The following is a 60,948-nucleotide window of genomic DNA, read 5'->3' on the forward strand; positions in this document are numbered from 1 at the left end:
TTGCTGGTGATGTGTGTAGATTGCTACTTGTTTGAAGTGGGTCTCCTTTAAAAGTCCTGGGAATGTGAATGCAGACCCTTGGGAGAAGATTAATTGGCTTATGTAACTGGGTTCCTGACACCTACTTGGGAGATTTGAATTGAGTCCCAGGCCCCTCGGTTTTCGAAGGACAATCAGCACCAGCACCATAGTCAGGATTTGGTTGTTAAACTAGTGAACGGGTGTACACTGTCTACCTACGTCTTTGTTTCTCCGTCCATGAAACACACACTAAGATTGAAATCTCTGAGTAGAACATGGAAAGTGAACTGGAGGCCCTGTGAAGGAATCTGCTGAATGTGAGGAAGGAAGGACTGAGCGTAGGGAGAGAGTGAAATATCTAAATCTAGCTCAGCCCCAAACACTCTTTGATGATCTTTGGAACTGCCATTGTCCTAAGTGGGTTCCAAATGGACAGTACTGTCCTAGGTCTTTATATATGCATATCTAACATGCAGTCATCCTAGGATATCTCTTTGCTGTGTGTATTTTCTCTGAAAGTCAACAATCATACATTGGCCCTAGATGTGGATCTGGGCTGAGGCTCTCACCTTCCACTGCTCTTTCCCTTTCTCACAATCCAAGGAATTCCCCAAAGTCTGTTTCAACTAATACTTGATTATGTCACTTGGCTTCCACAGGACCTTGCCTTAGATGTCACAGGTCTGGTGGGAGATGGAAGCATTTCTCACAAGAATTCACAACCCGTTTACCTGTGGGGTTTTGTATAGCTCCAACATTGTCCCAATTTCAGCCGAAAATGCTGATGTGGTTCCAGCAATTATGGCAACCGTCTTGCCTTGTGTCTGGCAGGTGTAGTTAGGGATGTAGCCAGTGCAGAGTGCTCCTCAGGGTGAACTGGCCACTGGTAACAGAATTGTAGAGTTGGAAACCCAGGGTCAGGTTGGGGAGGAGCTGGGGGTCCTTATTGATCTCCTGGATAGCAAAGCGGAAGGCCAGCACGTATTGGTAGTTCTTCCACAGCCACCTAAAGAGAGGAGCAACATCAGGGAGATGGGTGAGACCAAGGAATTCAGAACAACACCACAGCCATGCCGTGAAGCAGCAATGGTCACACTGAGTGGTGTCTCAGCTCTGGCAACTGGAGGAGATGTGAGTGAGGTTCCAAGGGCTCTAGGAAATTGTGGGATTCCCCTTTGGACTCCTCTGCAGAAAATTTTGTAATGATCACATTCACCTACTCGATCCCTTAAAAAAAAGCCTTGATGTGTCCCAACATGGGATTTCACTTCTACTTAGGGGTGGAACCCAAGAGGCAAACATCTCTATTTTCAGTACCTTCTGAAATAGTTGAATACCATCTGACTTATCAGTCATTTTATCATTTGGGAACATCTCTAATCTATTCACCAAAGCCATTTTCATGAGCCCTTTCTGTAATTTTCCTGTATCATCATTCACAGAAGCAATTTTGTTCAAATATATTTGCCTTGAAAAAGAGCATTTTTTTCAGAATGTGAAATTTCAGAATATTTACAATGTTCACCTTACTTTTATACACTGTTTTCCACATCACTGAATTCTATTTTATCATTTCATTTTTTTATTCTTTAACATTTTCTGCATGACTTATGCAGAATTATAATTTGTTGGTATTAGTAATGGCTCACAAATGTTACCTGAACAAGAGTGTAGATGTTTTGTTTTCACACAGTGGATAGCTTTTTGCCTCTTCTTTGAAATTTTTCCTTACTTCTATATTTCAAATGTAATTTGAGTGTCAATAAAATACATATTTGTCAATAGATTATGTGGGATTAAATAAATTTATGTGATTATCTGCTGTTTAGGTGCATTGATTCATGTGTTTGAATGTTGTAGTTGTTAGATTGTCATTTCAAGATGATTTACATTCATGCACTATGTCTACATATTTTGCAAATGGCAGTGTTTGATTTTAGGGCAAGTGCGTTTTTCTCAAGGTTCACACAATTTTGTATTATTCTTACAGAATTTGAAACTTTGCTTTTTTACCTAAAAATAGTCAAATTTTGCTCCAATGAGTAAACGGTTGATTTCAAAAGCTTTTTATATCAGAAACAGTGTTTACTTATAATACACTAAGTATAACCATCAAAAAATATGCTGCTGAAAACTGTTCCATACTTACTTTAACTTATCTGAATGAAAAATAAGAGCATTACATTTTGAAACATTTTGAAGTGTTTCTTACTTTTATCATTTTGCTTAATTGCAATTAATTCCCCTATAAGGTGATTTTTATTCACTCATAGCACTTGCTGTCAGCTGCAAGCTGATGAGTTTACTTCTTCTTTCCCCATATAGAAGGCTGCCGGGTCTTAAGTCCCTGCACATTAATTTCAAGACTCTTGGAGGCTGATCAGGAGGTGAGATCAATAGAGTGAATACAAAATGTCTGTTTCTCACTCTCTGCAGTAGTGGAGAGCAAGCAGAAAATGGAAAGGGAAGGTTGCAAAAAGCAAAAGAAGGGAAGGAACTCAGCTTTCATTGATTCATTGATTTGCATTCCTGCCGCTTCTGTATATGATTTTTTTTTAAATTCTTAAGTGCAATCAACCACTCACAGATAGAAGGAAACACTCTCTCACAGTCTGAACCACAGTTGACACATAAATCAATGTTGGACTTACCTGTTTGTCTCCATTTTATCCATTGGCCTGGATAAAAAAGATAACCGGACCATGTCTGATTCTGGTTCCAGGAAGTAAAGGGGTAAAAACCCACCCAGTACCAGGACTCCATCTCTGTAGACACTTGGTCTCATGGAATTATAACAGTTCCTGGGAGGTATGTCCTGTGAACTGTATGAGGAATTCAGGAGTATGTTGAGAAAAATCACAGAAAACTACATGTAAAGTGAACCAAACATAAAGTTAAAGGCTGGAGTCTTTGCTGATATTAAGAGAAAATTTTGTTTTGATTATGTCTGTTGCCTCAACCCCTGTAGGGAGACCAGATTTTTATGTAGGGCACAACTGATGCAAGTATTTCTGTATGCCCTCAAGCTGTAGACAATATGTGCTAACTACTGAGTCACACAGGGACACAACCAGAATCACAAGGAAGAAATATCAAAAGAGTCTCAGGGCTGAGGCCTTGCCATAATGTCCCTTTGATAAGAAGAACTCTGGCTTTTATATATTTTATTGCTTCATTTCTGTCCCATCCAGGAACTCATGGCATCACCCTGCCCTGAGGCTATGCACCTGCCACTCTCCATTATGGGGAAAAACAGCTTTGGAAAATATGCTTTGGACTCTCATTGCTCCCTAGGGCATTGCTGGGACAGAGCTCTGTAAACCTGTGTGCACAGGGGCCAAGAGTTGTTAGGCCAGTCAACTGTTTTGAGGCATTTGACAACTGTAGAAAGAATTAACATTGGAATTAAAAAAACACACTCAGTTTCATCATTCCACATGACCATTCATCAAGAAGGTGAAAGGTCACATTTGCCACTGATGACCATATGTACACCCCAAAAGCCTATTCATGGCTCTGCCTAATATCTCTCAGCCCATAGTACTTTAACAGAGAAACGGGCTTCATGAATTGCTAATAAGTCAACACACCCAGAGAAGGGCAGTAGGTCATCCCTGAACTTACCATTATACATCATCTTGTGTAAACTAATTGTGTTCATAGTGCATCAAAATACAGTAAAGGTTCATACTTCATCTCTTCTCACCCCCCTCTGTTTCTGGTTCTTCTTACGGAACGACACCCCCTTAAATGCAGTAGGCCATTTTATCATCTCTGCACTGATGAACAAGCTTTGGTCATGTGCACTCTTGCAGAGAAACTCCAGTTTTAGCCAACTACCCAAGACCCAGAGGAAAATCCACACACTCTGGATATCATGGTTTGCCACAAGGTGTCTTGATCATGGAAGGATATATGATCCCAAACACTATTTGTAAATTGGATTTTCCTTGGAAGTGCTGAAGCTGTAGGACAGTCATAACTGGAAAGAGAGAGAGCACTCAATGAGATGTGGGGGATGCAAGTGTACTCAGCAGTCCTTATTTTCCCTCAATCTCCCTATCGTCAAGGTTTCTTTTTGGTAGAAGCTGAGTTTTTGTGTTTGTAGTATGGTAGCCACTGTGACATGAGCTCAAATGATGAAAAACATTTGTCCATGCACCCTTACAACAAATTGGTGATTGATTTAACTCGATCAATAAATGTAGTTGCAAGAGTGGCAATGGTTGGATGCATCTTTATGGAAGCTAATTGTAGTTCTTCAATAACATAAGCAAAACATGGATGGATAGGTTACTGTGATTTTTGTGTAGGTTTTTTAAAAATTGTTTTTAAGTTGAATAAATGAAATTCAAGGTCAATTTTTGATTCAACAAATACAAATTGATCCACAGATCATCAGAGTTCACAATTTCTGTTTAAAGACACCTTGTGTTATCTGGTAGGTCAAAATTACAAAAATGTATACAGTTTATAAATGCAATTGTATGTATATTTACTTATATTATTTTACATTTCTACCCTTGGACTATTTAATGAGAGTGTGATTTTCTTTGATATTATGAGAATCTGGGTATGACCAAAAATAAAACTTCCAAATCTTCTGACTATATTTAAATTATTTATAGTTTGATCTAACTCTTGCTTTCTGGGTCATATGATTTCTAATTTAGGATATATGAGGAATATATCTTTGGAATCCTTTGAAAAATTCACTTGTTTTCTAAGGACTGTCTATAAGTAGGGACACAGATATTTTCAAGTCCTATTACTATAAATAAAACTAGAAATTAGAGGGTGAAATAAATTTCTGAGGTTAATTTTTACATATGGTCATTTGCCTTTTCCTAGACTTTAATTTTTCCAACTAGCTTAATTAATGAGTTTGTGCTATGTACATGCATATACAAGTCCTAAATATATTGTACATGTTAGTGATGTATTCAGATAATAAAGGGATAAAATCCAGACAAATACATCTATAATGTGTGAAGAAAAGGCTTCCCCAGTAACTAGTGTTATTGTTTTCAAGAGGAGCATCAGTTTCCTCTGCAAATGTGCGCTTATTACATGATGATGTAGAGTCTTGTCAATGTACAGATTGTGGAAAAATGCTTCTTCACAGGGGTACGGTGTGGATCATGGCAACAACATGGAACATTGTTGTGGATGAGGCCATCCCCATGCTGCATTCCATTGTTCTGAGTACAGATAAGATCACATTTCACATGCCCCTTGCTTTAAGGAGAGTTACTCCTTGCTAAGAGCATGGAAGAAAACATGCAAGATTCCCACAGGCTGTATAAGTTTTGCGATTCCAACTGAGAAGGCATGAACTTTGCACATAGCATCATCAGGACAGTGGTCTTTCCCTCATCTTTTCTCCATGTCTCTGGGAGCACAACCCCCCCTATTTTTTTTGACAGGAAGAGTGGACAGTAAAGGAGAGAGAGAGAGACAGAGAGAAAGGTCTTCCTTTGCCATTGGTTCACCCTCCAATGGCTGCCACAGCCGGTGCATCGTGCTGATCTGAAGCCAGGAGCCAGGTGCTTCTCCTGGTCTCCCATGCAGGTGCAGGGCCCAAGGACTTGGGCCATCCTCCACTGCACTCCCTGGCCACAGCAGAGAGCTGGCCTGGAAAAGGGCCAACCAGGACAGAATCCGTCACCCCAATCAGGACTAGAACCCAGTGTGCCAGTGACACAGGCAGAGGATTAGCCCATTGAGCCACGGCGCTGGACACAACCCCCTCTCTTAAGAAACCACTGTTATATGTTCACTCTGAAACTAATGTAAATCTTTACTGCTTTGATCTCTCACAATTTTGGGGTTCATATTTTACCATAGCATAACCTGAGTTACCTTGGAAATACAATCAATTTCCAGCCCAGAATCCTCCAAAGCTACTGTGTTCTATGTTTGGCAGTGATATGTGTGAAAGAATCTGGGATGGGTGTACTCATTAGCAAAGCCCTTAGAACACTTGAGTACTTTATCATCATTCAGTATTATTAAAGAACATAATTACCTATTCTTAAAAATATTTCTTTTTTAAAAATTAATATAAAATAAATGAATTATGAAATGGATATTTAAGAAAATATTCATTAAAAAGCAAACCATTAAGAAATGTCGTCATGAAGTCATATCACGTGAAATACTACTATACTGGCTTTACCTGTATAAGTTATATTTGCCTAGAATTTCAACACTGAACATATTTATATCTAAGCATTTTGTATATTTGAGTAGTAGATGATGCATTGCAGATGGAAGGCTCCAAATGGTGAATAGGGAAGGAGCTCACAGACAGTTTGGGAAAAGATAGTTTAATCAAAGTGGAGATACTGTAGTCTCAGGGAAGAGTTAGGGAATAAACTGAGAGGAAACTCTTCTGGAATTAGTGGGACATGGTGGACCTACATGGAGGGCACAGGTGCCCAGGGCTTGGGACCCCAGCCACCTCATCTATGCACCAGCACTGGAAAGGGAGGTGAGGCGAAACCACAATAGCCTGAGACACTGGTGGAAAAGTGGCAGGGAGAGCCTAGAGGGACTGAGGCTTGAAGCCCCATGGAAGAAAGTGCACTGCCTAACTAGAGGAGAGAAAAAAATAAAAGGGACTGGTACAGACACTATTCTTTCTCTCCACTCACCTTACAGAGCCGTGTGAGAGAATAGAGCAGGTGCCATTTTGGACATACGTAACAGCTGTGACAGCTCAGGGCCACGCCCCTCTCAGCCAAATAGAAAAACTTGACTCTGGTTGGGAGTAATAACAGGAGACTAAGACCTAGTGACTATATGGAGCTTATTAATTGCAACTGTGAAAGAAATAAACTGAGTGTTTGTGGGAGAAATCATGGTGTGGCTGAGACTTGAGTAGTCTCATTGGGAGATGCCACAAACTTGGGCAACTTTGGCTATGTGGTGAGAGACATTGCAGGGGAATCTGAGCTTACACTGAGGACTGCACAGATCCTGTGTGTGGTCCTTGGGACAGAGCAGACAAATATTATACCCACTGGGGCTAGCGCCCAGGCACTGATTGCCATCAAGGAGAAGAACTCAGCTGAGTGGAATTATTTCCCTTTTGAGTAAAAAAAGGGAGAGAAGATTTACCACGCCAAACCTGGGTGTGTCACCTTTGATACACCCTTAACCCTGCAGAACTGAACAGAGCTCTCTGGCCACACCCAACACAAGCCTCTAGAGACTCACCAAAAACAGACAGTACACTTAATCGAGTCATTGTATGACCACAAAAGCCACAAGAGTGAGGAAAAAAAGAAGAAGAAACCAAAGATATCTCCACAATGCCAAAAAACAAATTCTGAAATCAAGGAAACAAGAACAAGGAAAACATCATGACATTCCTAAATGAACAAGATTATGAAGACGATGAGATAGAAGAAATGCAAGATATGAATTTTAAAAAATTTATAATAGAACATCTTGAAGTTATCAAAAACAAATGCATGAACTACAGAAGTCCATACTGTAAGTACAGTATTTCACTAAAATGGCCTTCTAATAGTTTCTCTCTCCATGCTTCAGGAACTCCTAGAATCCGAATGTTGGGTTTTTTAATAGTATCCTGTAGATTCCCAACAATATTTTTTAGATTTCTAATTACTCTTCTTGTCTTTGGTTTGGCTGTATACTTTCCTGTGCTCTGTCTTCTAAGTCTGATATTCTGTCTTCTATCTCACTGATTCTGTTTTTAATGCTCTCCAATGTGTTTGTCATTTGTTCTATTGAATTCTTCATTTCATTTTGATGTCTCTTCAATATCTCAATTTCATGTTCTATTAAATTCCTCATTTCATTTTGATTCCTCCTTAAGATTTCATTTTCAGGAGAGAGATTTTTCTGTACTTCCAGTATGGATTTCTGTAGTTCATGTATTTGTTTTTGATAACTTCTATATGTTCTTATCATAAATTTTTTGAAATTCGTATCTTGCATTTCTTCTATCTCATCGTCTTCATAATCTTGTATTGGAGTTTCATGTCCATTTGGGAGCATCATAATGTCTTCCTTGTTCTTGTTTCCTCTGTTTCTGCATTTGTTTTTTGGCATTGTATAAAGATTCTTTGGTTTCTTCTTTTTTTCCCTCACCGTGATGGCTTTTCTGGTTATACTATGACTCTAGATTAAGTGGACTGTCTGCTTTTGGTGAATCTCTAGAGGCTTGTGGTAGGTGTGGCCAGAGAGCTCTGTTCAGTTTTTCAGGGTTAAAGGTGTGCCAAATGTGACACACCCATGTTTGGCATGGTAAAACCTCTCTCTCTCTCTCTCTCTCTCTCTCTCTCTCTCTCTCTCTCTTTATTTTCAGAAGGGAAATAATTCTGCTCAGCTTAGCTCTTCTCCTTGATGACAATCAATACTTGAGCACTAGCTCCAGCGGGTATAATATTCATCTGCTCTGTCCCAAAAACCTCACAAAGGATCTGTGCAGTCCTCTGTGTAATCAGATTCCCCTGCAATGTCTCCCACCGGGTTGCCGAGGTTACTGAGTTTTTGGCTTCTCCCACTGAGAGTACTCACATCTCAGGCACACTGTGAATTCTCCCACACACCCTCAGTTTTTTTTTTCACAGTCCCAGTTCATAAGCTCCACATAGTCACTGGATCTTAGTCTCCTGTCATTTCTCCCCACCAGAGTCAGGTTTTTCTGCTTGGCTGAGGGTGGGCACAGCCCTGAGCTGGCACAGCTTTTATGTATGTCCAAAATGGTGCCAGCTGTATTTTTCCCTGCCTTTTTAAGGTAAGTGGAGAGAATCGTGTCTGTACTTGTCCCTTTTATTTACTTATTTTCTCTCCTCTAGTTAGGCTGGTGAACTTTCCCCCATGGTGCTTCAAGCCTCCTCCCCTCTAGGCACTTCCTGCTGCTTTTCTGCCAGTGTCTCAGGCTACTGTGGTTTCGCCTCATCTCCCTTTCCAGTGCTGGTGCATAGATGAGGTGGCTGGGGTCCCAAGCCCTGGGTGCCTGTGCCCTCCATGTAGGTCCACCGTGTCCCACTAGTTCTGGAAGAGTTTTCTCTCAGTTTTTTCCCCTAACTGAGTTTTCTCTCAGTTTTTTTCCCTGAGACTATAGTATCTCCACTTTAATTAAACTATCTTTTCCGGGACTATCAGTGTGCTTCCTCCCTATTCCACCATCTTAGAGTTTTCTGAAAAGCTTTCCTCGTAATACTCCTTTTGCTGTATCCCATAAATTTTGATAGGTTGTATTGTCATTTTCATTTGTTTTTAGAGATTTTTTGATTTCTTCTACGGCACACTGTTCATTCAGAATCATGTTGTTCATTCTCCATGTTTGCATATGATACAGAGGTTCTTGAGTTGTTGATTTTGGGCTTCATTGCATTGTGGTCTGAGAAGATGCATGGTATAATTTCACTTTTTTGAATATGCTGAGGCTACCTTTATGACTTAGCAGATGGTCTATCATAGAGAGAGTTCTGTGCACCAGGCAGAAATATGCACACTCTGTATCTGTGGGGTAGAAGGCTCTGTAGATATCTACTAGGTCTGTTTAGTGTATAGTGTCAATTATCTCTGTTGTTTTCTTGTTGGTTTTCTGTCTGGTTGATCTGTCCATTGCTAAAAGTGGGGTATTGAAGTCCCCTGTTATTATTGTATTTGAGTCTATATCTCCCTTTGAATCCCTTAATAATTCTTTCAAATAGCCAGACACCCTGCTCAGAGTGTGCACCTAACTCAATAAATGGAGGAGAGGTTCGCAACCAGATGCCACATAGAGCCAGTTGGATCAAGGAGCAGATGGGAATGATGAAGTTAAAAGCTGATACCAGCAATCACCTCATTGTTCTTCCAGGTTTTCAGAAGGCCAGAATCACAGAGATGGTGTTGGCCAGCATGGTGGAAATGGTCACTGTTTTGAGAAGCACAGAGCCATGCAGGCCAGAGACATCCGCAGGTATTCCTCAAAGGCTAAGAAGATCACCAGCCTGGGGAGGCAGTGACTTCTCGCCTGGTTTGAGTACTCGTGATCTGCACATGGATGCACTGTTCTGCATCTGTAGGGGCAAAAGACTCCATGTTTCCTTGTTTGAAATTCTTCGTATTTCCCTGTTGAGCAAAATTGTGGCCATCTGGGGTGTGAAACAACAGATGGATTCTTTCTCCTCCTCTCTCTGTCTCTCCATCTCTCTCTGTAACTCTGCCTTTCAAATAAAGAAATCTTAAAATTTAGAGGGAAACACAAGAGACTCAAATAGCTAAAGAAATACTGAACAATAGAAATTAAGCTGAAGAGCCCACAATACCACATTTCAAGATATACTACAGAGAAACTAAAATCAAAACAGCCTAATATTGTCATATTAATATGTATGTAGATCAATGGAACAGAACGGAAACCCCAGAAATTAATCTGTATAAACACAATGAACTAATCTTTGACAAACAAGCTAAAAATCAATCTCTGGAGAAAGGACATTGGTGTTTAGAAAATTCTCTCTCTCTCTCTCTCTCTCTCTCTCTCTTCCCTTCCTCTCTCCCTCTCTCACTCAATGGGGGTTAGATGTTCTGGAGTTCTATGGCACAGTCAGGTAGCTACAGGTAATGTCAACGCTGTGTACATTTCACTATAAAAAGAAAAACATATCCATTAGCTGCATTTATTTTATTCACTCAACTGCTACAGGAGCAAATATGCTCAATCTAAGAGTATGATGACTTCTACAAACTTTCATTTTCTATAGACATCAACGTAGAATATGTGTAAGTAAGACTACATTATGTATAGTCAAGAAGTGAAATTAAAGTTTGATATTTATTTCAGAGGTTCACAATTTCGTCTCAGAAGGATATCAGGTCCATCTGTGTGTAACCCTATTGAAATGTAAGCACACCTCCTTGAAGTCGGTAGGCCATTATATCATTTCTTCATTGAGGACCAAGCATTGGTCAGTGCACTCTTCTAGGAAAACTCTGCAATTTTAACCATCAACCCAAGACCCACAGGAAAATTCACAATGTTATGGATATCATAGCGCACCGTATGGTGTCTTGATTCATGGAAGGATATATCATGTGCAGAACTATTGGTAAACTGTATTTTCTGGGCTGGTGCTGTGGCACAGCAGGTTAACACCTTGGCCTGAAGTACCGGCATTCCATATGGCTGCCAGTTTGAGACCTGGCTGCTCCACTTACTATCCAGCTCTCTGCTTTGGCTTGAGAAAGCAGTGGAAGATGGCCCAATTCCTTGGGCCCCTGCACCCACACAGGAGACCCAAAATAAGCTCCTGGATCTTTGATTTGGATTGGCATAGCTCTGGCTGTTGTGGCCAATTGGGGAGTGAATTATCAAATGGAAGACATATCTCTCTCTCTCTCTCTCTCTGCCTCTCCTCTCTCTGTGTAACTCTGACTTTCAAATAAACAAATAAATCTTTAAAACAACCTGGATGTTCTTCAGGAATTTATGAAGCTGGAGGAAAGTTAATTATTATTTTCTATATCTGCATATTTACCTTTTCCTAGATATTAGGTTTATTTAATTTATTCAACAAATTAGATTAATTTATTTATCCAAGGAACATTCAAACAAGGGCACATAAACATGTGCACTCTTGGAGGAAAACTCTGCAATTTTAATCATCAACCCAAGAACCACAGGAAAATTCACAATGTTGTGGATATCATAGTGTGCCATATGGTGTCTTGATTCATGGAGATACATCATCCCCAGCACTATTGATAAACTCGATTTTCTTCCAGATTGGATGAAGCTGGAGGAAAGCTATAATTATTAACTTCTAAATATACATATTTAGCTTTCCTAGATATTAGGTTTATTTAATTTATTCAACAAATTTGATTAATTCATTTATGCCTGGTACATTCAAACAAGGGCTAATAAACGTATTCTGTATACAGGGAATGGCTCCAGAGAAGCTAGGATGAAAAATCTATCTGTACCTCAGGAGGCATATCTTATGCTTAGGTGTATCGGGAGTGGTCTCATATTCAACAATGGACCCACAGTTCCTGCTGCCTGATAGTTGCAGATTTTGTAATAGTGGTTATGCTAATGCAAGTTCATTTATCAGAGTCATTTTAAAATATAACTTAGAACCCATTTCACTTTTCACCAAAACTGTCTCAAGGAGGATTGCTCTACAACATTCTAGATTAAATAGCAGCTGTCAGATGTAGTCATTCTGTCCATATATTCTGTTTTTGAGAAAATTCCAAAAACAGATATAAGATGTGATTTTTAAAATATTACCATGTTTTCTCATGATTTGAGTTAGAATATATCATAGTTTTCATGCTACATTATGATTTATCTTTTCCAAAATAATACCTAATTTAAGGGAACAAATTTGAGATTTTCAACAGAATTATCCCCAACAAGAAGGCAATTACAGGCTTTCCAATAGCCCATGTCAAGGAGCTCATCTTCCATTCTGACAGATCTTACTGATCAAGTAAAGAAAACAGCATCATATGTTGACCGTAATAAAGCACCTATGTATATCATCAGGTGTTCAAAGCCATGCTTTTTGAAGAGACTTACCTGCCTAGGAAGGAGCAGGGTCTGGTTGGCAGCCTGTAAAGATGTCTTTTTCATTTTCTCCAGAAGGATTTCATGGAGGGCATGTGCTAATGAATGCACAGCATTGTAGATGAGGTAGCTGGTGTCAGATATGGTCATCATATCAACATTTCCTGGCAGAAACTCTACGAAAGTATTGAGAGGGCAGACTCCAATTTTTCCACAAAAGGACCCAACAGGTAAACAGCCAAAAATGTGAAACCACAGTTTATTGAAGTAAAAGTCTTCTTGGTACCTGAAGGGGGTCACTGTCTTGAGAAAGTGTTTGAGGCCAGGGATTTCCCTTCTGTGGTGTGAAAATGAGAAGTCTCTATGGAAAGAGTGCAGCATGTGGTTCGTCTCATACACAACAATATCTGTCTTTGCTACCATAATCCACACCTTCCCCAGGGGTAGAAAGAAATCTGTCATTATGTCCACAGCCATGAGATTCTTGACATCACCATAGAGCATGTGTATCTTTGCAGATGAAAAGGTAATCCTAGTCATAATATTATATCAGTGGTACATACATACTCTCTTTTTTTGACAGGCAGAGTGGACAGTGAGAGAGAGAGACAGAGAGAAAGGTTTTCCTTTGCCATTGGTTCACCCTCCAATGGCCATCGCGGCCGGCATGCTGCAGCTGGCTCACCACGCTGATCCAATGGCAGAAGCCAGGTACTTATCCTGGTCTCCCATGGGGTGCAGGGCCCAAGGACTTGGGCCATCCTCCACTGCACTCCTGGGCCACAGCAGAGAGCTGGCCTGGAAGAGGGGCAACCGGGACAGAATCCGGTGTCCCGACCGGAACTAGAACCGGGTGTGCAGGCGCCGCAAGGCGGAGGATTAGCCTAGTGAGCCACGGCGCCGGCCACATACATACTCTTAGTAGCAGTGAGACCTGTGTGATTTCTGGAGCAGAGTTCCAACCTCCAGTAAATCCCACCCTCCATGAAACTTAATATTTGAGAGAGAAATCAATCTTTACTGCATGGATCTCTTGATAATTTGGAACTTATTTATTACCCCGGCATAACTTAGGTTGTTTTAAAGAAGACAATCCTTTACCATCTCTGATTTTCTTCAAAATGAATTTTCAAGCACAAAATTCATATCAGCTAATGTACTTGACAGTAATGACATCATTGCTGCTAGTGTGAAGGGCAGCCCTCTGTGAATAATAATCCTTGACATGAGAAGCCAAAATTTAGGATACTAGATCATATGCTAATGTCCCACAGGGAGGTTTCTAGGTCTGGTTCTGGGCTCTGGTTCCTGATTCTACCTTCCTGCTAATGCACACCTGGGAGACAGCAGGTGATGGCTCCAGTAGTTAGGTACCTGCCACCCATTTTTATCTGAATTGAGTTCCTGGCTCCCATCTTTTGGGCTGATTCAAATTTGAAGAGATGCTCTCTCCATCCCCCTTTCCCTCCTTCTGTCCCTCCCTCTCCTTCTTATCCCATACAAATATTATATTTTAATTTTTAATCTAGAAGACACAGAGTTGTAAGCATGAACATTCACTGGGAGATCTGTGATACGATCCACTATGGTTGTTGAGAATAAGGCATAGAGCACAGGTGAACCACAACACAACTGTGACTTAGACTTATTGCTCCTTGGAGGTCTTCAGAACTGGCCCTCAGTTTTGTCTCAGATGGAACTCAATGCTCAGCAGATTGATAACTGCATCCATCTGACAACCATTGGCCTCTGGATACCTCCTAAGAGAGTGGAAAGGGAAAGTTTTCTGTGCTGTGGGTATTTCCAGTAAGGCACAAGGCTGTGAGTAGTCAGCTGTCACTACTCCCAGTCGGTGGCAAGATGGCTGCCTAGCTCTACACAGGAATCTGGTGGAGGCTCTAAGCTTCCACTTCTCCTTCCCTTTCTTCCTTCTCCTTCCCCTGTTTATAGTCTCACAACACGGGAAAACCCCTGGGATCTGTTCTGTATCACTTTGCGACTGTGAGGTCAATATCCACGTTCCACTAGCACCAGAAGTGGGAAAGGCTCCAACATTTCTTTCCAGAATTCATGGCCTATTCATCTGGGGGATCTTGTAGAGCTCCAAAAGGGTTCTTTGCTCTCATTGAAAAATGTAGACTTGGTCCCTGCAATGATGGCAACTGAATAGTTCTGTGTCTGGCAGGTGTAGTAAGGGATGAAATGATGCTCTCTGGTCAGCCAGTGTAGAGTGCTCCACAGGGTAGACTGATCACTGTCAAAGGAATTGTAGAGATAGAAACCCAAGGACAGATTGGGGACTAGCTGAGATTCCTTTTTGATCTCCTGCATGGCAAAATGGAAGGCCAGCACATATTGGTAGTTCTTCCACAGCCACCTAAAGAGAGGGGCAGCATCAGGGAGAAGGGTCAGACCATGGAATTCAGAACAACTCCTCAGTCAGACTCAGGCTGCCACTTAGTGATGTGCCAGCCCTGGCAGAGGGAACCAGGGTAGGTAACATTAACAGGGACATGGAAGATCTGGGGATGTCTCTTTGACTCCTGTGAAGCAAAGTGTTTCCAAACCACTGTGAGGGATGTTCAGGCTTTGTAACTGGGGTGAAGTAGAATACCCCTGTTTCCTGGACAGATATTTGAAGGTCCTACAAATAGTAGGGTGCATCTCTATGTATGGACCAGACAGCAAGATGTTGCCCTCTAGTGGTGTGAAAAAGTTATGCACACACATAGCCTCATGGACTTTTCTGGAAAGGACTTGGTGCATCCAGTGTGCAATCCAGTTTCTGCTCAGAGGCAGACACAAACATTCAGGCATTTCTGTTTCCCATAAGGTTTTGAATATTTTAAATAACCACCCGACCTGCCAGTTTTTCCAGCTTTGGGATGCATTTGTCTCCTTATCCATATTCACCTGAGGAAATTTTTGGGCCCTTTGTATATTTTCCACTTTAATATGTCAACCCTTATGAAAGCAGCTTTGTTAAAATATATTTTCTTTGAAAGATGAGCATTCCCTTCAGGACTTATGTCTTATTGTGATAGAATCCAAGCTAGTCCCTCAAGTGTCTTTATTTTCAGTGTTGGTAATGAATTATCCGCTCTTCATTTACATTTTGCACCTGAATATTTTCTGCTGTTTATAAGTAGCTTAGCCATCTAAATTAGTTCTTGGAATTTAGAAATAACTCCCACTGGCAGCACCGTGGCTCACTACGCTAATCCTCTGCCTGTGGTGCCGGCACATTGGGTTCTAGTCCCGGTTGGGGCACCAGATTCTGTCCCAGTTGCTCCTCTTCCAGTGTAGCTCTCTGTTGTGGCCCAGGAAGGCAGTGGATGATGGCCCAAGTGCTTGGGCCCTGAACCTGCATGGGAGACCGGAAGAAAGCACCTGGCTCTTGGCTTCAGATCAGCACAGTACGGCTGCCATAGCGGCCATTTGGGGGTTGAACCCAAAGGAAGACCTTTCTCTCTGTATCTCTCTCTCTCGCTGTCTAACTCTGCCTGTCCAAAAAAAGAAAATAACTCCCACATATCATTTTTATATGGGAATTAGTGTCATTTTCTCATTTTTTCTTCTTCCATTGGCATTATTCTCTTCTTTTCTGACTACTCAAGTTTCCTCCATAATTTGAACATAAAAATGCTTCCTTGTTAATAAATAACAATCTTAGTGCATTAAATCACTTAGTTTTTTCCCATGATTCTTTTGTTCTAATTAATTACATAAAATTTTATTTTGTGTTAAATCTTTAAATAATTTTGAAATATTCTAAATGAGCTATCAAGACAGAACTGAAAACTGCTGCCCATTTTAGATTACCCAGGTCTAGGCATTGAAGATTCTAGGATGTGACAAGCACATGATGGCTGGCCCCTTATGCACAGAATGAGGATGGAGAGATACTTCCCTAGCTGCAGGACAGAAGGCAGAGTGCACCTCCAGCTTTGGTACCTGGAATAAAGGCTCTCACTCTGACAGTAGGGATTCCTTCATCTTCAGATCACATTCCACCTCCACATCTGTCACTCAATGAACAGTCATAACTGTCACTTAACCAAGAAATTCACACACATGAACGACCTCCCAAAAAAATGTCTCATTCAAGTTTTGGCTAGAAATGGAGTCACTAAAAGAGATTAGGACACCAAAATGAAACAGTGAGAGGGATAGGTTATGTGAAGGCATAGGTTAGGCAAATTGCAAGGCTGCAATTCTGCCCCCAAAGTGAGGAGACCCACCATGAGCTCCCTCTTATGCAAGGCGACCTGCTGTGGGGACAGGTGTTAAATTCCAAAAGAAACTCACAAGGACAGACTGACTCCAATTAAACAACTTGCGTGTTCCTCACCCTGTTCTGAACACATGAGCATGTGGATCAATTAAATGTCTGAGAAGCTTGCACCACTGTTGTGACCAACAAGGTGTTAAACCCCTTTGTTAAGCAGCAAAGTAGCAACCCAGTTACTAGAAGCACGCACAAACCAGGTGTGCAAATCCCAGAATTCATGCAGTTTCTGTATTGTTCCTGGAAAAGAACCATCAGCATCCTAGTGAAAAAAAACATTGACTCCTTAGGAAACATGATTTCTTTTCCTTTTTATTTTGATGATCAGGAACACCAACGCTTCCTCTCTGGTAGAACTGAATTATTGATTGATGGTGGGACAGAGTCCATTTAGAGTGGTGGTTCTCAGGGTCTCTGGGTTTCTAGTTCTGGCACATCTCAACTATGCCCTTGTTGACTGTGATATCCAGGTTGAGCCTCTTGGGATCTAACCATGACCTTATGCCTGGTTATCAGTGTCTCATGACAACTTGAACCATCTCCATGGACTCCAGCAGGACTCAACTGTGGGTCCCAACAGTCTCACCCATTCCAATACCCCAAAGATTGGATCAGAGGGACGTGTCCAAACTGGTAGGTTTAATACGTTGACACCTCTCTTGTGTTCTGAGGGACCGGGGGGGGGGGAAGAAAAAGGAAATGACTGCTGTAGAAGGGAAAAGAATTGAAGAGAACTCAACTTTCATTGGATTGCATTTCTGCCACTTCTCTGTATACTTCTCAAAATTGCCAATAAGAATAGGACACACACAGGCAAAAGCATGTACTCACTCAGTCACAACCTTGAACTTACCGAGATGCTGACACTATACACCGTGGCTTGACCATAAAAGATAATTGGATCATCTCACATTCTAGTTTCATGTAATAAAGTGGGAGGAACCCACCCAGCTCCAAGTCTTCATCTCTCTGGACATCTATCTTCAGATAAACTTGGTAGCTGCTGACCGACATGTTCAACCAAGTGTGTAAAGGGTGTGGGAGTAGGAAGAGAAAAATCAGAAATGGTGATATCCAGTATCTCCCCAGCATAAAGTCAGAGACCAGAGTCTCAGCTGAAATGGGAAGAACATGGGCAGATACTGCCTGCAGGGTCAGCCCTCTGCAGGCGGAACTTGTCTCTGTGTAGGGCACAGCCAAGTCTTGGGATTGCTGTGTCCTCAGCCTATATAATGTGCATGACAGTCTGATGATCCAGACGAGGACATGGCTAGAAGCCAAAGGGAGATATTTCTAAGTCAGTCACAGTACAGAGACCTAGATTTTGTGTCACTGTGGTCAGAGCAGATCAGACCTCTGAGTCTTTTTATTCTTTTATTTGTGTCCATTCTGGAAACACAAGGAAGCATTCTGCAAGGAAGCTCTGCACCTATCACCCTCCATTCCGTGGAAAAATCACTTTGGAAAACAACACGATTATTCTTAGTCATTTAAATTTAACTTAAAAGTGATCCCTGTTAAATATAAGAATGGGAATAAGGGAGTGTGAAGATGTATAGTTCAGCACATTCTCATTTGGACTTACACCTCATAGTAGAGCTAGAAACGTGCCAGGGGATTCCAATTCAATCCCATTAAGGTGGCAAGTACCAATGCCATCTTACTTGTTAAAGTGATCAGTTTAAGTTCATAATTGATCAAAAAGATGGGATTAAGTGTCAAAGGGACCAAATAAATAAGGCCAGTGTCTGCAAATAATAAATTGATAGAATTAAAAAGGAGGGAACAATGCAACATGGGAAGTGGGAAACAGAGCAAACTCTTAGAATGGCAGATGTCTTTAAACAGCACTCTGGCCTCAGAATCGGCCCTTAGGGCATTCAGATCTGACTAAAAAGCCCATGAGAGTATTTGAGGCATGGAAAGCCAAGACACTCTGTCAAAAAATGACCTAAATGAAAGATCTCTGTGAGTGAGATCCCAGTGGAAAGAACAGGTCATCACAGAATGCAGTACCTTTTTCTGAAGGGAGGAGAGAACTTCTACTTTGATTATGGCCTTGTGTAAACAAGATCGGAGTTGGTGAACTCAAGAGGCTTCCATAGCCTTGGCAGTTCATAACAAGAACTTTGGGTGATTACTGATATCATAAATAAGAGTGTCAATTGTTAAATCAACAATGGGGGTCACTGTGCACCTGCTCCCCATGTAGGACCTCTGTCCTTAACGTGTTGTACTATGTGAATTAATGGTAAAACTACTACCCAAACTGTACTCTATACTTTGTGTGTCTTTGTGAGTGCAGTCTGTTGAAATCTTCACTTAGTATATACTAAGCTAATCTTCTGTATATAAAGATAATTAAAAATGAATCATGATGAAAAATGGGATGGGAGAGGGTGTGGGAGATGGGAGGGCTGCAGGCGGGAGGAAGGTTATGGGGGGGGGAAGCAGCTATAATTCAAAAGTTGCACTTTGGAAATTTATATTTATTAAATAAAAGTTAAAAAAAAGAAAACACGTCTTTGTCCCTGCAACCTGTCCTCTATGATTTCATCATGGTCGATCAGGGCTTTGGAGACCACCCCAGTTTTACACAGCAGACCTGTAAACCTGTGTGTACAAGGGACCAAGAGTGGTTATTTCGATAGTTTGCTTGGGAGGATTTGGCATCTTTAGAAAGAGTTGGTGTTCAGATAAACAAAACAGCAAGTTGCATCAATCCATGTGTTTCTCTAGAAAGAAGTGAAGGGCTGGTGTCACTCATTGATGGCTCTGTGTACACCCCAGCCATTGTCTTCATTACTGCATCTTAATATCACTCTCAGACCTACAGTACTCTGCTAGGAACATGAGATTCTAATTGCTAAATAAATAGGTACATCCAGAGAACTGTAGGAGCTCATCTCCCTGCATCTACCACTCCAAACAATTAATCCACTTCCCCAACATACTTCTCAAATTCAGTATTCTGCACCAGCAACCTTGAATCAACATCCCATGGCAAATGGCAAGTCACAGGAACTGTGATAAGTGACATATCCTGTGACAAGTGACAGGAACTGTATTCTTTATTAAACATTGATTTCCTGATCATATCTATGTTTCCTCACATTTCATATAAAACATCTCAGTAGAATTTTCTTAAATACTTTTAATTGTTTTTTTTTTTTTAATTTATTAGACAGGTAGAGTTACAGACCCTCAGAGAGAGAGACAGAAAGGTCCTCCTTCTGTTGGTTCACTCCCCAAATGGCCACCATGGATGGCACTGCACCAATCCAAAGCCAGAAGCCAGGTGCTTCTTCGTGATCTCCCATGTGGGTGTAGGGGCCCAAGCACTTGGACCATCCTCCACTGCCCTCCCGGGCCACAGCAGAGAGCTAGACTGGAAGAGGAGCAACCAGGACTAGAACCCGGTACCCATATGGGATGCTGGTGCTGCAGGCGGAGGAGTAGCCACGTGAGCCACGGCGCCGGCCCCCTTAAATACTTTTATATGATTATTTAAAATGTAACAATTTATGGTTCCATGAGAATGACTTGCAACTGCATACATTGAGGATTGGCTCCATCCAACTATTTATCTTGTCCATTACCTCACATCCTTTTCATTTTTATGTGTGACCACGCTTAAAGGGTGGTGTCCAAGCACTTTGCGATAGATAATATGGTCTCAGAATGTTTCCTATGGTATATCAAATATATGTAAACCTATAGAAAGTGAAGGAAAGGGGCCGGCCCTGTGGTGTACAGGGTAAAGCCAACACTTACAGTGCTGGCATCCCACATGGGGGATGGTCGGCATCCTATCTGCTCCACTTCTGATCCAGCTCTCTGCTATGGCCTGGGAAAGCAGTAGAAGATGTACCAAGTGCTTGGGCCCCTGCACCCACGTGGAAGACCTGGAAGAAGCTCCTGACTCCTGGCTTGGGATCGGCCAGTTTCAGCCATGGCAGCCATTTGGGGAGTGAACCAACAGAGGGAAGACCTCTATCTCTTTCTCTGCCTCTGCCTCTCTGTCAGGCTGCCTTTCAAATAAATAAATACAAATTTAAAAAATTTTAAAAAGGAAACTGAAGGATATGGATGGTTGCCTGCCCTGTGGTCTGGGGACTTGCTGTTGACTGCTTAGTGAAGAGACTGACTATGGGATAGGGAAGTGGTTTTGGATCTACATAGAAATGTTGTTTTCACAAATCTGTAAACACACTGTGTACAATGTGAGTGTACAGTATGAGTATGGATGTGCTTCAGTTCCACTGAGATTTTCAGTTTAAAGTGATTCACATTGGCTATGCGAATTATATGTCAATAGAAACAGCATTCTCTCCAAATGGAATTATAGAAAAAACTCTAAGCAAGGTCAAAAATAAACAGCAGTCAATGGATAGATTTAGCCCTATGTATTTAATTACAGAATCATTTGTATGTATTCATGAAAACTACATATAAGTGTGATAATGATACCATCTTATTTTTATTTTTGGGGGATGATTATAGATAAGTTTGTTAGTTAAATACTGATTCTACAGCTATTTCACCTGAAGATTGTGTTAGCAGCTTTGTGGGTTCAGGAAATCCTAGGAAGGTGACCTTCAGGAAGAAAGCATTGTAAATTATGATTAAAACAGATTCTTGACATAAGCATATTCTCTGTTACAGTATGTAGGAATTTGGGGTAGGGGCTGGGTGTTAGAGTAGAACATAGCAACCCACAGTCATCTACTGTGCTGTTCATAAGAACAAGGACCAAGAAGTCTTTGAAGTACCATCATGCATAATTGGAAAATGATTATTATTCAAGAGATTGTGTACAATACAGTATCCATTTCAGGATAATAGCTTCATAAATTGACTCTGGTACTGGGAAGGAAACCCCACTTAAATTATGAAATAGCAAACTTAAATGACCCAGAGAAAACTGAACACAAAGCATATGTAGTTTAGATATCATATCAAGTATGAGTGATTGTAGTGTAGGTAAATTGATTAAGAAAATAGATATTAATTCAATATTCCAAAATTCAGGGATAGTTGCTCAATATAAAATGACATTATTGTTTGTATCCTTGCTAGGCAGCTGAAGATAGCTTCACACAATTACTCTTCTTTTATTTCAAACATTCCCTAGTCATGTTTATTTCCTAATAAGTCTATGAAGAGAGAGAAAAATCTCAGAGCCAGCATCATGGCTCACTTGGTTAATCCTCCGCCTGTGACACCGGCATCCCATATGGATGCTGGGTTCTAGTCCTGGTTGCTCCTCTTCCAGTATAGCTCTCTGTTGTGGCCCAGGAGGGCATTGGAGGATGGCCCAAGTGTTTGGGATCCTCCACCATCATGGGAGATCAGGAAGAAGCACCTGGCTCCTGGCATCAGTTTGGCGCAGTGCTGGCCGTAGCAACCATTTAGGGGAGTGAGCCAACAGAAGGAAGATCTTTCTCTAAGTCTCTTTCTCTCACTGTCTGTGACTCTACCAGTCAAATAAAATAAATAAATAAAATAAAAAAAGAAATTACCTATTAAAAGAAAGTGAGAGAAAAATCTCCCACTTAGCTGGGGCTGGGCTTGGGACAGAACCAGGTGCCATGAAATAAATCCAAGTCTTGCACATAGATGACAGGAAACCAATGCTTGATCTGTCACCACTGCCTCCCAGTGTCTGAATCTGAGAAGTTGGGGTCAGGAGCTGGAGCCAGGGATTGAACTCAGAAACTCCATTTAGGACATGGTCATAATCACTAGGCTAAAATGCCTGCTATCCATTTTGTTATAAAACAGAGAAATCAGTTGGGGTGCTAGGTTTCCATAGCATTTGCTACTTACAGAACCAGAGTTCTGAGATGAGTAGCTCTGAGAGATCATGTGACAGCAGAAACTTCTGTGTGGGATATCACTAAAGATGTAAGCACAGTCTCAGTGAGCATGGCTATAGCCAGAACAAGTGAATCCCTTGCTCTCTCCCAGAGATAAGGAAGGATATGTACCTTGATCTAATCTATTCCTCTTCTTCACCATACAGTCATCAAGTACTGATTTTAAAATGATGTCAGGGGGTGCCTCTGTGGCGCAGTGGTTTAATGCCCTGGCCTGAAGCACTGGCATCCCATATGGGTGCCAGTTTGAGACCCAGCTGCTCCACTTCTGATCCAGCTCTCTGCCATGGTTTGAGAAATAAGTAGAAGATGGCCTAAATCCTTGGGCCCCTGCACCCATTTGGGAGACCCAGAAGAAGCCCCTGGTTTCTGGCTTCAGATCATCACAGCTCCGTCCATTGCAGCTATCTGGGGAGTGAGCCATTGGATGAAAGACCTCTCTCTCTCTCTCTCTCTCTCTCTCTCTCTCTCTCTTTCTCTCTGACTCAGACTTTCAAATAAATAAATAAGTCTTAAAAATGATATCAGTCATTGTCATAGACAAAGATTTCTTGTAAAAGGCCCTAGAGGCATAGGCAATAAAAGCCAAAATCGACAAATGGGATTACATCAGATCGAGAAGCTTCTGCACTGTGAAAGAAGCAATCAGCAAAATGAAAAGACAACTGACAGAATGGGAGAAATTATTTGCAAACTATGCAACTGATAAAGGATTAATAACCAGAATGCATAAAGAGCTCAAGAAATTTAACAACAACAAAACAAACAACCCAGTTTAGAAGTGGCAAAGGACTCGAGACATTTTTCAAAAGATGAAATCAAATTACCAACGGACACATGAAAAAAAATGCTCAGGATCACTAGCCATCAGGGAAATGAAAACCAAAACCGCAGTGAGGGTTCATCTCACCCCAGTTAGGATGACTTTCATACAGAAATCAACAAAAAACAGATGCTGGTGAGATGTATGAGATGTATGAGACCTTTCTCACTGTTTGTGGGAATGTGAGCTGGTAAAGCTGCTATATAAGAGAGTGTGGAGCACCAGTTTATATCAGTAACATTGTGGAAAAAAATGAATGTCCTGCTGTGGACTATTAGATAAAATGAATATGGTAGACAGAAAGACAAATACCACAAATTCTCCCTTAAATGTGGGAGCTAATTTTAAAATAATCACAATATGAAAATTTAATAAAGCACTTGGAGATGTGATGCCATTGAACAGCCCTTTTCTCAATTGTTGAGGAACGGTTTGTTTTTTCATACTACTTGTTGAACTCTTACTTAGTATAGAATTAATCTTATGTGTATAAAGTTAATTGAAAATATATCTTAGTAAAAATAAGAATGGGAATTGGGTAGGAGGGAGGAAGAAGTGTAGGAGTGTGGGTGGAAGGGCAGGTAGGGTGGGAAAAATCACAATGTTCCTAACGTTATATTTCTGCAATGCATGAAGTTTTGACACCTTAATTAAAAAGGTTCTGGGGAAATAAAAGAAAATTCATTTTGGCTGTGAAAAAAATAAAAATTTTAGGAGAGAAATATGTCTGTGTGTACCATTTGGGCTGCAAATACAGTGTTTTTGCAATACTTTGTTTTAAATCTTTGTTGAACGAATTATTAAGAACTATACACTACTCTAGTATTAATATTCTATGGCAATTTTAAAATTTTCAGTATATGAGGGAAGTTGAACATCTTTTCATTGGATTATTGTTTATAGCCCCTGCCTATTTTCCTACAGTACTATGGTCTTTTTGCTTGGTGCTTGTTGAACCCTTTATTTAGTGGAGCATTAAGCCTTTGAGTCAAATGCACACTAAAACTATGTTATCTAAAAAATAACAATAAAATGTTAGGTTGAACAAAAACAATGAAAGAGAATAAAATTGTAAAACAAAATGATAAAAATCATCAGTAAGATGGAGTTTGAAAAAGGAATTAATAAAGCCTGCTGCAATGTGGATGGGTTTGAAGCCAGACTCTTATGCCACATATTGACTGCTGCCACTTGTCAGAATTATTCAAAAAGGTAAACTCTTAGAAACTGAAGGAGATGATTGCTCCCATGATATGAGTTTGAAAGTGATTTCTTACTGCATAATACAATTTTTACGGTGATGAAAATCACTTCAATCCACATAGAGAAGACTATTGCACGAATGTGTGAACATACTGTGCACAATCTGCATGTTCAATATGAATGTGCATGCACTTAAATGCTTTTGACTTGTCCAGTTTAAAATTCGTTTATCTTTGCTATGAGAATTTCACATTAATCCAGCCTTGTGTCCCATGTGCAACTGGAAAAAGAAACTTAAAACATAGACAAAACAAAAGCCAATACATTGACAGAAGAACGTACAGTTACTAAGTCAGTGCCATGTGTAAATGAATATCCCATATATGTGTGATAAAAGCACCATTTCAAAAATCTCAGCAATGAGCATTTATTAAGATATTTTTGGGCAACACAATATCTCAACCACAGCCACAAAACACGTGTCCTCACATGGGGAAAACGCCAGTGCTGCCACCGCCACTGGTCATGGGCAGACCCCAACCCCACAAAACCCTTGTGGGAACATGGCAGCGGAACTTTTAAAGGGGACCCCCAGGAGGGTGAGCAGCCCGCAGTGGCAGAGAGCGGGGATGGGGGCCGTACTGGGGCCATGGGAACGAGGCACAATATCTCTACAGAAGAACACTGTATGACCAAGTGCCTCCTGTGTCTGGAAAATAAATCTCATTTAAATGACAATGTCAACAAAGAAATGATAAGCACTCAACAGCCAGAGAAAACAGAATGTAAAGCATGTATAATTAGATGTCTTAGCAAATATGAATGCTTACATTGTCTGTATATTGATAAATAAATAGAAAGTAATTCAGTCTTTACCATTTCAGGGCTAGCCTTTTAAAATAAAGTAGCATTGTTGTTGGAGCCCTGATGGGCATTTACACCATAATTTATTTTCACTCAGTATAAAATTTTTCTCTAAATTCCATAACAAACTCTGAGATGGAGAGAAACAGAAGGTTAGTGACAGATAGAGACCTCCCATTCAATGCCTCACACCTCTACACCCCCAATGCCTGTGCCTGGGCTGAGGCTACACCAATAACAGGGAGTCAAACCCTAAATTTTCACAAGGGTGGCCAGGATCAAGTTAATGTGAAGATTCACCACTTCCTTCCAGGGTCCCAAGAGTCAGAAGTCCAGGTCAGGAGCCAAAGCCAGAGCCAAAAATAGATGCCATGCATGCATTCAGATTGCTAGGCTAAATGTCCAATCCACAAGTAGATTTTAAAGGAAATAGCAATTTTAGTCCTTCATATTTCTGGAATGATATTTCAGAGTAGATTGTTGGGTCTAAACTCCAAATATTTGATAGCAAAACAAGTGGAAAACTTTAGAATCCTTTACAACTTGCTTTTTTTCTTTAAGTCTTTCAAATTGTTCTCAGGTCTTAAAAGAATAACATAGCATTTGGGGACAAATATGCAGCCTAGGAGCCCTGCACTGGATGCCAAGATGGAGAAGACCTCCACGGCCACTATGACCTTCTGCTTCGTGCTGTGGTAGACAGGCAGGAAAGTCACCCAAACACTGCAGAACACCAGCATGCTGAATTTCAGGAACTTGGCTTCATTGAATGTGTCAGGCAGATTCCTGGCTAGGAAAGCCACAGTGAAGCTGGTCAGGGCCAGCTCCCATGAATTACCACAGACTAGACCACTCTAGACCCATAGATACTGATGACATTGGTTATAGCTGAAGAGATCACTTAGAGGTTTCAATTCTGGGATCACTGAGAAGCAAAACCCAAGTAACCACACAACTGACCTCCTACATTGCATCTAAACAAAAAAGTTTTCGAACTGAAGTTACTCCACAAAGAAAGAGGAACTGTTCCACCACATTTACAGATGTCAGTGTAGGAACACAGTAAAGATGCCTTGAAGCATGACAGCTCCAAAAGGATGAAACAGTTCTCCATTAATAGATACTGAACTGAAGGAGATAAATGAACAAATAAAAATAAATCCAAAATAATGATCCTTAGGAATCTCAATGAGATATCAGGGAACACAGATGGTCAATTCAAAATAATTAAGGAAACAATATATGATATTAAACATGTCATAAGCAAACAGAAGAAATCATTAGAAAGAATTAAACAGAAATTTTGGAGTTGAGAAATTACACCAATGAAATAAAAATACAATGAACAAAAATAAAATTGGACAAGTAGGAAAAAAAATTGCTGAGCTTGAGATCAAGATTTTTGCCATCATCCTATCAGGCAAAAATAAAGAGAGAGAAGTTAAAAAAAAAAAAGATAGCCTAGGGAATGTATGGGATATCATTAAGTAAACAAATGTTTGTGTTACAGGAATAATCATTGAATAGCCATTGAGAACTTCTTAAATGAAATAATTGAGATATTATTTGAAATACACACACACACACACACACACACATATATATATATATAAGAAATAATTATTGAAAATTTCCCCAGTCTTGTATTTTATATGAGCAACCACATACAGGACGTTCAAAGGACCTCAACAAGTTTCAACGAATGAGGACTTTCTACAAGGAATGTTGTAGCCAAATTGTCAAAAGTTAAATGACAGAGGCCGGCACCACGGCTCAACAGGCTAATCCTCCACATAGCAGGGCCGGCACACCAGGTTCAAGTCCCAGTCAGGGTGCCAGATTCTGTCCCGGTTGCCCCTCTTCCAGGCAAGCTCTCTGCTATGGCCCGGGAGGGCAGTGGAGGATGGCCCAAGTGCTTGGGCCATGCACCTGCATGGGAGACCAGGAGAAGCACCTGGCTCCTGCCTTTGGATCAGTGTGGTGCGCCGGCCACAGTGCGCCGGCCACGGCGGCCATTGGAGGGTGAACCAATGGCAAAGGAAGACCTTTCTCTCTGTCTCTTTCTTTCACTGTCCACTCTGCCTGTCGAAAAAAAAAAGTTAAATGACAAAATCCCAAAGACAGTGAAACACAGACATCAAGTTTCACTTAGATTAGTAGCAGACTTCTCAGCAAAAACCTCTTGACCAGAAGAGAATAGGATGATATGTTCAGGTCTTGAGAAACAAAATTTCAACCAAAAATGCTTTATCCAGTGAGCTACCTTTTAAAAGTGAATCAGAAATAAAATCATTCCCAAACAAGCTAAACTGAGAACATTCATCATTACCAGACAAAGAATCCTGAAGGGAGACCTACATTAGAATTAAAGGATCAGGGCCGATGCTGTGGCCCAGTGGGTTATTGCCCTGGGTTGAAGAGCCGGCATGCCATATGGGCACTGGTTCTGGAGTAGGCTGCTGCTCTTCTGATCCAGCTCTCTGCTATGGCCTGGAATAGCAATGGAGAATGGCCAAAGTCCTTGGGCCTATGCACCCATGTGGGAGACCTGGAGGAATCTCCTGGCTTCTGGCTTTGGATAGGTGCAGCTCCAGACATTGCAGCCATCGGGGAGTGAACCAGCAGATGGAGGACCTCTCTCTATGTCTCTGCTTCTCTCTGTAACTCTGTGTTTCAAATAAGTAAAATAAATCTTTAAAAAAGACTCAAGAATCTAATCACTAGATGCTTACAAAAAGAATTAAAAGATCATAACAATCATCATGAAAACACAATGACAATACAAAATTCAGTAACATTGCAAATTCATAAAAGAGAAAGATAAGAAAATCCACCATTATGACAGAAAGCTACCAAAACACAAAGATGAATGAAAAGAAAGGCAGAATGAAACATAGATTATGTAAGACAAGAAGTAAGCCATCAACAAAATTGCAGTAGTGAGTTCTCATCTCTCACATTAGCCTTGAAGGTAAATGGAATATATTACCCAGTCAAAAGATATAGCCTAACTGAATGAATAAGAAACTATACTGAACTCTACATTGCCCATAATAAATTCACCTCACAAGTAAAGATACACATAAACTGAAAGTAAAGGGATGCGAAAGATACAATGTTTCACTCTTTCAAAGACCACCAGGGCTTAATCAGAGAGACCTTGTCCATCAAGCAGGCACAAAAATGTTGGTGTCTCTCCTAGGTCTCTGAAGGAGTAGGGAAGCAAGTAGAAGCAGAAAGATAGTGGAAGAAAAAACAACCATTCTGTGCAGAATTCTCAGAAATCTCATTAGTGATTGGACACAGGGAGGCACAAGCATACACTCACATGTAGTCATAACAACACATAAGACTTACACACAGCCTTAAGCTTACCAAGATGCCACCACATTATACCCAGGCTTGAGTAAAAAGGATAACCGGATCATGTCTCTTTCTGGTTCCATGTACAGGGAAAAAACATTCCCAGCACTAGGTCTCCATTTCAGGACACTTGGCTTCAGATACTCATGGCAGTTCTCAACAATCCTGTCCTGTGAATTAGATAAAGCCATGTCACTGTCTCCCCAAACTATAGTGAGAGCCCTGAGTCTCAGCTGAGAGGAGGAGGCACAGGGCTGGATCAGGTCTGAGGGCTCATCAATCAGCAGTGACAGTGGAGCTCTGTGTAGAGCACAGCTGACTCCAGGTATTGACGTGTGCCCTCTGCCTGTAGGAACCTGTATGCCAGTCTGGTGAGCTAGACCAGAGCACAGCTAAAAGCAGAATGCAGAGTTCAAAGCAAGTCACAGTGCTGAGACCTGGCTGTGAGTGTCCTGTAATCAGAGCTGCTCTGGGTTCCCTGTATTTTCAATGCTTCCCATTTGTCTCATCCAGAAACTCAGGGGATCCACCTGCTGGAGGCTCTGCACCTGTTGCCCTCCATTATGGGGGAAAACCATTTGGAAAAACATGTTTTGCACTTATCTACCTCCTTTGCCTCTAGGGTTGCATCATAGTCCAACAAGGCTTTGGCAATCATAGCATCCTGGTACAGCAGCTCTGTTCAATAGTATGCACAGTGGCCAAGGGTTTTGTGAATAGATATCTGTGAGGAATTTGGCAGGGTTAGAAAAAGTTGGTGTTGGAATAACCAAAACACCCAGCTGCATCTTCCCACATGATGCTGTAGACATTAGGTGAAGGGCTGACATCAGTCACAGATGACTTCTGACACCACAGGAATGCTCATCATTATCGTGCCTAATGTCACTCCCAGGGCCACGGTATCCTGCTGCCAAAAAAGGGCTTCCTTATTAATAAATGAATAAGCCACATTCCAGAGAGAGGAAGTAGTTCATCTCCCAATCTTACTCCTCTCCCACAGCTGAGCTCCTACCCATCAGCCTGATTCCCTCCACAAAGAGAACACTAGAATCACCAAGCTCTCAACATGTTGTTTCAATGTGACAACTGAAAGAAACTGTGTTGGTTTTCAACCACTTATTTTCTGTGTTCCATATTTATTTTCTCCCACTTTTCAGAGAAAATTTTACATGTGTATTTTCATTTTGAAATTCATAATTTTAAATTATGTAGATGTATGTCTACCAGAGAATGATTTGATACCTGTACACAATGTTGAGTGGTATAATACAACTGTTTTGTGTCTCAGCTTTATTTCATTGCCTTATTTTCTCTTGTGCTGACCACACTTCAAGGTCTATTGTGTCAACACTTTCAAGTATACAACATGTTGTTCACTGTGTTATCTCATGATATGTGACAGTTCACTTGAAATGCTTGGTCTTGCCTAATTTTGACTGCTGTGATCAACGTGTTCATAGTTTCCCACCTCCTAGTGTTTCAATCACAAAGCTCTATTTAATTTTTTGAACTTTTATTTAGTAAATATAATTGTCCAAAGTACAGTTTATGGATTACAATGGCTTTTCCCCCCATAACTTCCCTCCCACCTGCAACCCTCCCATCTCCTGCTCCCTCTCCCATTCCATTCACAACAAGATTCATTTTCAATTATCTTTATATATAGAAGATCAATTTAGCATATATTAAGTAAAGATTTCATCAGTTTGCACCCACACAGAACATAAAGTGTAAAATACTGTTTCAGTACTAGTTATAGCATTAATTCACATTGTACAATACATTAAGGACAGAAATCCCATATGAGGAGTAAGTACACGGTGATTCTTGTTGACTTAACAATTTGACACACTTGTTTATGGCGTCAGAAATTTTCCTAGGCTCTAGTCATGAGTTTCCAAGGCTATGGAAGCCTCTTGAGTTCTCTGACTTCGATCTTATTCCAACAGGGTCATAGTCAAAGTGGAAGTTCTCTCCTCCCTTCAGAGAAAGGTACCTCCTTCTTTGATGACCTGTTCTTTCCACTGGGATCTCACTCACAGAGATCTTTCATTTAGGTCCTTTTTTTTTGCCAGAGTGTTTGGGCTTTCCATGCCTAAAATGGTCTCATGGGCTCTTCAGCCAGCTCCAAATGCCTTAAGGGCTGATTCTGAGGCCAGAGTGCTGTTTAGGCCATCTGCCATTCTATGAGTCTGCTGTGTATCCCACTTCGCATGTTGGATAATTCTCTCCCTTTTTTATTCTATCAGTTAGTATTCGCAGACACTAGTCTTGTTTATGTGATCCCTTTGACTCTTAGACCTATCAGTATGATCAGTTGTGACCTGGAATTGATCATTTCGACTAGTGAGATGGCATTGGTACATGAAACCTTGATGGTATTGTATTGGAATCCCCTGGCACATTTCTAACTCCACCATTTGGGGCAAGTCCAATTGAGCATGTCACAATTTCAAAAAATATTTGTTTATTTGCTGGTTTGCTCCCCAGATGGCCACAACATCTGGAGCTGTGCTGATCTGATGCCAAGCACCAGGAGCTTCTTCCAGATTTCTTCTGGATCCCCAACATGGCTGCAGAAGTCCAAGGACTTGGCCATCTTCTACTGCTTTCCCATACCACAGCAGAGAGCTTGATTGGAAGTGGAGAAGCCAGGAGTTGAACCCATGACCATATGGGATGCTGGCACTGCAGTTGGGAGCTTTATGAGCTATTCCACAGTGACAGCCCCAAAAGCTCTCTTTCTGAAGTTGACTTTGGACACCAGTCCTAGGAATGAGGAAAGGATACATTCTTTTTTTGCACATGATGTATGCCATGCATCCGAATGACCTCGACACTCATCCACGTTGTCAAATAATAAGATTTTCCTTATTGTTAAGACTGAATAATATTGCATTTTATATACAGACCACATCGTCTTTATACATTTATCCATTGATGGACACTTACGTTGATTCCACACTTGGAATTTTTGAATAATGTTGCAATGAACATGGGAGTGCAGATGTCTCTTTCACATGCAAATTCCACATCCTTCAGATATATAATTACAGGTAGCACTGGGACTGCTGGGTAATATGAAGGTGCTATTTTTCATCATACAATTTTCATTATATTAATACTAATTTACCTTTCTATCTTCATCCTTGTTAACATTTATTTCTTCTATGTTTTTTTAAAGATTTATTTTATTTATTTGAAAGTCAAAGTTACAGAAAGAGAGGAAGGGGAAAGAACAAGGAGACAGACAGGGAGAGAGAGAGAGAGAGAGAGAGAGAGAGATCTTCCATTCACTGGTTCACTCCTCCTAATGGCTACAACAGCTAGTGCTGGACCAAGCTAAAGCCAAGAGCCAGGAGCTTCTTCCAGTTCTCCCATGTGTGTTCAGGGGCTCGAGAACTTGGAACATCTTCTATGGTTTCCCAGGTCATTAGCAGGCAGGTGTATTAGCAGTGGAGTAGTCAGGTCTGAAACTATCACCTGTATGGGATACCAGCATCACAGGCAGTGGCTTTACCTGCTATGCTACATTGCCTGCCCCCTTTTTATGTTTTTTTTTTAATAACTCTTCTAACAGGTGTGTGGTGATATCTCTTTATAGCATCAGTTTGTAACTCTCTGGTAATTAGTGGTGATGAGCATTTATTCATTTTTTATTTAATGAATGCATTTTTCCTAGATACTACTTTAGGAATATAGTAGTTCTTTCCCCCTTACCCCCCTCGCAAATCCCACCTCACCTCCCTCTCCCTCTCCCATCTCTGTCTTTATTATGGTGTATTTTTAGCATGACTTTATATACAGAGGACCAACTCCATGCTAAGCATAGACTTCAACAATTTACACCCATGCACATACACAACATAAGGAGTACTGTTTGGGGAGAAAATGTGCAGTTGGTTCTCATATTAAAATTCATTAGGGACAGAGGTCCTTCGTGGGGAGCAAGTCCACAGTGACTACTATTTTTCCTTTAAAAAGTAAAGCTCTTTTTTTGACATCAGTGATTGATCATCTGAGGCTCTTGCCATGGGCTGCCAAGGCTATGGAAACCTTTCGTGACCATAGACCCCATTAGTATTTGGGCACAGTCATAAGCAAAGTGGATGTTCTCTCCTCCCTTCAGAGAAGAGTGTATCCTTCTTTGATGACCCTTTCTTTCCTCTGAGGTATCACGGAGATCCTCCATGTATGATATTTTTTGTCACTGTTTTGGCTTTCCAGATCATTTATTAATTTACCTGTTCATTGTGGGTCTTCTTTTTGAGAAATCTCTATTCAAGTCCTTTGCAAACATTCAGTTGGGTTATTTTTTTCTTATTATTAACTTTTTGAGTGCCCTTTATGTTTTAACTATAATCTTTTATCTGATTTACACTTTCTTTTTTTATATTTAAATTTTGGAAAATTTTAATTATTATTACTTTTTAAAACAGCACAGTGAAATTTATTGTTGCAGCCAGCAAAACATCCCTTTTTAAAATTCCACAGAGCAATGCAAGTTAAAAAACTTCACTCATCAAATAAATGATATTTTAGACAAGAACTTGCTAAAGAAACCTCATCACAACAACTTTTTAGGGCATGATCACTTTAAATCCATGGGAGCAACAGTCATTCCATCTCTCTTTATTTCAGCAAGAAATCAGTGTCTGCCTGTTACAAGAAAAGAAAAAAAATCATGATTTGTTTTCTAAATGTATCACCTGAGTCAAGGAAACATGTTATGACTTCTTGTTATAGGAAAAATAGCTTGCAACTTATAGGAGACACTTGGTTGATGTTCATTAATTAGTTTTTTTTAAAAGATTTATTTATTTGAAAGAGTTACAGAGAGATATAGATCCAGAGAGAGGTCTTCCATCTGCTGGTTCACTCCCCAAATGACTGCAAATGCTAGAGCTAAGCTGATCTGAAGCAAGAATCTTCTTCCAGGTCTCCCACGTGTGTACAGAGGCTAAGGGAGTTGAGCCAACTTCCACTGCTTGCCCAGGCCATAGCAGAGAGCTGGATCAAAAGTGGAGCAGGGGGAATCAAACCGGCATCCATATGGGATGAAGGCACTGCAGGCAGCCGCTTTACCTGCTATGCCACAGCTCTGGCCCCCCATTAATAAGTTTTTAACAGATTCAATGTGCTTTGTAGATACAATTCTAAAAACAAACTGATATTCCCTTTCTTCCTCCCTTAATTTCTCCTCCTCTCTCCCACCCACCTTCTTTCTCCCTCCCTCTTTCTTTAGTTTTTGAGATAACATATTTACATTACTGTAAAAAGGCTTAATACTTTGCCAAATAAGATGGCGGAATAGTGAGGGCGCACCGACATCCGAGAAAAGATAGTATAATAAAAGTGGAGGTATGGTAGCCTCAGGAAAAGGATCAGGGAAAAACTCTTCCGGATCTAGTGGCTGTGACTCGGAGGACCTAAGTGGAGAGCAAGGTCACCCACCTCATGGAAGCTGAGTCGCGGGAACCGCCAGGGCCGCCTAACCCGCCGGAACCTCCAGAGCCGCAGAGTCTGCACGCAAGCACTGGAAGGGGAGGTGAGACAAAAACCTCTCGGTAACCCGAGACATTGGTAGGGAAAGGCAGAAAAAGCCTACAGAGAACGAGGCCTGAAACCCCATTGGGGAAAGTTCACCAGGCTGGCTGGAGGAGAGAAAAAATTGAATAAATAAGGGGAACCTGCACGGACATTTAGCCTCTCTCTCCACTCACCTTACAAAGCCAAGCAAGACAAAGGGCAGGCGCCATTTTACATAAGTAAAGTGGTGAGTACCATTTTGCATATGTAAAGCAGGTGCCCCTCATTAGCCAAGCAGAAAAACCTGACTCTGGTAAGCAAACGAATACCCACAGGGGCCAGATTTCATACATCATCTACTCTCAATTCCATTCAGCTCTGTGGAATTACTTCCCAACTGAGTCAAAAAAAAAAAAAAAGGAGAGAGAGAGGAGAGAGTGAGAGCAAGAAAGAGAACAATCAGGGTGAATCACCTTTGGCACACCCTTAACCCTGTAGAACCAGAGCTCTCTGGCCACACCCATCACAGCCTCTAAGGATCCATCAAAAGCAGACAGTCCTCTTAATCTAGAGTCACAGTATAATGAGAAAAAAAAAACAAAGAATATCTCCAATATGCCAAACAACAAACGCAAAAACCGAGGTAACAAGAACAAGGAAGACACTATGATGCCCCCAAATGAAAGAGACACCCCAATTCAAGATTATGAAGATGATGAGATAGAAGAAATGCAAGAAGCAGATCTCAAAAAATTGATAAGAACATTAAGAAGTTCTCAAAAACAAATTCTCAAACTACAGAAATCCTTAATGGACAAGATAGAAAATCTCTCTCGTGAAAATGAAATATTAAGGAGGAAACAAAATGAAATGAAACAACTAGTAGAACATGAAACTATGATAGTGACAAGAAATCATAATGAAATGAAGAATTCAGTAGATCAAATGACAAACACATCAGAGCGCCTTAAAAACAGAATGGGTGAAGCAGAAGAGAGTATCGGACTTAGAAGACAGAGCACAGGAAAAGATACAGTCAGACCAAAGAAAAGAAGAGGAAATTAGAAATCTAAAAAATATTGTCGGGAATCTTCAGGATACTATTAAAAAACCCAACATTCGGGTTCTAGGAGTTCCTGAAGGCATGGAGAGGGAGAAAGGATTAGAAGGCCTTTTTAGTGAGATACTAGCAGAAAATTTCCCAGGTTTGGAGAAGGACAGAGACAAACCTAGTACAGGAAGCTCATAGAACCCCTAATAAACATGACCAAAAGAGATCCTCAACACGACATGTTGTAATTAAACTTGCTGCAGTGAAACATAAAAAAAGATCCTAAAATGTGCAAGAGAGAAATGTCAGATTACTCTCAGAGGATCTCCAATCAGACTCACAGCTGACTTCTCATCAGAAACCCTACAAGCTAGGAGGGAATGGTGAGATATAGCCCAGGTACTAAGAGAGAAAAATTGCCAGCCCAGAATATTATATCCTGCAAAGCTCTCATTTGTGAATGAAGGTGAAATAAAGACCTTTCAGAGCAAACAGAAATTGAAAGAATTTGTCACCACTCGTCCAGCCCTGCAAAAGATGCTTAAAGATGTGTTACACACAGAAACACAGAAACATCAATATGAAAGAAAGTAAATGAAGGAAACCTCACGCCTAAAGATCACAGGAAGTTCAAAACATATATCAGAAAATATCTTTGGCAAATGGCAGAGCAAAGTTACTACTTATCAGTAGTCATATTGAACATTAAAGGCCTGAACTGTCTAGTTAAAAGACACCGATTGGCTGATTGGGTAAAGGAACAAAACCCATCTATTTGCTGCTTACAAGAAACACATCTTTCCAATAAAGATGCATACAGAGTGAAAGTGAAAGGCTGGAAAAAGATATACCATGCCAACAGAAATGAAAAAAGAGTGGGCATAGCCATCTTAATATCGGACAACATAAACTTTACCACAAAAACTGTTAGGAGAGACAAAGAGGGGCAGCATATAATGATCAAGGGATCAATTCAACGGGAAGACATAACCATTATTAATGTATATGCACCTAATTACATGGTGCCTCTTTATTTAAAAGATTTGTTAAGGGACTTAAAGGGAGACTTAGACCCCAATACAATAGTACTGGGGGATTTCAGTACTCCACTCTCAGAAATAGACAGATCAACAGGACAGAAGATCAACAAGGAAACAGCACATTTAATTGACACTATTGCCCAAATGGATCTAACAGATATCTACAGTACTTTTCATCCTACACAGAAAGCATTTACATTCTTCTCAGCAGTACGTGGAACCTTCTCTAGGATTGACCACATACTAGGCCATAAAGCAAGTCTCAGCAAATTCAAAAGAATTAGAATCATACCATGCAGCTTCTCACACTATAAAGGAATGACGTTGGAAATTAGCAACTCAGGAATCCCTAGAGCATATGCAAACACATGGAGATTTAACAACATGCTCCTGAATAAACAATGGGTCATAGAAGATATTAAAAGAGAAATCAAAAATTATCTGGAAGTAAATGAGGATAACAGCACAAAGTACCAAAACTTATAGGATACAGCAAAAGCAGTGTTAAGAGAAATGTTTATATCAATAGGTGCCTACATCAAGAAATTGGAAAGGCACCAAATAGATGACTTTCACTGTATCTCAAGGATCTAGAAAATCTGCAGCAAACCAGACCCAAATCTAGTAGAAGAGAAATAATTAAAATCAGAGAAGAAATCAACAGGATTGAATCAAGAAAGACATTACAAAAAATCAGTCAAAGGAGGAGCTGGTTTTTTGAAAAAAATGAACAAAATTGACACCACATTGGCCTAACTAACTAAAAAAAGAAGAGAAAAGACCCAAACCAATAAAATCAGAGATAAAGGAAATGTAACAACTGACACCACAGAAATAAAAAGAATCATCAGAATTTTCTATAAAGACCTGTATGCCAACAAACAGGGAAACCTATCAGAAATGGATAGATTCCAGGACACATGCAACCTACCTAAAATGAACCAGGAAGACATCGAAAACCTAAACAGACCCATAACTGAAAAAGAAATTGAAACAGTAATAAAGGCCCTCCCAACAAAGAAAAGCCCAGGACCAGATGGATTCACTGCTGAATTCTACCAGACATTTAAAGAAGAACTAACTCCAATTCTTTTCAAACTATTCAGAACAATCAAATAGAGGGAATCCTCCAAAATTCTTTCTATGAAGCCAGCATCACCTTAATCCCTAAGCCAGAAAAATATGCAGCATTGAAAGAGAATTACAGACCAATATCCCTGATGAACATAGAAGCAAAAATCCTCAATAAAATACTGGCCAATAAGCCGGCGCCATGGCTCAATAGGCTAATCCTCCACCTTGCGGCGCCGGCACACCGGGTTCTAGTCCCGGTCGGGGCGCCGGATTCTGTCCCGGTTGCCCCTCTTCCAGGCCAGCTCTGTGCTATGGCCAGGCAGTGCAGTGGAGGATGGCCCAGGTGCTTGGGCCCTGCACCCCATGGGAGACCAGGAAAAGCACCTGGCTCCTGGCTCCTGCCATCGGATCAGTGCGGTGCGCCGGCTGCAGCGGTGGCCATTGGAGGGTGAACCAACGGCAAAGGAAGACCTTTCTCTCTGTCTCTCTCTCTCACTGTCCACTCTGCCTGTCAAAAAAAAAAATACTGGCCAATAGAATACAACAACACATCAGAAAAATCATCCACCCAGACCAAGTGGGATTTATCCCTGGTATGCAGGGATGGTTTAATGTGTGCAAAACAATCAATGTGATACACCACATTAACAGACTGCAGAAGAAAAACCATATGATTATCTCAATAGACGCCAAGAAAGCATTTGATAAAATACAACACCCTTTCATGATGAAAACTCTAAGCAAATTGGGTATGAAAGGAATTTGAAAGCATTTCCACTAAGATCTGGTACCAGACAGGGATGCCCACTCTCACCACTGCTATTCAATATAGTTCTGGAAGTTCTAGCTAGAGCTATTAGGCAAGAAAAAAAATGAAAGGGATACAAATTGGGAAGGAAGAAGTCAAATTATCCCTCTTTGCAGATGATATGATTCTTTATTTAGGGGATCCAAAGAACTCTACTAAGAGACTATTGTAACTCATAGAAGAGTTTGGCAAAGTAGCAGGATATAAAATCAATGCAGAAAAATCAACAGCCTTTGTATACACAAGCAATGCCATGGCTGAGAAAGAACTGCTAAGATCAATCCCATTCACAATAGCTACAATAACCATCAAATACCTTGGAATAAATTTAACCAAGGATGTCAATGATCTCTACGATGAGAATTACAAAATCTTAAAGAAAGAAATAGAAGAGTATTCCAAAATATGGAGATTTAACAATTGACACTCTTTTTTATGACAGTTATCACCCAAGGTCAGTAATCACCCAAGGCTCTTGTCATGAGCTTCCAAGGCTATGGAAGCAGCTTGAGTTCACAAACTCCTACTTTATTTAGACAAGGCTATAATCAAAATGGAAGTTCTCTACTCCCTTCAGAGAAAAATACCTCCTTCTTTGATGGTCCATTCTATAAAGCGATAAATTTCATACAAATCTATCTATAAGCCAGGGTAAAAAAGGCACCCAGAATTGTAATAATATTGCTTTCAAGGTGAGCATGAGCATGTCATCTACAAATGTGCACCTACTACATGGTGATATGAAGAATCTAGTCATTGTTCACATTGCAAAAAAAAAATGCTTCTTCACATGGGTAAGGTGTGGATCATGGCAGAAATGTGGGGCATTTTTGTGGATGAGGCTGTCCCTACACTGATCTATGTCATTCTGAGCACAGATAAGATCACATTTTACATGCCCAGTGCTTTAAGGACAGTGATTCCCCATTCACAGTATGAAAGAAAAAAAATGCACCACTACAGGCTGTGGATGCTTTGCATTTCCAACTGAGAAGGCATGAACTTTGGATGTAGCATCAGGAAGAAAGTAGACAGTGGATTTCCCTCATCTTCTCCCCATGCCACTGGGGGAGCACAACCCCCTCTCTCAGCAACCACTGTTATGTGTTCACACTGAGACTAATGACAATCTTTACTGCATTGATCTCTTACAACTTTGGGGTTCATGTGTCACCACAGTATAACCTGAGTTACCTTAGAAATGCAATCAATCCAGCCCAGAATCTTCCAAAGCTACTGTGTTCTGTGTTTTGCAGTGATATGTCCTGGCTGTTGCTTGTTTGAAATCGTCCCTTCATTGAGAATATCTGAGATGCTAATGCAGACCATGGGAAGCATCAGAAATGGCTCATGTAATTGGATTTCTAACACCTAGATTGGAGACGTCTATTGAGTTCCTGGCTCTTGGTTTCTTCCTAGGACCAGGTGGGCTTCTGCTATTGAGGTGTGCTTTTAGTGAGAAAACAGCAAATAGGAGCTCTCTCTCTTTCTGTCTCTGTTTCTCTGCCTCTCAAACAGAACAGTCAGAGGTTGTGAGAATGTTTTCTGGGTGCGCTTTGACAAAATCTGCTTTTGTGGAAGAGATTGTGGCAGGCTTGGGCTTGGGCAGGTGAGTGTGTGAATTCCAGTGTAACTGTAACTGAGCCTTAAACATTCCTTGGGGATCTTCAGAACTAGCATGGCCCTCAGCTTCATCCCAAGTGGAAATAAGATGTACAGGTCTTTACCTCTACACATCTAACCACCTTTGGGCCCTGGATGCCTTCTAAGAGAGCCTTGTCTTAGGACAGAATATTTCTGCATGCTATAAATATCTTATGTGTCAAAGAGCTGTGATTAGTCAAAAGTCAATATTCACAGAAGATGGCAAATGGATATATTATCCTCAGACAGCAATCAGAGTGGCTCCCTCAGGTTGCACTGCTTCACACCTTCATTAGTTCTTCCACTTTTTAATATTCTCAGAATCCAGCCGACTCCCTGGGACACATTGTACACCATGGTAGGATACCCATACTTGGCTTCTACATTTGCCTTTCATCAGATGTGAGAGAATGGTATTGGTGGAGACTCACACATTGCTCTCCAGAATTAGGATTCCATTTACCTGTGGGGTTTTAGAGGTCCAACAAGTACCATCTATGCAGAAAATGCAGACATGGTTCCAGCAATAACAAGTGCTTTGTATTGTGTATGGCAATTATAGTTAGAGGGAGTAAATGCTTTTTGAAGAGAAAATGCAAAACATTCCTAAGGGTCAATTGGTCCATGACAAAGGCATTGCAGATTTGGAATTCCATGGATAGGTTGAGGAGTTATTGTGGGTCCTTATTGATCACCTGGATGGCAAAGTAAGAGGCCAACATATATGGGTGGTTCTTCCCTGACCACCTAAATGAAGCAGCAGATTTAGAGAGAAGGGTGAGATCCTATTTTTCAGTGTAGTTTCACAGCTAAATCCAAAGGAAGCCAAGGCTGGATTCAGGGTGCCACTCAGTGATGCTCCAGGGTCGCTGGAGGATTGTGGAATGTCCTTTTTTTACATTCTTGGAAGCAAACTGTGTCCATGAAAAACCTCATCTTCATGTGCCCTTTGGGAAAGCTTTGGTAAATTCCAATGTGGGAGCTCATTTCTGCTTAAGAAGAGAAACCAATCTGCATCTATGTTTTCTGTAGGTTCTGGAATAGTTTGAATAGAACTTTGTTTGCCACTTGTTCAAATATGTGAGAATATTATCATCTGTGACCATATTCACCAGTGTGATTTCCCCAGACTTTTTGATAAGTTTCTACTTTTATATATCAACTCTTGTCAAAGCAGGTTTATTAAGTTAGATTTTCATTGAAACAAAGGCATCCATTTCAGGATTTCTTATATTAGAGATTTCAGAAGGTTCACTTTGTCTTCATTTATTAATTTCCTGTGTATTGAATTTATCTTGTCTTTTCGCATTTTACAATTTAGCAATCTGTATTTTCCCACATTTCCTGCCTGAAAATATGAGTTCTTGTAATTTAAGATGGATTTATGTTATTGTGAATAATAAAACAGTTGTTCTATTTTTTCACTATGATTTTCTTTGCCCCACTTTCCTTGGAATTCTGGACTTTATCTTATTTCCTACATTTCATCCACAATTTGAATGTCAAGAAAATTGTCACATTGTAGTTATAAGGGAAGAAATATATTTATCCAATCATTTCTTCAGTTCATATACACTGATTTTTAGTTTGCAATGTTGAATTAATAAAATGCCATTTCTATTTTGTTCCTTCTTATAATATATTCATAGTTTCAAGATGGCAGTGTTTCATTTTTAGTGTAAAGGTACTTTTCTATTTTGACACACTGTGTTGTATGTATTATATTTACACATGAATTTAAAATTTTCTCCTGTGGTCTAAACAAGTGTTGCTTCCCCATAAACACCTGAACCAAAATTGGATTTCTGATCCCAGGAGGACTCACTTGTGGGACACTAAATAGATCTGGTGCAAAATTGTGCTGTGGATCCATTGAGTAATTTTATGTATTTTAATGATAAGAATGTTGAATTAAATTTTTAAAATCATTTTTCCTTAGTGATAAACTTTTACACTATGAAGGGTATATTTGTTCACCCCTGGGTTACTTATAGCTCTGACAATCAGCTGAATATTGAGTACCTTAACCATGTAAATGTTCTGAGAAAAGTATACTTCTCACTGATACAAGGTACAACGTGGGTAAGATATGAAAATATTGGGCACTGAAAGAAGCTCATCCCAAAGGGTGACAAAGTGAATTAGAGGTTCTTGTCTTCTGATAAGAAATGTCAGACATAAGATGGAACAGTGATAAGCAAGGCAGCAACATTGAATGAAGTAGTGCATGCATCACAATAGCTAGGCTCCTCTCCAGACAGATCTGGACATTGGCAGTAGTGGTCCTGGGTCCCAACAGTCTTATCTTTGCCAAGACCCCCCAAGTTGGATCAGGGGATGTGCTTATAGGGTGGGCACAAAAATCTTGATGCCTATCCTCTGCCTCTGAAAGGCTGGGGAGCAAACGGAAAATTCCATGGAAGGCAGAACAAGGGTGAGGACCTCTGCTTTCATTCATCTGCCTTTCTGCCACACATTTTTCAGAATTGCCAATAGGGACAAAACACACAGGCACAAACATGCAGTCACATGCAGTCACAATGATATTTAACACATACACACAACCTTGAACTTCCCAAGATGCTGACACTGTGTTTTCTGGCTTGAACATAAGAGTCTGGTTGTGTCTCTATCTGTAGACTTTCGGTGTAGACATTTATCCTCAGATAAGTTTGGTAGCTGCTGACCAACATATCAAGGGAAGTGTGCGGGGGGTGGAGTTTCAAGCAGAGAAAAAGCAGAGATGATGACATGTCAAGATCTCCCCAGCATATAGTCAGAGACCTGAGTCTCAACTGAAATGGGGAGAACGTGGAGTAGATGCTGTCTTCAGGGTCAGCCCTCGTCAGGGAGAACTGGTCTCTGTGTAGGGCACAGCCAATCCCAGGATTGCTGTTTTTTCAGCCTACAGAATGCCCATGAGAGTCTGGTGATCCAGATAAGGACACAGCTAGAAGCCAAAGGGAGAAATTTCTAAGTCAGTCACAGTGCTGAGACCTTGCCTTTGTGTCGCTGTGATCACAGCAGGTCAGACCTCTGTGTCCTTTTATTGCTTTATCCCTCTCCATAGGCCTATTACATAAAATGACATTGTCATTTATAGGTTGATGGTCTGCTGTGTTTCAGCTTAAACAGCGATTTCTTTTACTTTATATGAAAACATTTCTAGACTGCTTTGTGGTTTTTGAGAGGAAGAGAGAGAAGCATTAGAAAGAGAGATAGTTGAGAGACCAACCTTTTGCTGCTTCACCTCTCAGTGAACATAGTGGCTGAGCCTGGATTGAGGCAAGAGCCAGGAGGTAAGAAAAAAATAACTGACAGGGACCCAATAGCTCTGAGTCATTACCACTCACTCGGTGCATTTCTTTTCTTGAGAATCTGGGGTCAGGAATCACAGCCAAATTGCAAACCCAATTATTGTCATGTGGGACAGGGTCATAATAATTACTATATAAATGACTAACCAACAATGGTTTATAGTTTTGCTTACTTGACAATGTTGAAAGGGTGCTTCACTTTGGATTTTGTTTACAAAGTTATAATATGAAGAAATGCCTGAGAATAATAATTTAGGATCTCCTAGAACTGCTCTGGTTCTTTAAAGCTTTTAAAGAAATTGAGTTGGGGATACAGAGCATCTTTGGGATACTAGTAATACTATGTTCTGAATTTGGGTGTTGATTATGAGTGTGATGCAATGATGAAAACTCATTTATCTGTAGACTTATGTGAATTTCTTAGTATGTATACTGTTTTTAAATACTTTCAACATGTTCCATAGCATAAATTGTTTTTTTTAAATGTTCAATGGCAGATAACAAATCCTCCACACTCAGATAACTATTATAGATGTATATATGCCCAGTGAAGAATGAAAGAGCCCACTTTCCATCATACCTGATCATGCCAGTCTCAGCATGAAAACATGGTCACGTGTTACTGCAATAAAAATACCTGAGGATGCTAACAGGTATTCAATGAGTGTCCTGTTTTGGGAGATGTTTACCTGCCATGGAAGAATCCTAGGATGAGCTGCATCTCCTGGAGATCCCTTTTCTATTTGCTCTGATACCATCTTATGGAGAGCATGGGCCACTGCATACACAGCATTGTAGATGAAATAGCTGGGGTCAGATATGGTCAGCATGTCAGTGTGTCCTGGGAAAAAGTCAAAAGAAGCAATTGGTGGGCAGACTCCAGTTGTTCCACAAAGTGACCCAGGAGGTAAGCAGTGAAAAGCATGAAGCCATAGTTGACTGAGGAAGAAATCATCTGGGTAGTGGGAAGGGTCCACTGTCTTGACAACATGTTTGAGGCCAGGGATTTCTCTCTTGTGGTGTGAAAATTAGAAGCCTCCATGGAAAGAAGTCAACATGTGTTGTGTCTCATGCACAACAATATCCCACCTAGCAGCCATGATCCACTGTTGCAGTTGATTTCTGAGAGGAGGAGCGTGGTGGGGGCAAGAGGTGCAGAGTCACCACACAGACCCTGGGAGTCGGGTGTAAGCGGGCTTGAGGCAAGCAGCCCGGAAACTTGTTTATTTCAGTTGGAATATATGTAGCATCTCTGTGAATTAGTTTGCTTCTTTCTACTAAATTTGCTTCTTTCCTCCTTGTATTAGCTTTGTTCCTACCATTCTCTAACTGCTGATAGAAACCTGCACATTTGATAGACACTGGATGATGACATGTGTGAGGAACATAATATTTTATGCATGCATGTGAAATGAGAATTGAATGCTTATTTAAAATTTCACACATCATCTCTTCTTACCTCCCTCTGTTTCAAATTCTTCTCATGGAACCATACCTCCTTGAATTCAGGAGGCCATTTTATCATCTTTGCATTGATAACCAAGCCTTGGTATTGTACACTCTTGGCAGGGAAACTCTCCAATTTTAGCCAACAACTCAAGACCCAGAGGAAAATCCACACACTATGGACATTGTGGTGTGCAATATGGTGCCTTGATCGTAAGAGGAATCTCCTTCCCCAGCAGTGTTTGTAAATGGGCTTTTCCTTAGAAGATGCTGAAGCTGTAGGACAGGGATATTTGGAAAGAGAGCGAGAGCACTCCGCTGAGAGGCAGGAAGTGCATGTGTACTCATCTGTCCTTATTATTTTTCCTCAACGTCCCTATCCTCAATGTTTCTTTTTGGTAGAAATTAGTTTTTGTTTGTTTCTTTGTTTTTTGGTGGCCATCACGTAATAGGTTCAGATGGTGAGAAATGTTTGTCCATGAACTCTTCCAACAAGTTGGGAATTGACTTAACACAATCAAGATAGGTGTATGATGTAGTTCAAAGTTGGCTAGGGTATGGGCTGTTTGCAAACATCCCAAAGATTTGGTTGCATCTTTATGGAAGCTAAACCTAGTTTTTCAGTAACATAAGCAAATCATGGATGGACAAGACACTCTGGTTTTTGGGTAGGTCACACATAGAGTGTAAACTTCTATTTACATTCAATAATTCAAGCTCAATTTTGGTTCAGCAAATACAAATCGATCCATAGATTTTTCAGAATGCACAATTTCTGTTTAAAGACACCTTGTGTTATCTTGTAGGCCCAAACTTAAAAAAAGTGTACATTCTATAAATTTAAACCTATGTATACATACTACTTATGTTATGTTACATCTCTAATATAGGAGGATGTCATTTTCTTTTGATATCATAAGGATTACTGCATGACCAAAAACAAAACTTCCAAATCTCCGCATGATATTACAACTATTCATAGTGTGAGCTAATCCTTATCTTCTGGGCTTATGATGCCTAATATAAGGTATATTAGGTATACATCTTTGGGACCCTTAGACAAATTCATTGTAAATTACTCCAAATGATGGACTGTAAATAAGAGCACAGACTATTTCAAGTAATGTAACTACAAGACAAAAATAATTAGATGTGAAATAAACTCTTGGCGACTTTTTTTATATATGGTTATTTGTCTTTTTCCTAGACTTTAATCTCTTCAACTAATTTAACCTATATATCCCTTGAGTTACTAAATTTATTCTACATATAATAAATGGGCCATCTTTTGCTGCTATCCCAGACCAAGTGTCCTAAGCAATCTCATTTTTATTTCCAAATCTCAAGTTCTGTGTTGGGAGAGGCTCAGTTTTTCTTGAGTGGTCATGGCCTCCTGGACTCAAGTGGGAGAAATTTTCCTTACCCATGGAAATGATGGGGGAGATGTTGATTCAATCATCAGGATTCTGTAATATTATTGAGCAGGTTTCTGGAATGTCCTTGGGTATTTTTTGATGTGAATTCTCATACTTCAGAAAGGCATGTGGATGCAAATGCCTACTTTGTTTTTTTTTTTAAAGAAGCCATTTATTTCAGGAATACAAACTTCATGAATTTCATAAGTACAACTTTAGGAATATAGTGATTCTTCTCACCATACCTGTTCTCTCACCCACACGCCCAGACTGCCTCCTCCTTTTCCCACTCCCAGTCCCATTCTCCACTAATATTCACTTCCAATTAACTTTAACACAGAAGACCAACTCTGTAGTAAGTAAAGAGTTCAACAATTTGCATGAAAACAAAAACAAAAACAAAAACAACTGTTCCTCAACAGTCGATACAAGGGATGTTCAAATCTTCCACTTAATACACTAAAATGAAATAAAACTTTGAGAACAGGTTTCACAGTTAAATCTCATTGAGGACAACTCATTGAGCACAGATGCCCTGCATGAGAAGTTAGTGCACAGTGACTCTTGTGGTTAATTCAAAAATTAACACTCTTGTGTATGACGCCAGTCATCAACTGAGGCTCCTGACAAGAGCTGCCTAAGCTATGGAACATTTTTTTAAAGATTTATTTATTTTATTTGAAAGGCAGGGTTACAAAGAGGTATAGGCAGAGAGAAATAGGTCTTCCATCCACTGGTTCACACCCCAGATGGCTGCAATGGCCGGAGATGTGCCCATCCAAAGCCAGGAGTCAGGATCTTCTTCCAGGTCTCAAATGCAAGTGCAGGGGCTCAAAGATTTGGGCCAACTCCCACTGCTTTCCCAGGTCATGCAGAGAGCTGTATAGGAAATGGAGCAGCAGGGACTTGAAATTGCACCCATATGGGAGGCCAACACTGCAGGCAGTGGCTTTACGTACTACACCACAGAGTCGGCCCTTAAGGAAGACTTTTGAATCCACAAACATCGTCAGGATTTAGACAAGACAATAAACAAAGTAGAAGTTCTCTCCTCCCTTCAGAGAATAGTACCTCCTTTCTTGAAGACACCTTCTTTCCACTGGGGTTTCACCCACCGATGTCCTTCATGTAGGACACGTTTTTGCAGTAGTGTCTTCACTTTCCATGCCTGAAATGTTCATGTGGGCATTGTAGCAGAACAGAATGCTTTGAAGGTTGTTTCTGAGTTAAGAGTGCTATTTAAAGTGATTATCATTCTATGAGTCTGCTGTGTGGACTGCTTCCCATGTTGGAACACTCTCCTTTTAAATTCTATTATTATTATTATTATTATTATTATCATTATCATTATTATCATTAGCAGACACTTAATCCTATTTCTATGAGCACTTTAACACTTAATCCTATCCATATGATTATTTTCATACTTAAGATTTTTTTTACCACCCAACCTAAGGGGATTTGGTGCCCATGAATGTCTACTTCTTTGATGGTGATGCTGATACTATGATGTATGCGATGCCCAAAGTTGTCAACATGCATACAAGAAAAGTACTAAATTTGCATTACTATACAGCAGGAAAGCTTGAAAAAGCCATTTTCCCCTCATGCTTAAAAAATTGGTCTCTTGTGTGTGAATGTTTCTGTCTTCTGACATTTCAGGGAACAAGGTGTGACCAAACATGAGAACTTTTTAAAAAAGATTTATTTATTGATTTGAAAGTCAGAGCTCAAGATATATATATATAGAGAGAGAGATTGAGAGAGAGAGAGAGAGAGAGAGATATTGCATCCATGGGTTCACTCCCCTAATGGCCTCTAAAATAAGCAGCTGGGCCAGACTGATTCAAGGAGTCAGGAGTTCCTTCTGGGTCCCCCATGTGGGTGGCAGTGGCCCAAGCACTTGAGTCAGCTATCACTTTTCTTCCCAGGTTTATCAGCAGGGAGCTGGGTTGGAAATGAAGCAGCTGGGACTCGAACTGACTCCCATATAGGAAACCAGTGTCTGAGGTAGCAGCTTTACCTGCTTGGCCACCAAGCTGGTCCTGTGATGAAAATTTTAAATAGAATGTTCAAAACTGTGACATTTTGAAGCTCATGACCCTGATGTTGGAATTAGCCAACTACATATTCCTTAAAAAGATTTTGTTCTTCAGTAGCTTGATATAGAAGAATCGTAAACAATGGTATCAATCAAAATAACAGAGGTGAAACTTGTCCAAAATTTCAAATGTACCAAATGCCACTGATTTGTTTACCTGAAAATACTTCAGAGGCTGACCCTGTGGCACAGTAGGTTAATTCTCTACCTGTAGTGCGCCAGCATCCAATATGGGCACTGGTTGGTGTCCCAGTTGCTCCTCTTCCAATCCAGCTATCTGAGAAGGCCTGGGAAAGTAGTAAAAGATGGCTCAAGCACTTGGGCCCCTACACCAATGTGGGAGACCCAGAAGAAGCTCCTGGCTCCTGATTCAGATTGGCATAGCTCCAGCCACTGCGACCATTTGGGGAAAGAACCAGTGGATACAAGACCTTTCTCTCTGTCTCTTCCTCTCACTCTCTGTAACTCCACCTCTCAAAAAATGAATAAAAAATTTTAAAAGTGAAATCATTCACATGGACATCAGAGGAAGAGAATGTCTTTGGAGCAGGGGCCATCATTTCCTTTAATGTTAAGTAATGGAAGAAGAAAAACGAGTAAGGCAATAATCCCTCAATAGATTACCGATGAAGATGGTGATGTAAAAATGAAAAAAAAAACTGTAAAGAGAAACTGAAACACTTTCTCAAGGGAAACTTACCATGTCCCCCACAAAAAGAGGCACAATCCACACTTCCTTTCTATCAGAGTTTAATAAAGTACAGTTGGGGATTATTGGATCCATGAAGGGGGCCAAACTGGCATTACACACAAAGACCAACATGGAAAGCTCTTTCTTGGGGGCTCCCCCACCCCCACAGAGCCTGCACCACATGGCTGCCCCTTCTCTCCAGCTTCCCCATGTTCAGTCTCCCCTCTCCACTTTCTCTTCCTGTCTGATGATCTTGTCTGCCTGCAGGGCCTCAGCCAGTCTCCTCCTCAGCTCCTTCACTTTCCTTGTCTGCCTTTTGATGTCCTCAGGAGTTACCTGCCAGCTGGAGAAAGGCCAGGAGACACCCAGATCTGCTGGTGGAATCACCACTACCACCTTGGAGGCTGGCTCAGGGGTAGGCTTGGGCATGGATTGCAGACACCCAGCACCAGCCGGACCTGGGGATCTGCTTGGGATTGCTGGTGCTGTCATCTTCCAGGAGTTTGCAAATTCCAAAGTGGGTAAAGGCTGTCCCTCGCTGCTGCTGGTGCAGAGCCCCTGCAGTTGCCTGATTGCACAGACCTGCTGGGGCTTCTCCAGGTACCCCTCTGTCAGCAAGTGCTGAACCACATTGCCTGGGTGGGCAGTGACTCGAGTGATCGGACTCTTGAAGATGCAGCTGGTCAGTCTGACTGGCCGTGCAGAGCCTGCTCCGGGTCTCGGCTTGGCCTTCAATACACGCACTACTTGCTTCCTTTGCAAGGTCTCAGGAATAATCATTCTTCTCAGTCTCCCCTTGGAAAATAAAATCAAACTTGAGCAGAGTGGAAGACACAGACTTCCAGCCATGGAAGGGGTCCCAGGTGCCTCCACCTCCCCTTCTCCTGGTGGAAGCTGCCTCGCACTGTGCACCATTGTCATCCAAAAGGTTTGAGGCCAAGTGCATTGGAACCACAGGCGGTTTGAGGGGATGAGAACAAAAAGCTGTGTGTTTTAGGGTTTGTTTTTATTTGATAGCAGAGTGCCAGAGAGAGAAGGAGAGAGGGGGAGGATGGAAGATCATCTCTCACTAGCTCTTACTGTTGTTCTATGTAACTCTTCCTTTGAAATAAATTAAGAAATATTTCAGAACAATCTGGTCTATGATCCCAAGAAAGTTCACATAATTAAGGGTAGATGACATTGACTGTCACTCAAAACCAGGGAGTGAAGCCCCATGTTTGAAGTTGCGGCCATGTTTGGAGTGAACCAGCACGTGGAGGGCTTCTCCCCTTCTCTTTCTCTCCTAATCTCTGCCTGTAACCCAGCCTTCCAAATAAATAACTAAATCTTTAGAAAAATCCTGTCAGTTACTGAGAGAAATTTAAGTAAAGAAAGAAGTACACCAGTGGACACTGGGTGGTCACAATAATTCTCAACTCACCAGGGAGGTCTGGCTTGGAGATGAGAATGACGCAGGTTCTCCCATGGTCACAAGTTTTGCCTGGCTGCCCTCAGAGTAGGATGCATACAGCCTGTGGATTCTTGGAAAATGCTGGATCTTTGCCTTCTGGCTCGTCCTTATAGAGGAAGACAATAGATAAGCAAAACAGTGGGGAATCCACAGCTACCGGGAAAAATGCAATGAATTCCCCCAGTCACAATCCCATTAGTGGATAAGCCACAGGCCAAGGAAAAATATATATGGAAAACATATTTATATGTAAAAAACTAGAAAGTTTCCATACACAGAAATTTGCATATGCCATTGGTTTTAATAGGCTACAGGAGAAATTGTGCTGCTGTTGTGGCCCAGGGGAATAAGCCAGCCTGGAATCATCCACATCCCATAGAGGCACAGGTTGGAGTCCTGGCTCCTGTGCTTCCGATCCTGCTCCCTGATGAGTATGGAAAAGGAGTAGAAAGAACCAGCAGATGCAAGATGGCTCTTTGGGTCTCCCTATCCCACTGCCACTTTGCCTTTCTAAATAAATAAGGAAGGAAGGAAACCAGTAGTAAATAGGAAAAAAGGATGATTTCAATAATCAAATCCTGTGCCTGGGACTGTGGCATAGCAGGTAAAACCACTGCCTGCAGTATTGGAATCCCATAGGGTCACTGGTTTTGGTCCTGGCTGCTCCGCTTTTGACCCAGCACTTTGCTATGGCCTGGGAAGGCAATAGAGGATGGCCCAAGTCCTTGGGCCCTTGTACCCATGTGGGAGACCCAGAAGATGCTCTCGGTTACTGGCTTCGGGTCCACACAGCTAAGGCTATGTAAACAACTGGGGAGTGAACAAGTGGATGGAAGAATTTTCTCTCTCTCTCTCTGCCTCTCCATCTCCCTCTGTAAACTCTGAATTTCAAATAAATAAACTACACTATAAAAATCAAATCCTGTAAAATTGCACAAGGGTTATGGGAAAAACAATCACATCAAGGAGCAAGAGAAGTGTTTAACAGAATTGCATACCATAGGCAGTTCTTACTGGATGGGATTTTAATATGGGGAGGTTCTATTGGATTGACTTTCATTGATAGACTGCCAGCCGATCATTATTCTGATTGATTGAGTTCTGCCTAGCAAACCTTCCCCCAATAAGCTCATCAGGCTGTAAATACGAGGAGGAAGCCAAGGCTACCATTCCTCCCTGGCTCTAACCCTGCCTACCACACCTGGAGGCGTTCCCAGGAGCTCCCTCTGTCCGAGCTCACTCTGCCTGTGTGAGGCCGCAGGAACATCTCCCTAGCACTCAAGTTGCTTGGGGTACCAGCTGGGGGGCTGATCCCTCTGCCTCAGGTGAAGAGAAAGAGCAGGAGCCAACGGGAGATCTGCAGGAAGCAGACATCGCCTGCCAGAGAATCTGTACCATGAGCGGCTGCTGGCGCCCAAGCAGCCCCAGTGTCTCCTGCCCAGAAGTGACCAGCGGCCCTGTTGGAGACAGCAGGTATGTTGGAGGAGAGTGTCTAGGTGAGAGATTGTGTGTGTGTGTGTGTGTGTGTGAGAGAGAGAGAGAGAGAGAGAGTGAGAGATAGAGAGAGAGAGAGATGCCTCGTAGGTTCCTGTCCCATGTCGGTGTGTGCTGAGGTGAGCACAGTTTCAGGGGTGGGAACATCAGCCCCCTGGGTCCAGTGATGCTTTTGTTCAGCCTGTGCTAAAGGATCTGCAGGTGGGAGCCTGATTGCAGAACAGCAGAGCAGACTCCTTTTTAAGCTGAGTGGTTGGTATGGCCCCCAATTGATGTTAATATCCACATGGGCCTTGGCAGATCAGAAGTCCCCACCCTCAGGGGAGAAGAGGGATTCGGGCAGCCCCAGTGTTGGGCGTTTAATCTGGGGGACTGGGATGGGCTCAGGGCTGCAGGGCTGCAATGAGTTAGGGACTTTGTGTAACAGGTCTCGCCAGTCACAGCTGACTGAGTCCCATTCTCCTGCAGGCCACACGGGACACAAGGCAACCTCCCCAAACGGCAGAGACTGCAGCAGGGTCCCAGGCCAGGTAAGGCATTTTCTATGCTCTCACCTGACTGCCCCCGCTAGGAAAGGCTCCCCCTTCCAAGACTGACTGGAACGGGGGAGGGGCTTTCTCTAGGATGCCCAGGCCTGCAGCCACCTCCGCGCTGGGAGCAACTATGCCCCTCCACTGGGACTCCTGAGGGACAGCCGCCTCCCCTCAACACACTCCGTGTTCCCCTAGGTGCAGAAGCTGCACAGGAAGGGCAGCCGTGTCCATGCCATGATGAAGCAGTACTCCATGGAGCCCTGAGGGTATGTCCTGGGGTCCACATGACTGATTGTGCTCCAGGGCCCAGGGAACGTCCTTTGGTGATCTTGTTGAGAGTTTCAGGAAAGTGACATTTCTGGGTGTCCATGGAGGGCTGGATTTGGGGGCTGAGTTTCAGGTAGGGACACAGCCACCTGTACCCTGTCAGCTGCTTTCTGACAAGCCCTAACTCCTGGCTTCTGCCCCATCTAGGGCTGAAGAGTGCCAGCACCCAGATGATCCTGGTAGTTTTTGAAGTGGAACAGAGCTGCAATTCCACCTGGGAGCTTAGAGACTGGTGCTGGCCCTTACAGAGAGCCCTGCAGCTCATGCTGGGCCATGTGGTGTTGGTAGTGGTCCTTGAGCACATCCTGAGGCAGTAGAGGGCTCTGGTTACCTGCCCAGGCTCCCTGCATCCCGCTCAAAGTGCTGACCCCACCTGGAAGATGCTCACCAGGGAGCAGCCGATACGTATGTGCCACAGACAGACAGGGTTGCTGGTATTCCCCAAGGCCCCCAGCCACCATCAGCATGCCCAGCCAATGCAACACCAGGAGCTGCTCCTCTCACTGTCCCAGCCCCCTCTTCCTCACACCTCGCTACAGAGCTGCCGCCACTCTGGGCTACTCCCATATGCCCAAGCCTCACCCAAAGAGGCGTCCTCTGCCAGCTGAGTTCCAGTTGAGTCTCAATGGCCTGGAACCCCTGGCCTGCTCTGCCCTCAGACCTCTGCCTCCCTCTCCCTCTCCCAGCCCAGGGCCCAGAGCCCCTCCCATCAAGGCCCGCCCCAGGCCAGGCTGCAAGGCGCGCAGATGTCTCTTCCAACACTGATGCACTGGGAGCCCTCAGGCCCCACCAAACTGCAGACAAGCTGACAGCAAGTCCATGGACACCTGCCCCTTCTGGGATTGCCGCCTCCCTGACCTCACGCCCCGCTGAACGAGGGGGACACTGTGGGTGTGGGGGACTGTGGAGAAATGCTGTGGGCTCTCACCAGACTGTCACCAGCTGGAGATGCTTGGCAGAGAAGTGGAGCTCTGTATTTGGTGTACTTGGAGCAAGGGGATTTTGCCAGTGTCCCTAGAGCTGTGCTGTGGAAGATGGTGTTTGTAACTCTCGTGAATTCTATAAATAAACTTAGGCATTCAAATTTTATATGGAGATGCACTGGGTTCATGATATACATCCTAGATTTGAATTCAGAAGAAGAAGTTTAGTCAAATCTTTACAATTTGATATCCTATGTTTGTAATGATGCTACTTGGCTTCTTTTGGTTGAACAAAATACAAAAATGAGTTCTGTGTTTGTTGTATTGATTTTCTTTCACAAGCACACATTTCAAAAGGCACATTGTAGGCTGGAAGATGCCACCTTCGTTCAAGGCCACAGTGAACAGACAGGGAGGGTCATTCTCAAGACAGTGATGTCCACTTCCAAGAGTCAGAAGCTCAGAACCAGAGTTGTGGTGCAAGAGGTTAAGTCCATGGCTGTAGCACAGGCATTCAGTATAGGCACTGGTTTGAGTCCTGGCTGCTCCACTTCTAATCAAGGTCCCTGCTAATGTGCCTCGGAAAACAGCAAAGGATGGCCCAAATCCTTGGGCCACTGCACCCATGAAGGAGACCTAGATGGATTTCCTGTCTCTTGGCTTCAACCTGGGCCATCCCTATCCATTTCAGCCATTTGGGGAGTGAAACAGCAGATGAGAGATCTCTTTTTCTCCATCTCTCTATTTCTCTCTGTAATTCTGATGTCAAAGAAATATACAGATATTAGATTTATGTATGTATTTGAGAGGTTGCATACAGAGAGTGTGGCAGACAGAGAGAATTTTCAACCCACTGGCTCACTTTCCAAATGGCCACAACAGATGGAGCTGGGCTGATCTGAAACCAAGAGCCAGCAGCTTCTTCCTGGTCTCCTACATGGGTGCAGGGGCTGAATTACTTGGGCCAGCTTCAGCCACTTTTCCAGACCATAGCAAAGAGCTGTATCCTAAGAGGAGCAGCTGGATTCGAACCAGCTGCCATATGGGATGCCGACCTTGCAGGTGGAGGATTAACACACTACCCCACAGTGCCAGCCCCAAGACATAAATCTTGAAAGAGAGAGAGAGAGAGCGAGAGAGAGAGAAAGCTCACACCCTCCCTACCACACTCTTGCATACACACTCAGAAACATAATCTCAAAAGCATGTCCACAACTCCTAAATAAGTTCACTTAAGGTGATCTTCATATCCCTCAGTATTTCTCAATGCCATGAGTCTTTTCCAGTCTTTTCTGGGCTGGGAGTTGTGGAGCATGCTTGATATGCACACTCCAATACTGGAGTAACTGAGTTCAAGTTCAGGCTCTACTCCATGTCCTTGTACCTTGGGAAGCAACAGGTGATAGCTCAAGTAGGTGGGTCCCGGCCACCTATGAGGTTACTGGGATTGAATTCCCAATACTTGGTCTGGCCTATCCCTACCCCATGATTGCATGCATTTGGGGATGAAACAGCAATTGGGATCTTGCTCTCTCTCAAATAAATAAAGTAAATCTTTTTCACCCCAAACACTCTTTCCTTTAAGGACATCCCGAGGTTGTCTGTTTGGACAATTAGGTGGGAGTTCTAATCAGAAACTCACATAAGGTGATGAATTTATCTCTACTTCTCTGAGGAGTTCATACAAATTATGAGTAACATTCTTTGCAATATTATTTTCAAAAATCAAATTTAACAGTGTAAACATTCATAAGCAATTATTTCAGGGAACGAATGATACAGTATAGCAGAATGTGAATATCACTACTATGAAACATTTTCTGGATAAAAGAGCAAATCTCTTCCAACTCACCAGGAAGCAGTGAGATTAGTGGGTCAAGTGGTCAGCATATTCCTTCTAGAGCTGGTGTTAGGGCGTAGCAGTGTTAGCCTCTGCCTGAGATGCCGGCATCGCATATGGGCACTGGTTCAAGAATCGGCTGCTCACCTTCTTCCCCAGTTCCCTGCTAATGCACCTGGGAAGGCAGCAGAAGACAGCCTCAGTGCTTGGGCCCCTCACCCATGTGGAAAACCCAGGTGAAGCTCTTAGCTCTTGGCTTCAGCCTGGCCCAGCCCCAGCTGTAGTGGCCATTTCGGGAGTAAACCAATGATTTGAAGACCTCTCTCTCTGTCTCTCTGTATCTCTCTATCTCTCTCTCTGTCTCTCTCTGTGTCTCTGTCTCTGTGTCTCTCAGTTTCTCTCTGTTTCTCTCTGTCTCCCTCCCTCCATCCTCCTCCTTCTCCTTTCTCTTTAACTCTAACTTTCAAAGAAATAAAAAAATATTTTTAAGGAACCCAAGAAAAAAAGTGTCCCTCTTTCTGTATTATCAATTCACTCACAAGAATCACCAGCTAGGACATCCAGTCCTGCAAATAAGAAAATCATCAAGAGAAACTACTGCATGTGATTTAAACATGACCCCTGCTTTCCACAAAATGTGGGAACAAAGCAGAACCTAAATGTACTGAGAATGAAGCTGCATAAAAATGGAGTCTAGGGTCCAAAAATGTATAGTCACGTGAAACTGGAAACCAGCATGGGCCATGACCAAATATGATGGGGGTGCACTTTCCCATGAGTGTGCAGGCATTGTCCGTTCCTTCTTCCTCCTAAGCATCAGGCTTGTATACTAAGAGATACTGAGAACAGCCACATATCAGAGAAATTGATGATGGAAATGTGGCATGACATACACAGACACTGGGTCAAGAGTACTATTCCTGGGGCCAGCACTGTGGCATAGTGGGCTAAGCCTCCACCTGTGGTGCCAGCATCCCACATTGATGCCAGGTTGTGTCCTGGCTGCTCCACTTCCAATTCAGGTTTCTGCTCATGGCCTGGGAAAGCAGTGGAAGATGGTCCTAGTGCTTGGGCTCCTGCACCTGATTGGGAGGCCTGGAAGAATCTTCTGGCTTCGGATTGGTTCAGCTCTGGCTGTTTGGGCCATTTGGGGAATGAACCAGCAGATAAAAGTCCTTTAAATCTCTCTCTCTCTCTCTGCAATTCTACCTCTCAGATACATAAATCTTAAAAGAAAAAGAGTAGGATTCCTTTTATTTAGAATGAAAAGACAAGGTCAGCAATGTGGCCCTGTGCACTAAGCTGCCACTGTGACACTGACTGCCACTTTCTATGGCTGGCTCAAGTCCCAGTAGCTGGTTCAAGTCCCAGTTACTCTACTTTCCATCTAGCTTTCTGCTAATGACCCTGGGAAAGCAGCGGGTAATGGCCCAATTACCTGAGCCTGTGCCTTCTCTGTGGGAGATCAGGATGGAGATTCAGGCTTCCGACATCAGCCTGGCCCAGCCCTGGCCATTGAGGCCATTGGAGGAGTGAACCAGCAGATGGAAAATTTTGCTTGCTCTCTCTGTCTCTCCCTGTAAATCTGAATTTCAATTAATAAGTAAATAAATAAATCTTTTAAAGACATCATATCTGTAACTTCCTCAAACCCCCACCCACCCATCTTATAGGGGTTGAATAATATGATGTTTCCTTTTCTTGAGACTTAACAAATTCATTCAGGAAGGAAGGATTAACTTTGTGGATATTATGTTTTTATAACCATGATGAAATTTTAATTGCAAAAATGTAGATGTGGAGGGTTTATACTTTATTTTTATTTTCTGAAGATGTATTACTAACTAATTTTTCAAAAGATTTTTATTTATTTGAAAGTCAGAGTTACACATAGAGGAGAGGCAGAGAGAGAGAGAGAGAGAGAGAGAATCTTCCCTAGGTTCACTCCCTAGATGGCTGCAATGGTCAGAACTGTGCTGATCCAAAACCAGGTGCCAAGAGCTTCCTTCTGGTCTCCTATGTGGGTTTAGGGACCCAAGGACTTGGATCATCTTCTACCACTTTCCCAGGTCATACAAGAGAACTGGATTTGAAGTGGAGCAGCCAGGACTCGAACTGGAGCCAATATAGGATGCTGGCACTTTAAGCCAGGACGTTAACATGCTGTGCCACAGCGCTGGCCCCGCTACTCATTATTTTTTGAAAATTTATTTGAAAGAGAAATGGTGAGAGGGAGAATTGGGGAGACAGGGAGAGAGATGGCTACAAAAGGCAGACCAGGGTCTGGACCAGCTCAGAACCCAATGCCCTGCAGACAGCTGTGGCATGGACCTAAACATTCAGCTACAACTTTCATCTCCCAAGGTCACATCAGCAAGAAGCTGGAAATGGGAGAAGAGCTAGGACTAGACCCCAAGCCTTCTATATTGGATACAGACATTCAAAATGGCTGATTTTCTTTTTTTTAAGATTTATTTATTTTATTTTGAGGCAGAGTAACAGAGAAGCAGAGAGAGAGAGGAATTCCCTCCATTGGTCCACTTCCCAAATGGCTGCAATGGCAGGTGCTGGGCTCATCTGAAGCCAGGGGCCACAAGTTTCTTCCAGGTCTCCCACATGGGTCTGTGGCCCAAGGACTTGGGCCATCCTCCACTGCTTTCCCAGGCCATAGCAGAGAGTTGGATAAGAAGAGGAGTAGCCAATTCACAATAGCTAAGACATGGAGTCAATCAAAATGCCCATCAACATGAGACTGAATAAAGAAATTATAGTATATGTACTCTATAGAATACTATTCAGCAATAAAAAAAATGAAATCCAGTCATTTGCAACAAAATGGCGGGATCTGGAAAACATCATGCTGAATGAAATAAGCCAGTCCCAAAGGGACAAATATCATATGTTCTCCCTGATTGGTGACAACTAACTGAGCTCCTAAAAGGAAACCTGTTGAAGTGAAATGGACACTATGAGAAACAATGACTTGATCAGCCCTTGTCCTGACTGTCAAGCAAAAATTTGCTATTTCATTCCTTTTAATATTTTTTTTGTTCTACTTAATACCATTGGTTGAATGATAGAGTTAGAAACACGCCAGGGGATTCCAATTCAATCCCATCAAGGTGGCATATACCAATGCCATCTCACCATTCAAAGTCTAAATCCAGGGTGTGTTTCACACATACAGAAGGACTCCATAAGAAACTTTAGTTCATCATACACACCAGGTATGTACACAGGTTTCACAAGAGTTAGAGGCCCCAGATAAACCTGACAATCCCAAACTGTCCAAATTCACCTTCAATAATTGCAAGATGTGTAAGGACTCACAGTGCTGCTATTTTGATTTTTTTCACAGTGTTCTATTATTTACAATTGGATTTTAGGTATTTACAATGGTGTCACCCAAAATTCTCATCCCATTGACAGTGAGGACACTGGAAATCACTGACACCCCAAATTCATCACTACCACTATTTATCTCTCCAGCACCTGTGGCAGATCTGAGAGCACCACACATCTGCAGTGTCCCCCGCACATACTCGGAGGTGATGTCAGGGATGGGTGAATCCAGAAGGGGCAGGTGTCCATGGCCTTGATGTAAGCATCTCTGCAGTTTGTGTGGAGCCTGAGGGCTCCTGGTGCATCAGTGTTGGAAGAGATGTCTGTGCGCCTTGCAGCCTGGCCTGGGGCCGGCCTTGATGCAAGCTCTGGGCCCTGTGCTGGGAGAGGGAGGCAGAGGTCTGAGGACAGAGCAGGCCAGGGGTTCCAGGCCATGGAGACTCAACTGGAACTCAGCTGGCAGAGGATGCCTCTCTGGGTGAGGCTTGGGCATATGGGAGTAGCCCAGAGTGGCAGCAGCTCTGTAGCGAGGGGTGAGGAAGAGGGGGCTGGGGCAATGAGAGGAGCAGCTCCTGGCGCTGCATTGCCTGGGCATGCCAACGGTGGCTGGGGGCCGTGGGGAGCAACAGCCTTCCTGTGTGCCTGTGGGACACACACAGCGACTGCTCCCTGGGGAACGGCAGATCCATCTTCCATGCTGATCTCCCAGGTGGGGTCAGCACCTGTGAGCAGGAGCCAGCGGCCCTGGGCAGGGAACCAGAGCCCCTCTGCTGCTGTCAGGATGTTCTCAGGGACCACCACAACCACCACATGGCCCAGTGTGAGCTGCAGGGCTGTCTGTGGGGCCAGCACCAGGCCCTCAGCTCCCAGGCGAAGCTGCAGCTCTGTTCCCACTTCCAAGACCACCATGATCATCTGGGTGCTGGCCCTCTGCAGGAGCTGGGGGGAAAAGCCAGCAGTTAGGGCTTGTTGGGGAACAGCAATCAGGGCACAGGGCAGGGGACAGCCCTACCTTCAACCCCAGCTTCCCAATCTAGCTCTGCATGTCCATCCAGAAATGTCACTCTCATGAAACCCTTAGGAAGCTAACCAATGGACATTCCCTGGGTCCTGGAGCCCAAGCAGTTGCGTGGGACCCCAAAACTTACCTTCGGGATTCCTTAGGACACCACTTCATCCTGCCATGGCACAGCCATACCAGTGCAGCTTCTGCAGCTGTGGGAACACAGGAAAAGAAATCATGATTTTTTTTTTTCTTTTTCTGTAACAGGCAGACACTGATTTCTTGCTGTAATCAAGAGAGATGGAATGGCTGCTGCACCCATGGACTTAAAGTAGAAAAAAAGAAAAAACAGAACTAAATGCTTCCAAAAGACTTGAATAAATATTTCTGAAAAGAAGTTTCACAGTGAACAGGTATATGAATAAATGCTCATCATCACTAATCATCAGAGAGTTGCAAACTGATGCTATAAAGAGATATCACCACACACATGTTAGAAGAGTTATTAGAAAAAAACATAAAAAGGGGGCTGGCAATGTAGCATAGCAGGTAAAGCTACTGCCTATGACACTGGTATTCCATATAGGTGATAGTTTCAGATCTGACTGCTCCACTGCTAATACACCTGCCTGCTAATGACCTGGGAAACCACAGAAGATGTTCCAAGTGCTCGAGCCCCTGAACACACATGGGAGAATTGAAAGAAGCTCCTGGCTCTTGGCTTTGGCTTGGTCCAGCCCTAGCCGTTGTGGCCATTAGGAGGAGTGAACCAGTGGATGGAAGATCTCTCTCTCTTAATCTCTCTCTCTCTCTCTCTCTCTCTCCCCCCTCCTCTCTGTTTCTTTCTGTTTGTTCCTCCTCCCCAGTATAAATTTGACTTTCAAATAAATAAAATAAAAAGTTAAAAAACACAGAAGAAATAAATGTGA

The 60,948-nt window shown here is 42.1% G+C and overlaps 1 protein-coding gene and 2 long non-coding RNA genes across 9 annotated transcripts; 1 reads left to right on the forward strand and 2 right to left on the reverse strand.

Moving 5' to 3' along the window:
* Positions 1 to 33,437: 33,437 nt before the first annotated feature.
* On the reverse strand, positions 33,438 to 34,858 carry LOC149121531 (uncharacterized). 2 transcript variants are annotated; one of them, XR_016222957.1, is made up of 3 exons: positions 34,712 to 34,858; positions 34,443 to 34,524; positions 33,438 to 33,647 (listed from the first exon to the last, which is right to left on the reverse strand). It is a non-coding gene; the product is annotated as an uncharacterized LOC149121531 (long non-coding RNA). The 2 variants fall into 2 exon arrangements; XR_016222958.1 differs by lacking the exon at positions 33,438 to 33,647 and adding an exon at positions 33,830 to 33,998.
* A 12,148-nt stretch (positions 34,859 to 47,006) lies between these two features.
* LOC149121532 (uncharacterized) lies at positions 47,007 to 55,933 on the reverse strand. Of its 2 annotated transcripts, none has more exons than XR_016223304.1 (3): positions 55,687 to 55,933; positions 50,528 to 50,663; positions 47,007 to 47,191 (listed from the first exon to the last, which is right to left on the reverse strand). It is a non-coding gene; the product is annotated as an uncharacterized LOC149121532 (long non-coding RNA). The 2 variants fall into 2 exon arrangements; XR_016223303.1 differs by lacking the exon at positions 47,007 to 47,191 and adding an exon at positions 49,168 to 49,899.
* On the forward strand, positions 51,679 to 60,385 carry LOC149121533 (uncharacterized). 5 transcript variants are annotated; one of them, XR_016223300.1, is made up of 4 exons: positions 51,679 to 52,030; positions 52,479 to 52,581; positions 52,780 to 52,850; positions 53,059 to 53,480. XR_016223300.1 is itself a non-coding variant. In XM_089316341.1 (4 exons), the coding sequence occupies exons 1-4, from the start codon at positions 51,954 to 51,956 to the stop codon at positions 53,718 to 53,720; spliced, it is 333 nt and encodes a 110-aa protein (XP_089172467.1). In that variant the 5' UTR covers positions 51,679 to 51,953; the 3' UTR covers positions 53,721 to 54,132. The 5 variants fall into 5 exon arrangements, 1 of the variants encoding a protein (XP_089172467.1); XM_089316341.1 differs by lacking the exon at positions 53,059 to 53,480 and adding an exon at positions 53,598 to 54,132 and having other exon boundaries at positions 52,520 to 52,581; XR_016223299.1 differs by having other exon boundaries at positions 51,682 to 52,030; positions 52,520 to 52,581.
* The last annotated feature ends 563 nt before the right edge of the window (positions 60,386 to 60,948 follow it).

Source organism: Oryctolagus cuniculus, chromosome 16 (assembly GCF_051225735.1).
Source record: "Oryctolagus cuniculus isolate XC-2025 breed Fujian yellow rabbit chromosome 16, ASM5122573v1, whole genome shotgun sequence".
Taxonomy (NCBI): Eukaryota; Metazoa; Chordata; class Mammalia; order Lagomorpha; family Leporidae; genus Oryctolagus; species Oryctolagus cuniculus.

Bases quoted from the DNA above. Each gene is read 5' to 3' on its own strand.
- LOC149121533 (XM_089316341.1), top strand. From the start codon at position 51,954: ATGAGCGGCTGCTGGCGCCCAAGCAGCCCCAGTGTCTCCTGCCCAGAA. The intron at 52,031-52,519 runs GTATGTTGGAGG...ATTCTCCTGCAG, and splicing joins GGCCCTGTTGGAGACAGCAG to GCCACACGGGACACAAGGCA. The intron at 52,582-52,779 runs GTAAGGCATTTT...GTGTTCCCCTAG, and splicing joins GCAGCAGGGTCCCAGGCCAG to GTGCAGAAGCTGCACAGGAA.